General features: G+C 41.9%; 2 protein-coding genes across 6 annotated transcripts; one reads left to right on the top strand and one right to left on the bottom strand.

Moving 5' to 3' along the window:
- The first annotated feature begins 204 nt into the window (after window positions 1-204).
- On the top strand, window positions 205-17,830 carry sgce (sarcoglycan, epsilon). 5 transcript variants are annotated; one of them, XM_035428848.1, is made up of 13 exons: window positions 205-496; window positions 1,112-1,216; window positions 6,706-6,828; window positions 7,672-7,829; window positions 8,708-8,780; window positions 9,406-9,604; window positions 12,355-12,517; window positions 13,595-13,809; window positions 15,047-15,073; window positions 15,612-15,800; window positions 16,711-16,754; window positions 17,085-17,122; window positions 17,504-17,830. In XM_035428848.1, the coding sequence occupies exons 1-13, from the start codon at window positions 460-462 to the stop codon at window positions 17,552-17,554; spliced, it is 1,422 nt and encodes a 473-aa protein (XP_035284739.1). In that variant the 5' UTR covers window positions 205-459; the 3' UTR covers window positions 17,555-17,830. The 5 variants fall into 5 exon arrangements, with proteins under 5 accessions (XP_035284739.1, XP_035284742.1, XP_035284740.1 ...); XM_035428851.1 differs by lacking the exon at window positions 1,112-1,216; XM_035428849.1 differs by lacking the exon at window positions 15,047-15,073 and having other exon boundaries at window positions 206-496.
- A 3,319-nt stretch (window positions 17,831-21,149) lies between these two features.
- Window positions 21,150-40,751, bottom strand: casd1 (CAS1 domain containing 1). Its single transcript, XM_035430105.1, has 18 exons — window positions 40,399-40,751; window positions 37,592-37,688; window positions 35,071-35,191; window positions 34,864-34,908; window positions 34,132-34,194; window positions 33,865-33,909; window positions 33,663-33,786; window positions 31,203-31,417; window positions 29,091-29,513; window positions 28,732-28,821; window positions 27,588-27,707; window positions 26,462-26,618; window positions 25,799-25,878; window positions 25,323-25,424; window positions 25,078-25,218; window positions 24,581-24,658; window positions 24,266-24,358; window positions 21,150-23,799 (listed from the first exon to the last, which is right to left on the bottom strand). The coding sequence occupies exons 1-18, from the start codon at window positions 40,727-40,729 to the stop codon at window positions 23,536-23,538; spliced, it is 2,589 nt and encodes an 862-aa protein (XP_035285996.1). The 5' UTR covers window positions 40,730-40,751; the 3' UTR covers window positions 21,150-23,535.
- Window positions 40,752-51,923: the final 11,172 nt, after the last annotated feature.

A 51,923-nucleotide genomic window follows, 5' to 3' on the forward strand; every position in this document is an offset into this window, starting at 1 on the left:
TGTAGGTGGTATGTTAAACATTTTTTTCACTTATGACGCAAAACTGTTCGGACAAATGACAGATCTAAGACAAAAATAGCCTATATTTGACTAAATAGGAAAAGTCTTTGCAGTGTTTGTCTGTGTGGTCGAAGCATTCGGTTTAATTAATAGGTGGAACTAAATGATTTTAGATTACGAATTAAGCCGATATATAGGAGGTGTCCCATGTGCGCGCACCATGCACTGGACTAGACATCTTCAGTTCCCATAGCATGGCAATGATGGCATCTTATTTTCCAACATCTGTGCCAGATGTTCCAACCTACCAGAGCGCATTCAGCTCCCACAATGCGCTGGGAAAGAGGGTGGGAGGAATTTAACAAGGGGATGCATGAAGCTGTCAAACTGCAGTGATCGCCTGCGATTAATTAGATATTGCCTTAAATGTAAAAATTCACCTGATTACATAAATGCGCCATGGACTCTTTAGGCCTTCTTGTATGGCTTACGGCTGGTATGTATTGATTTCGAACGGAAATTCACACGATCTGTGATGTTTTGCTTCTATTAGCTGGCAGCTAGCTATTAAATGCTAGCTTTCAGCTCTCTAGGTTGGTCGCTGCCAGAACGCTCGTTATTACGAGACAGTAATGGTAGCTAGCTAAATCACATTGCAGAAAAAATACGCGTATCCCGTTAACGTGCACTGTTAAATGTACTCGTGAACATTTAGATTTATATTACGCCTCTATCGTTAGCTGTAGCTAGCTACAGCTCTTGGAATGTTTCTTTTAGCTAACGTTAGTCTCCTTGTAAGAAACATTTTGTCTCCTGTAATTAGCTACATTCTGGTAACGGTAATCACCGCGCCCTGATAACAGTCATTAGAATCACGGCCTACAGTTTTGATATTTTGGAGTAACATTTTATGACAGAAACAGTAAGATTAGTCAATGCTGCATGACAAAAGATGCTGATGTTTCTTAAAATGGAAGGTTCCTTTGCTGGTTATAGAGGCACAATTCAGTACCGGTGGTAATATTACGCTGGGAATAATAATGCAGATCACAGTGGTGGAATGCAGTAGCTAACACTTGAATAATTTTTTGTTTTCATGTTGAAACGAAAGCTTATTTACTGCGTTCTGGTGTTGCTAAACATGACGATATGTTTTGGAGAAGCCAAATCCAGCGTTATTTCGACCATAATCAGAGATCATCTGCTGTGAGTAATGGTGAGTGTTCACTGGTGGCCACCTAACCCGTCTTTAACAAAGTGAAGCCGCCAGTGCCCAGCTCCTTCTTGTATGTAACTCAAGCTGCAAGCAAAACGCACTGTCGCACCCAATTAATCCTTGTCCCTTGATTTACTGATTTGCTTCCAGAATAATGAAGCTACGTTTTGTGTTTTAGAACCAGGGAATTCAAGTTCTCTCTCTTTCTCTTTCTCTCTCTCACACACATAAGCGCGCACATACACACACGGGTAATTGCAACTCAGCTGGAATTGCAATGATATATAGCCTGTGTGGCCTGTGTGGTGTCCTGGTGTGTTTTAGGTGTGTTTGGCCTGAATTTATAAAACATACACAACTCTTCAAATGGCTGCCCTCAAAAGACATCTTTCTTAACAATATATATATATATATATATATATATATATATGTGTGTGTGTGTGTGTGTGTGTGTGTGTGTGTGTTTACTCTTCATATAGGACAGAGAGAGGTGTCCTGCATAATTTACTTTATACTATGTAATTTTGAAATGTGAAAAGTGATGCCTTAAAGTTCCACCCTTTAAGTTGTTTGTCCTTACCAGACACAGTTTCAAATATCATCAGATTTGATTTATGTAATTTAGCTTGATTGTTTTTCAGCAAAAAACACCATTGACTCATCAAGATATGACTCATTCATGGCATTTGAAGTGCAGATCAGACGTAGCTGACACGTAATTGAAAATGTCCTCTCTTTAATGCTGGTTATATAACCTATGTTAAACCAAGCAACACAATGTCGTGATCACTGATCCCAAAGACCTTAAGAAAGGCTAACATTTTACCTGCCATTCCATGCCATGGATGAGTTAAGAGTTTATCAGAGTTATTTACCGCAGTCTGGTGTGCTGTTGTAGATGGAGACCAGGAGGTGTTTCTTGAGCCACCTGGTCTGAGCTGCCTGTTGCCCTGCCATGGTCACTACTGCCTGTGCACTGACTGGAAAGTTCACTTCAAGGAGAGAGCATTTTTTAACAGTGAGGCCAAAGGCCACTGACTGCAATTCATGAGTGTTCTGTCGGAGAGCACACAAGCTGACTTAAACGGGCCTGCGGCCATTTGACGACTTCCTTTAAACAACAAGATTCATAGCGTTATCGTATTAGCAAAAATATCGTATTTGTAACCACAATCTGTAAATGAGTACAATACCTCCTATCCATTTGTACTGCTTGACTGCTGTTAGGTGCAGTAAACATGGCAGAGGAAGACATGTGACCAGTCTACTTGATTAGCCCCTTGTGGAGTTTAGCATTAACCTTTAATGGATAATATATTAAAAGTTTTTAATCACTTGGAGACATCTTTGTGTGCTGACAGCTAGGCACAAGCAGTTCTGAGAAGGTATTTTCCTGCTTAGCTATTGAACTGGTGTGTGATACCTCCCTTACATTACACAAGTTTCAGAAAACTAAAGTCACTCACTTTTGATCTAATGCCCTTAAAAATGATTCACATCCTTCATAAATATAAAAAAACAAATGTGTGTAATATGAGTAAAATAAACTAGGCTACATAACTAATGAGCTGTATTGTATGCTCATAAAATGTAAAATAATATTTGTTTATACTAATATCGTTATTCAAAGACGTTTTTTTTTCTTTCAAAAAGATATGTTGAGTATATTTATTCACACCCGTTTTCAGAACTTTCAGGATAACATCACTCAGCTGTCTTCAGTAGTGATTTATGATACTGGCAAATATATATAGGGAACCATTTCTGCATGCAGAATCTTTCTAGATCCGTCAGATCATTTAATCTGCACTTCTAGACTGCTGACTGCATTTCAAATAACAAATTCTCAAGTCTGGAGAGTGAGATGGCCATTGCAAAACAGTCATTTTGTGGTCAGTTAACCATTTCTTGTTTGATTTTCAGTTTTACTTTGGATCATTGTCTTGCTAAAAGATCTGTTTGAGCAGGGGGGTGCCAGATATTTGGCCAGAATGTCTTGTGCACTTGTCCCTGAGTTCACAATTCCATTGACCTTCATGAGAGCCACATGACTAGATGATACGATGCAACATGATATTATTAAAGGTCCACCACCCTGTTTCACTGTAGGTATGATGTTCTTTTCAACATAAGCATCCTTCTTCCAATGTCAAAACCACTGCAGGTGTGTGTTACCATAACAACGCCTGTTTCAGTAGAATTTTCAGTGCTGCACTTGGGAAGAAAGCAGCGTATGTCGAAAGGGATGTCTTACCTTTGGTGAAATATGGCGTTGGATTTTTTATGTTATCAGATTGTTACACATCTACTGGTCCTGGGGCTCTAGTATTGAACCCTGGCCAGAAATTGCGTTTTAGAGTTGGCTGAGTACAGACTGCACTACAGTCTTTCCCCAGTTTAAATTTTTAATGAAATACCGTGTGGTTTAATCAGTCTCTCCTGAAATGTGAATGCTACATCGCAGTCTAAGGTTATAGGGTACTTGTACCTTCTGCTTTGGAAATATTTGATGATATTTATTTTATGGTGTAGACATATGGGCTGCCTAATTGATAGGACTATTTCAGCTTGGGGAATATGCTGGACTAAATTTCAGCATGTACACAGCCCTCCAAGAAATGACTGGCACCACCTGCTCTGCTCTGCAGATACAGAAGGGCTCCTGATTGATGTACCCAGCCGAGGTGGTTTTTCCTGGGGCAGTGAAGCGCCCGTGGTGGAGGCATTCAAGCTCTCAGGGTTCCCTACCTCATTGCTCAAGATCAGCTCAAGATCAGTTCACAATCAGCTCAAGATCAGCTCTTGTGGTCTAGCTTACGGTGGAGTGCCTTCAGTCCTCCTCTGCCAGCAGCATCAGTAGCACAGATGTCCTGCGCGTTAGCTGCACACCTCAGTTTCATTATGTGAATGAGGGATGTGGCGGCTGGCTGCACTCATTTTAGAGGATGCACACAGCTGTGCGTGTACTTTCAAATTAGCCGAGGACGGAGGACTTTGCAGAGATGGGATAGGCCCACAGTTATGATTAGGTATTCCAAATGGGGCTAGAAAAAGGGTGGGGGTTAGTAAATTGTTTTTGAGATTTAAAAAAATGAGCTTAAGGATATGGCACATATTCATGTAGTAGTTCTAGTTCTATAGGAAACCCAGGCTATGCTTGGTTTTGATATGAGATTTTAATAGATCTTTTTCCCACTGAGAAGTAAACATTTCAGTATGTGTTGCACAATGATGTTTAGAAAACAAGTTTAGAAAACAATTTTTGTTGCCCTTTGCAGTAAGTGGTTAAATGGTTCCCAACTGTATTCGTCACTAAAGGGCGGGGTACTGTAGCCTAAACATCACTAGTTCCAGCCTGGACTGTTATTAGATGTCCCGCTATTATGTGAGATTTTTTTTCTCCACCCAGGAGTACGGTGGGTATATGTCAGTCAGGATTCCTTGTGTTGTAGCTGCATTAGCTCCACCCAATGATACATTAGATACTCATAGGCTACTTCTCAACAGTCCGTTCGACGCTAGCTCTCCTGTAATATAGCGTGGCCTGTAACTTGCCACTGGGTCCTAGGCTAGTGCATCAGAGAAGTGCACACGCACATAGCCGTGGCGCTTATTGTGTTTGTGTGGGTGGCGCTGTGGCATTTTAAGAAGCACAACTGCTGATTCTAAATTGGGTGAAGTGAATTGAGAACAAAGAAATCCTACACAGAGGTACCATTACCAAGCTCTGAGTATCATCAGATGTATCAGGTTTGCTACAGAAAGGAGTTATTGTTTGCATTTACAATGATTTCATAGTGCACCGTTCACAATGAATCAAACATCTGATAGACAAGGATAAAAGAGGACTTATTCAGCTTAGATAACTCTCGTGTGAAAATGTAATTTTGTCCTCACAAACAAGGCTTATAAACACAGTGTGCTTACGTCAGCGTGTTTAACGTTACCGGCAAGACTCCAGGCCAGAATGTGAAAAGCCGTTTAATGTAGCTTAAATTTACCTCTGTTTTGATCATAACCTAAGGACAAAATACGGTATTCCCCTGGTAACAAAGTCCAAAACTACATTTCCCATAGATGCGTGCCAGAAGATGCCTGTTCTTGGCCATTTTAAGTAAGCTTTGAGTGCAGGTCCCACGCTGTACAGTAGTCGTGCTCCCTGGATTAGCTGCAGCTCACTGATCCTAACCGAAATGATTTCATTAAAGAAGAGAACAGGCCCATCTGGCCCAGAACTCGGTCAGGAACTCAACCCTGCGTGCCTTTGAGCCTTCATTACGCTGTTTACAATCCCAGAGAGACCTACTCTTCAAATGAGTATTTGAAACTGCCTCTTTGTAGGAAGCATTGTGTGTGCCCTTGTTTTAATGCATCTGTGCACTAACCTCTCAGAAATGTTGAATGCTGTGCATTTGTGTGTATCCTTTGGTATTGCTTCTGATGTAACCTTAAGAAGGCAGTAACAAGTAACAGTTTGTGAAGCTTTGTAGGGCTCGGCTAAATGTGATGCATTTTGAAAAGGTCTCGAGGCATCAGCGCTGGAGCCGCGGCAATGGCTTATTACTCAGGCTTACATCAATTAAAATCTGAACGACTTGGGGAAACAGAAAACTTAATGGAGTCAAGTGAGTTTCAATTATGAGTTTCAGTTCTCTTTCAGAGAGACTAATGGCATGTAGCGGTCCTTGCCCTGTGTCATGTCATCCATCTAAGTGCTAGCGTTGACAATGGAAAGCTTTCCCGAATAAAGGTTCTGTAAGCGCAGTGCAAGCGGAGTAAAAACAGAGAGCGCAGTCATAATGGGGCTAGCACGTGAGCAGGGGAGGAACTTCAGCCTCTGGAATGCGGCCGCTGGGCCGGGGCTCCCAGTCCTGTGGCGTTTCGCGGCTGTCATCCGCTCAACGCGGAATGCCGCGTATTTCTGACATAATGACCCCTCTGTGAGCAAACCCACACACTGGGCTAAAGCAGATTTGTTGGTAAGACAATGTTTTTTTTTGTACGCTCCCATACATTGTGAAAATCAAGCACAGGGCTGCTGGGTGGCTCGTTCAGCTGAAGCACCACGCTGTGGTGCGAGGATGAGCTCCGCGGTCTCAGATCAAATCCGGACCGTGCCAGACGCACAAGATTGTGTCGCCCAGGGTATGGGAGGGTTCATTCGGGTAGGGGTTTACATTTCATCGCCTGTGGACTGCATGTTAAAGCCGCATATGAAAGGTCTTCCTCTGACTCCACTCTATGAGAGCTCAGCTGCAGACTGGCGATACCATGCGTTTCAGAGGAGAACCGCTCTGTGGTTGCAGACAGTTGGCTATTCCACATTGGGCTCCATATTGGGTACCAAATTAATAAAAAAAACAGAAAATAATCAAACACTAGGGGGCCCCAAAATCTGCTTTAAGCAACTGTGTGTACTGTATGCTCACAGTTAGGATGTGTTCACCAAGCAGGTTTTGATTCTCTCTCTGTTCGTTTCACTACCACAGTGGTCACTATCCTGTCCAGATCCCACGCGGACCGCAACGTCTACCCATCTGCGGGAGTACTTTTCGTCCACGTGCTTGAAAGGGAGTATTTCAAAGGAGAGTTTCCTCCCTACCCAAAGCCAGGTATGTGTTGTAAATCTAGATTCTTTCAAGGTGCTTTTACTATTTTTACTAAGCACTGTGGGGAACTCTTAAAGTGTAAAGTCAGCCTAATAATGGCCAGATTTACAGTCATTTGCCATGTGCCTCTGCACATAGTCCAAGTGAAGAAGACTCCAGGCTCAACTCAGCTCTATTCAGCTCAGCCATTTTGACAATCGGCAGTTTTAACGTGTGTGATCCCTGACAAACTCAGTATAAATTTTGCCAGCCAGCTCAGGTGAGATTTGTCCAGACCAACACTTACTGAAACAGAAGGTGTTGACCAGTGGCAAAGTTAAATGCACCTAGATTTGCTGAATCTCCAGTGTATAATTCAAGAATAATTGACTCTGCACAACTGCTCATTGACTTGAGATGAGTTGTGCCTTGTGGCAGTGTGAAGTTGTGGTTTGGGGCAGTAGACCATTGTCACCAGAAGATTGCAGGTTTAAATTCTGGGTTGTGACACTTGTGGTTACAAGGTGCCTAACTTAGATTACTCCAGTAAGCGTCTCTAGCTTTTTAAATTGCTAACTTTTAAAATGCAAGCTGTGTAATTCAGCCTGAATGAAGATGTCTGGTAAGCAAATAAATTGTGAGGTCAATGACAGTCCCCTGCACACAAGTTACAACTTGTATAAATCTCACTGTGTTGTCAGGTGGACATTTTACTGGGACGGGGAGATAATTCGCGAAATGATTCATGCTACCTGCTGTGAAATGCAGCGCTTGTAGAGGCTCGGGCAGTGACCTATTTTATGATTTAAAGATTAGATAAACAGAGCGCTCTGATATTTCTTCATGTCGCTGTAATGGCCAATGCAGGTGACGCCAGCAACGACCCCATCACGTTCAACACCAATTTGATGGGCTACCCGGACCGGCCTGGGTGGCTCCGCTACATCCAGAGAACTCCGCACAGCGACGGCGTGCTTTACGGGTCCCCGCCCTGGGAACACGTAGGCAGGCCGACGGTCGTCGAGGTAGGGGACAGAGCCCCCCTGACCCCACCCCAAACTGCGTTCGCATCGCAGCCATTAATTACGACAGGTCCCGAAAGACCTTCAAAGTGCTTTTGCTCAAGGCGCTTGCAGGAGTTCTATTTTCTGTTGGTTTATGCTTTTTACATAATTCATTATACTGGAGCTGTTTAGGTCCTGTGTACTGTGAAAATTCAGACTGAATTTAGTCACATTTTAGCACTGTTCACTGGTTAGAGTGCTCAGGTGGGATTTTTCTTCAGAAATGTCTGACGGTTAAACTGTGCTACAAGATTTTTAATGAGGCATTTGAAAAGCTTGAAAATTTCTTGTATCACTGATAGTTCTTTGTGCTTCAGCGATAAATAATTAGAAGTGAAAATGAGCTCATTCCTCCTTACAACCTTTTTGATCATAGTGCTTGTGTTTTATGATGTATAATTTCAGGTCTTTAAAAGCTTTGCCTGCTTCAGTAGATTTTCTAATTAATTTTTTTTTAATTAATCAAAAATATTTGAATTTTTGTAAAAGATTGTGTTTCTGTTTTTAAGTAGTTTTAAATTTGAAAGGAAATATCTGTCTTGGAATTTGGCACATTTGGAATTTGGAATGGTCGCACAGCCGTTGAGCATTAATGTTCCCCTGATGATGTAATCTGTGAGTTTTGGTAACACTAAACACCATAGATTCCTGTGCCTTGCTCTGTGTCCAGCTGTCTCTCGCTGCTGGTGCTCAGCTCACACGAGGGACATGCTAGACTTGCCCCAGTTTCTGATTCGCCCGCTCTCCGCTCAGTCCTATATGTTTGCGTCCGATACAGACAAGCCTCCCGTATAAGCTGTGCTGATCGGGGCTTAAACTTTCACCCTTGTGTGTTGCAGATTACCGCCTATAACAGACGTACGTTTGAAACGGCCAGGCACAACTTGATCATTAACATCATGTCTACTGAAGGTACGGTGCCAGGAAAGCCCGCTGTGAGAAAGCTTTAAAAAAACAACCTTCTGAATTCCTCATGCTGTGAGCTGCATGTTACTCACAGGAGCTTAGAAGTAACGAGCATGAACTGAATATAGAACAATTTGAAGTGTTTTGCTGCTTAATATTTGGCAGAAACATGATCAATTATTTTTTATGTTGCGTGATACAGGCTGAATTGCTTTTTTGCTAACCAGAATAAGACTGCTCTTCTGCCTGCATATAACGTGAAGCATAAAAAATAATTGAATGAAGGGTCAGTGCCTGGGTAGGTAACGTTAAAGAGAAAAGATCTAGCCCTATGACCCTCCCTCAATATCACACCTTGAATTTCTGAGCAATACCTGAATTGCTGGCTTGAGTAGCTGTTCAGTATGGGGGGGGGGGGGAATCTCTCCAAACTGCCAAAGCGTCCCCTGGTGTCACAGTGAGGTCACTTCTGATGTCGCACATCAGAACTAAGGCAGCTTTGGCAGTTGAGGAGCTTGGGTGCTGTCACTGATTCCAGATCAGTTTTAGGAAGTCTGTGCACGCTTCTAGCCGACGGCTAGGCATTCCCAGGGCTCGTCATTACAAACTCCCACCCCTCCCCCCGTTGCAGACTTCCCCTTGCAGTACCAGGCGGAGTTCTTCATTAAAAACATGAACGTGGAGGAGATGCTGGCCAGCGAGGTGTTGGGTGACTTCCTGGGCGCGGTGAAGAACGTGTGGCAGCCGGAGCGGCTCAACGCCATCAACATCACGTCGGCTCTGGACCGGGGTGGTCGCGTCCCCCTGCCAATCAATGACCTGAAAGAGGGGTGAGTGACACTGTGCTACCCTCAGACATGACGGCTGGTTAGTGAGACCCAAGGGCCCACTGGAGAATGGGTACTGTACTACTCAAATCAGAGCAGACCTGGTAGTCCAGCTCCCTGAGGCCATCAGCCATAGCTTATTATCGCTTAACCACTGTGATGTACATATATGGTATATCTCTGTCAGTTCAGGAGAAACAGACACAAGTAATACTCAGTAATACTTTCCGCTGCTTCTGTTACCACTCCACAGCCCACCCGTATAGCTCAAACACACATTGAATCAGAGGAGGACAGTTTGTTTATAGCTTGTGCGGGCAGACCCTGGGTGTCCGATTAGCCGGGGCGAGGGGGGTATGGGGGGGTCGCAGGTGTGTGAGACCCGGGCTTTCCGCCGACGGTAATCCCTCCTTCCCTCGGGGACGCCACAGCCAATTATGCGCCGCTGCGCTGCGGACTGTCAGCGGCGTTAGGCGCTGGCATGGTCCAGCGTGGAGCCCATTCACACGCTCGAACACACAGGGGCTGAACAGGGTCAGCCATCCACCTGCCCCACGGGGCACCAAATAATGTTTTTTTCCCCTATTTAATAGAGACAGATTACAGCAGAACACGGAGTGTGCAGTACTGCGCTTAAGACTAAGACTATAGACTAACTGCTCTGCTCTTGTGCCTGTGCAGCATTCTGCTGCTGTACTGTAGTGCACAGCTGCATTGCAGTAAGCCGAGACAGTACTAAAGTGAATTACCCCGGCATCTTCACTTCACCTAAACATGAACTCGGAGTGTTCCCAGACACTGCACATCAGCGTGCCCAGTGTGTAGCCTGGGATTAAACTGAAGGCAGTCTTAAGTGAAGCGTAAAGTCCGCGCCAGGCCGGCGGCCCCTGCAGAGCGGTTTAAACGAATGCCGCGTTCGGCCGGCCGGACCTCTCGTGCGTTTTATTTCCTCTCAGAACCAGCCCGACGCAACCTTGTAAAACGACGGCGTACGGCAGCGGCGAGCCAGGGAGAACGAGCGCTGTCATTGCGGGGACGTCCCATTGTGCGTTAAGTAAACACTTCATGAAATATTGACTCCCGTGGTTTTTTTTATCGCTGACAGGCGCGGCGCGACGCGAAGGCGGGTCTTTTCGGAGCGGCGTGCTCGTTCCCGCCCCAGTCGGCTGTCTCTGCCGCTGGTTCGTGCGGCTCGCTCGTTGGGCGGCCGGCCTCCCGCGGTCGTATTGTTTGCCCCCAGCTGTTGCAGAGTTTCCAAATCCCTCGCCATCACTGAGATAAGCAGCTTTAGGATGATTTTGCAGCCTGGCGTGACTTGGGCAGCCATAGGCCACTGAAATTGTGCAAGTGTGTCTAAAGTGTAGGGTTGGGCACAAATGTTCCTGCGGTGGTGTTTGTTTGGTTGCCAGATGTGTTTTTTTCCTTTCCTTTTTAACAAAAAATTTGGGATCTCCAATCCTAATTTGGACTGTCCAAGTTTTACAAACATGCTCAAATACGCCCCCTGCTGCCGGCTCGGGAGAGTGAAGACACCTTGGTGGTCTCCTAGGAAACGTGACATGCCAGCCGGCTGCTTCTTATCACACCGCACCACAAGCCGTGCATGTGCAGTGCAGGGGCGAAGGAGACCCAATCATACGTATGAGCAAAGAGCAAACCACTGGTGCCCGGCCAACAGAGGTCGCTCAAGCAATGAACACTGCTATCCCCGCTGCCTGAAGCCCTCCCATATCCTTTGGGCGACACAAAGCCAATTGTGCACCGCCCCTGCCAGGCAGCTGGCCACAGCCCAACCGCGGTGTTCAGTTATGCGCTGCAAGTAGCGCTTTTACCGAGTGAGCTACCCAGCAGCCCCTTTCGTCTTGCCCCTGCCCTGGACTAATGTAGCTGAATGCATGTACGTAGAAATATGTTTTCATTTGGTGGCTGGTCTTATCTAGAGCAACATTTATGGCCATCGTGGCACAATTGCACATTGTACAAGTGAAGGCATGGGCATAGATCACTTGTACTGTTGTACCCATCTTGGAAAAGTGTTGTATACCAGTCCCGATCTGGTGGAATAGTGCATACAAGCTGTCTATTGTGTTCTTCACAGCTTCCCTGACCCCAGCAGTAAGTTTGTAATATTGCAATAGAACAGAATGGCGTTCTCTCTCCTGGCATGAGTTCTCAGAACAGTGCAACGGGATAGAATGTTACTCGCTGTCCTTCAGGGCATTCAGAATAGTACAATAGAATTTTTAAAAATAGTCTGCAGCCTGCAGGGCATTTAGAATAGTGGAATAGAATAGACTTATATTCACTGTTCCTGCAGAGTGTTTTCAATGACGCAGCATGGAACTCGAACCTATGTTATATCATGAATATTGGTATGACCAGTGGGTTGCTTTCAGTCTGCTTCATGATGTGAATTGTATAACAGAATAAAGTGATATTCTCTCTCTGCAGGGTGTTTTAATAGAGGAATACAGTGATATTCTGTCTCTTCAGGGTGTTTTAATAGAGGAATAAAGTGATATTCTCTCTCTATAGGGTGTTTTAATAGAGGAATAAAGTGATATTTTCCTTCTGCAGGGTGTTTGGAATAGAGGAATAAAGTGATATTCTCTGTCTCTGCAGGGTGTTTTAATAGAGGAATAAAGTGATATTTTCCTTCTGCAGGGTGTTTGGAATAGAGGAATAAAGTGATATTCTCTGTCTCTGCAGGGTGTTTTAATAGAGGAATAAAGTGATATACTCTGTCTCTGCAGGGTGTATGTGATGGTGGGCGCAGATGTGCCTTTCTCCTCCTGCCTCCGGGAGGTGGAGTCGCCTCAAAATCAGCTGCGTTGCAGTCAGGAGATGGAGCCAGTCATCACCTGCGACAAGAAGTTCCGGGCACAGTTTCACATCGACTGGTGCAAGATCTCCCTGGTGAGGCTTTTCTCTGTGACTAAAATGCTTTTTCTTCAGAATTTCATACCTCAGGGTGTAGATACTCAGGGAGGGAGGGTATAGATACTCAGGGAGTGAGGGTGTAGATACTCAGGGAGGGAGGGTGTAGGTACTCAGGGAGTGAGGGTATAGATACTCAGGGAGTGAGGGCATAGATACTCAGGGAGGGAGGGTGTAGATACTCAGTGAGAGAGGGTGTAGATGCTCAGTGAGGGAGGGTGTAGGTACTCAATGAGGGGAGGGTGTAGATACTCAGGGAGAGAGGGTATAGATACTCAGGGAGGGAGGGTATAGATACTCAGGGAGGGAGGGTGTAGATACTCAGTGAGAGAGGGTGTAGATGCTGAGGGAGGGAACGTGTAGATGCTCTGAAAGAGAGAAGGTGTAGATACTCATGGAGGGAGGGTATAGATGCTCAGTGAGGGAGGGTGTAGATACTCAGTGAGAGAAGGTGTAGGTACTCAAGGAGGGAGGGTGTAGATACTCATGGATGGAGGGTGTAGATACTCAAGGAGGGAAGGTATAGATGCTCAGTGAGGGAGGGTGTAGATACTCAGTGAGAGAAGGTGTAGATACTCAAGGAGGGAGGGTGCAGATACTCATGTACAGAGGGTGTAGATACTCATGGACAGAGGGTGTAGATACTCATGGATGGAGGGTGTAGATATTCCGTTTGTGCACTAGTCTTGGATCAGTGGCCAACTTTCATTCAAAATGGCTGCTGAGGCCAGAATGAGGGGAGAGTAAACTGATTATGGAGTAGGGAAGGGAACGCATAAAAGCATTTAATTCACATTTAAATGGAAAAGTATCTGTGACAGTTTACACCGAAATGCAGTACAACGTTTCAAAAGATATACCTTCAGTATAATGTAATTATTCTTAAAATATGTTTTTTAACTCAGTAATATGTTTAACAGAATATTGTAAACGTCATCATTAAGGTCATTAAAAATAATATGTGCTGTAATAACAGGCTGTTACAGCAAATATGGATGCTGGTGGATATGAAGTGTGTGATGCACTAGCAGTGTGCCTCTCCCTCGCTGTGCTCAGGTGGACATAAAGCGAGTGGCCCCTGTGGTCCCAGAGAGGAGTCCAATGGGCCCGGGGGTGCTGCCGGACATTGGCGAGTACAACCCCCCCTCGGAGTCGCTGAAAAGTAGGGACTATTTTGCTGACTTCCTGATCACGCTGGCTGTGCCCTCCGCCGTAGCCCTGGTCCTTTTCATCATCCTTGGTTATTCCATGTGCTGTCGGCGTGAAGGGGTGTAAGTGTGCAGCTACCGTCCTAAAGGCTTCACAGAACACACGCATGCACTACACACACACACACACACACACACATGCACTACACACACACAAGCGCACTCACACATACGCATACTACTACACACGCGCACACACGCATGCACTACACACACACACACATACACATACTACTACACACACACACACATGCGTGCACTACACACACACACACCCACACACACAACTACACACACACAAGCACACTCACACATACGCATACTACTACTACACACACACGCATGCACTACACACACACACACATACACATACTACTACACACACACACACACACACACACATGCATGCACTACACACACACACACAACTACACACACACAAGCACACTTACACATACACATACTACTGCACACACACACAGACACGTGCACACACATGCGCACACACGCACACACTAAACACTCAAAAGTTGAAGCTGACAACACACGTGCACATGTACACGCAGATCCTGACTCACCACACGTGCTCTCACACACACACACATACACACACACACTCGCAGATATCACAATGGGATGTGAACTCACCCACAAATGAGCACGCACAATGCATTATAATACACAAACATCCCATCATTATGACCATACAGAGAAAACAAGCTTGGGCTGAATATGTCTGTGCAGAATGACCTTGATCAATTAACAGGATTACGAAGCGTGAGATTTACCAATGTATTATGAAGATAGGCATCTGGGAGTTTAAAACATTTGGGATTTGGAATCCCCAGTCCCCTTGCAGTTTTACACAAGTGGCCTCATAGTACAAACTGCTGAATAAGTCTAGCCTTTAGCTTGGATGAAAGTAGAAAAATAACTTTCAAAAAAGAAAAAGAAAGAAAAGCAGCGTCTCATCACCACACATTTTTGTTCTGTTTTCCATCCTTTCACACATGAATTCGTTTCGCGCAAGATTTTTATTTCTAATTTTCTCAGCTTCTCCAATGTTCCAGTCACCGTCACCATCTTCATCACCATGGTCACCGTCATCATGGTCTTCCTCGTTTGTGAGCGGTTGTTGGCCCCTCCTCCGTCTGACCGACTGAGACTGGGAAAAGGCCCTATGTCCTGTCAGCCCCGCCCCCCATCGACCATCAGCCTGACATGCTCTCCATTAGCTTGTGTGTGGTTGTCTTAACTATTAATATTAGTATTTAATTCATTAATTTTGTTTTGTTTCTAGGGAAAAAAGAAACATGCAAACACCAGAGTAAGTGTCTTCTTTCCTGTGCCCTTTTTTGTTTTTGGTTTATTGGTTTGTTTTTTTTATTTTTCCTTTCGATAGGTTAACTTTCTCTCCCAGTTTATCCTTTTGTTTTTCATTTTGCTTTTCCCTGTTTTAAGTCTCCGATTCTCCCTCATGGTGTCATCTCTCCATACGTCCGGGCCATACATCCACTCATTTCTGTTGTTTTCCACTCCATTGTGTGAGAGGCTGCTCAGAATAGGGAGTTGAAAGGTAGCCCAGTGTCTGTGCGTCGAGAGTAGCCAGCGAGGGCAAAACCGGGCCAGGTGCGTTAGCCGCGAAGGAGAGAGGGGACGGGTCTGGACACCAGAGTGGACCAGGTCGTTGTTGGTCTTATATAAAGGAGAGGGAAAAAAAGAAAAGAAAAACAAGCTCTTTAGTGTGTTCATCTGTTTGGTAAAAGGCTGGAACTGTGTAAACAAAAAAAAGGAATTAGTAAACAGAAGAGAAGTTTTTGAGAGGGCGCTCAGAATTGGGTTGGTGTGGTCTTCTCTTCCTCCAGCATCCAGCTCGTCCACCACAGTTCCATTCAGAAGTCCACCAAGGAGCTCAGGAGCATGTCCAAGAACCGGGAGATCTCCTGGCCCCTGTCCACGCTGCCCGTCTTCCACCCCGTGAGCGGGGAGGTGGTGCCCCCCATTCACCCGGACAGCTACGAGACCACCAGCATGCCCCTGATGCAGACGCAAACGTGAGTCGTGCCATCCCGTGGTGGTCGGAGCGCTGAGTCGCATGCCATCCCCCACCCCCCCGACCTCATTCCCAATCTGCCTCTCCGCCTGTCCGTCTGATCATCCCCCAGTTACACTGGATAAAATAAACCAATGAAAGAACCTTTTCCCCATCCACCTCCAGCTTATGTGTAATGTGTGCTGAAAGTTCTGGGGTGGCAGTGTAGTATAATGGGTAAGGAGCTGGTCATGTAACCTGAAGCTCACAGGTTCGTCGCAGCTAGGACACTACCTTGAGCAAGGTACTTAACCTGCAGTGCTTCAGTGTTTTTCCAGCTCTATAAATGGATGCAGTGTAAATGCTAAATCGCTCTGGATAAGAGTGTCTGCTAAATACCTTTAATGTAATGTGATGTAATGTTCTGGCTCAAAATGGCTGCCGTGCTTCATCTAGGAGGGTGCTACACATTGGTGGGTACCCCGTTCACCATTTTCATTGTAAAGCGTTTTTGAAAGGGATGACAGGTGTGAAGTAAATGTTCATCATTTCACAGTGCTGTCTGGTTGCGTATTGTGATGTGCCTGGAAAAGCTCACATGCAAAACACTCCAGTTCCGGAAAATGAAAGTTCTGTGTGCGGAAGGCAAATTTGGAGTTCACGCCCCATTTTATGTTCTGGTGACCAAAAACTGTCTGTAGCAGAATGGTGACCGGGGGTAACTATGAAAAAAGGGGAAACTTTCAGAGTAGGGAAAGAGGTGTAACTAAAAATGGAAACATTCTGAAAATCGGGAGATGTGTGAATGAAAATGTAGGGTTTTTTTCCTGGAAACTCTCAGGACTTGTCTCCCTTATGGTGTCAGGGAATTTTGAATGACTTGGCAGTCCTCTCTTGAAAAATAAGATGCAATACTGAATTTTTTTCCACAGAAATTTGCAAAACCAGATGCAGATTCCACAGCAGCAGCCTCCTGGTCAGTACAATCATTTATTTCACACATATTTTGAAATATTTTAACACAAAGAAATTTTCTCACTTAAGACGAAATGCCATTGATGTCACAGATTGTCCTGAACCTCACATATTTTCTGCAGCCTATAACACCAATGAGTGTATGTTTAGCTTTGTGATTTATTTGCATTACACATACTGAAACTCACCCTCATATTCTGGTCAGGTTCAATGGTCTTCCTGAAGTAAGGCGCCCCCTAGTGTATGTGTCCATGAACTGAAATATATTCAGTCAGTCCCTGTGAGCATTTCCTAACTCACCACCTTGTTCATTTGTTTACTGCTAACAAAGGAGATAATTATTGTATGTCAACATTTCGAAGGCTGGAGGCAAGTATAACATGCTTTTTACAATCCATGTTTGTCAGCTGTTCATTCCACTCTGGTTGACATTGGGCAACTGAAACTGAATTTTGTAGTAAATATTTTATGCGTATTTGTGATTATCATGATTGATAATTTCGTTCAATAGCCCATGTAAGACATCCACTCATCAAAATTTATGAAATAAAATGGAAAAGTTTCTCTACCTCAAATGTCTTACTAAATAAAAAAGGTGCATTTGGAATTTAATATATGTACTGAACATATACCTCCTATAAGTGTTTTACCTCCCGTTTTTCCAGCGCAACACTATGAAAATTCCACAGTTGGAACTGTTCATGCCACATGTCAGCTGTGTGTCCGTTTCTCCTCTTCTGTCCATTTTAGGTAAATGGTATTCCTGAAGAGCGGAAGGTGGCTGAAGCACTGGATTTGTAATGTAAAACCACACAGTTTAACCTTTTTGTATAAACGTTGTGTCTGTGCGAAGGTGCATGCTTCGACAGTAAATGCATAAAATGCTGTAATGTCCTTGTGCAGCTTGCCTATGGTGCTGCATTGCTGTGGAAATGCGGAGAGATCCATCAACACTACAGTTTGCATCAACAAAGTATTGACACATGGACTGATATTTTTAATATTTTGTGTAAAACATAAACCATATTTGTTAACGGAATACGATGTGGATGAATAAAATTGCTGTTTATTATTAAATGTCTTGGACAGTGCATTTCCTTGAACTTCTAACACTTTGACCTTGCAAATCTCAACTAAATAAACAATATTTTTACTACTGGGCTGCATTTTCACAAACCTATTGTGCTGCTTCTGTCCTTAGAACAGCCATCTTGGTAGTCAGTCTCTCATGTAGAAACACATTTGGTAACTGTCACCTAAGTTCATTGATTGTTATTTCATATCACCTAAATGTCCATTGTCCAGAGATTCTGTTTTGCCTAACCATAAACTATCAGTGGATCTGTGAATACAAGGTTATTTTTGTCAAAGGGAAGTACACTTCCTTTACCCATTTATTTACATAGTGGTTTCAGCTATTTCAGCCACACCCATTGCTAACGGGTGCATAAAATCAAGCATACAGTTATGTAATCTCCATTGACAAACTTTGGCAGTAGGATGGGCCGTACTGAAGAGCTCAGTGACTTTCAACGTGGCACTGTCGTAGGATGCCACGTCTCACATCAGTCTGTTAAATCTCTGCCTTGCTAGAGCTGCCCCCTGTAAATGCTGTCATTGTGAAGTGGAAATGCATTGGAGCAACAACAGCTCAGCCGCAAAGTGGTAGGCCACACAAGTTCACAGAATGGGAAGTGTGTATTGCGTAAAATACGTTGAATCATATAGCGTGTAAACATCATTTCCTCAGTTGCAACACTCACTACAGTTTTGGTGGAGGAGGAATAATGGCCTGGGGCAGTTTTTCATGGTTTGGGTAAGGCCCCTTAGTCCCAGTCAAGGGAAATCTTAATGTTACAGCATACAATGACATTCTAGAGAACTGTGCACTTCCAACTTTGAGGCAACAGTTTTGGGGAGGCTCTTTTCTGTTTCAGCATGACAATGCTCCTGCACAAAGCAAGGTCCATAAAGAAATGGTTTGCGGAATTTGGTGGGGAAGAAACAGACTGGCCTGCACAGAGCCCTGACCTCAACCCCATCAAACACCTTTGGGATGAATTGGAATGCCGACTGTGAGCCAGGTCTTACGCCCAACATCAGTGCCCAACCTCACTAATGCTCTTGTTGCTGTGTGGAAGCAAATCCCCACAGCCATGATCCAAGATCTACTAGAAACCCTTCTCAGAAGATTGAAGGTTGTTACAGCAGCAGAGGGGGGTCCAACTCCATATTAATGACCATGGCTTTGGAATGAGATGATCAACAAGTACATATGCACGAGTGTGATGTTCAGGTGTCCATATACTTTTGGAAATGTAGTTCTAGTTCATGGCCACCATTTACTCCCATGAATATGAAAGCACTTCCTCACAGCCATAATAGTTAATTATACCAGTAGGCATGGCTGAGGTAGATCTTCATTGCTTTGCTTTAGATATGATGTGGAGTTTGGGTCCCATTTCATGAAGAAAGCAGCCCTAGGCGCAATGGCATTTGGCACATGTCATGTACATAGAGGTCTAAGTGGTGGGTGGGCTCAGGCTTTTTGAGTGACTGAAGAAAGGAGCGTACAGCTGTGGTGTCTTGAGGGAAGTTCTTTACAGTGTATGTGGAGATCATTTCAATACAAAACAATGCCTTCATACTATTATGTGAAAGCATCCTATTGGGGTGTCTCCAACCCTCCACCCTATAACAGGCTTCGCACCTCCCTTATATAAAGACTACCTCTAGCTGGAGACCGTGATATAACTGATATAGTTAGAAAGAAGAAATAAATAATGAAATTCACACATAATGAAGACGTCTATTTGCTTGCTGCAGTAAAGGGTTTGGCTAGCTTCCATACTTTGATTTCCCTAACAGGATCTTCATCAGTATAAATATACATCCTCTGACCACAAAGGAAACAAATACAGGAACAAATACAGCATCATGACAAAGTATTTAACCCCTTCCTGATTTTCTCTATTTCCATTATTGCTTATTTGTCACACTGAATGGTTTCAGATCTTTAGACAAAATATATTAGACAAAGGGAACCTGAGTAAACACAAAACACGTTTCATTTCTTTAATGAAAAATGTTTTCAAACACCCATTTCACTAATGTGAAAAAGTAATTGCGCCCTTAAACTTAATAACTGCTTGCACTTCTAGCAGCAATAACTGCAACCAAATACTTCCTACAGTTTGATATCAGTATTTCACATCGATGTGGAGGAACTTTGGCTGACTCTTTTTTGCAGAACCACTTCAATTCTGAAAATTGGGTTTTTTTTAGGTAGGTTTTTCAGCATGAACTGCTAGTTTCAGTTCCTGCAACAGCCTATTTGTCAGGACTTTGACTAGGCCACTCCAAAATTTTATTTCTTTCCAGCCATTCAGATGTGGACTTTTTTTTGTGATATGGATCATTGTCTTGCTGCATCACCCAATTATTCATCAGCTTCAGCCCAGGAACAGATGACCGGATATTTCTACTCAAGAATTTTCTTGTACAGAGAATTCATGGTTCCTTCAATAATGGCAAGTCGCCCAAGTCCCAAGGCAGCAAAGCATCCCCACACCATCACACTGCTATGTTTGACTGTGGGTATATTCTTACTGTGAAATGCTGTATTTGCTTTATGCCACACATAATGGGACTTGTGTGTGGCCAGTACCTTACTGTGGAGTCATACGCACTGACCTTAGCTGAGGCTAGAGAGGCCAGCAGGTCTTTGGATGTTCTTCTGATATCATCTGTGACTTCCTGGATGAGTTGTTGCAGCACCCTTGGAGAAATTTTGGCAGATCGTCCATTCCTGGGAAGACTCACCACTGTTTCAAGTGTTCTCCATTCGGAGATTATGGCTCTCTCACTGTAGCTCGATTAAGTCCTTAGAATGGCTTTGTAACCCTTTCCAGACTGATATACGTATTTCAACAACTTCTTTTCTTGAATCCTCTGCAATTTCCTTTGATTGTGGCATAGTGTGCGTGTAGAAACTTTGTGGTGGCTACTTCATTGATGGTTATGTTCCATATGAGTGAGGTTCAGAATCAACAGGGCTGGCTGTAATCAAGCCTGGCTGTGTTCAATTAGCCGAATCTCATTATTAATTTAATTTGGTGAATTGGCTGATTGATTAACGGGGCAATTACTTTTTCACATTGGTGATATGGGTGTTTAATAACTTTTTTCATTAAATAAATGAAATAATAATCTACAAAATGTGTTTTGTGTTTACTCAGTTTCCCTTTGCCTAATTTAAAATAAATTTTGCCTAAAGATCTGAAACCATTCAGTGTGCAGTGCAACAAAAATGCAATAATAGAGGAAATCAGGAAGGGGGCAAATACTTTTTCACGGCACTGTAATTGTAGAAAGCAAAACAAAGGAACCACCAAAAGACGTATTTTAAGGACTTTATCCTTAACAATGTTGTGTACAACCAAATAAAGCCATTTATAAATAAAACTGGTAAGATTTTCACATTTGTAAGACGCCACAAAAGAATTTACATTAAACAGTTCTACCAATGACTCTGGGAACAGAGAGAGAGAGTTATAAACATTTAGCTGTAGTTTCTTTAAATAATATATGACCAAAACCAACCAAATATACAAAAACAATGCATTACCCCTTTGGTCTCAAAATAAGGTAATGTGAATGTCTACAATATAAATCAATATAGGTAAACATATATTTCACATATAAATAAATGTCGGTTCAGCTTTAACAATACATTACAGTCAGTACTGTAAGAAGCTTAAAATAATATCCAGGCCCAACTATAAATCAACCATACCACCTAAAATAATATGTCCATTAAAACTTTTGCAGTGCTCAATTAAAAGACAGGCACGTCTTAAGTCTATCTACCCGATTCAAAATGTATATTCAAAGTCACGTTTTCATAGAGATTCCAGTATTCTAGAGAGTACCGTAACACAAACCACTAAAATGCGCTTACTTCACCTGCGGAACTGGTTACACGAGAGGTGGCTCAGTTGTATTTGGAGCTTTGGCCCGGATTCCAATTACAACCCATGACTTGGCTTTACCCTCACCTAAAAATGTGAACTACTTACTCATTTTGCAACATTCACAATGTTTTATCCATCAGAAATCATTAATCTGTTTGCAGACCGCTTTGTGAGAAGCTGGAATCGGACTGCTCGACCTTGCTTGTGCGGTTCAGAGAACATCTACGAATGTGCATGGATTCCAAAAGCAGCCATGATCCAGTCAGGCAATAAGGCAGAAGGCTGGAGCAGTACAGGGCACTGTAAAAACAGGCCAGACCCCAGCATTCTGGCAAAGTCCAGGATCTGAGCCTTGAACATAAATGTAACTACATACTTAAATTACATTTACTTATACAGGATTTGTTTCTGAAGTGATGCTTACTGAAATTTAAACTTCATGTGTGATTTAAGTAATGGACCTACGCAAGTAAAACTGGAGGTATCAGCTGTTCAGTAGTCATGAAAGGCAAATTTTTTCACCTTTCATGGGGGGGGGGCATTATAATTATCATTTAGGGTTAAGGACAATGGTCATATAGTTGAGGCCCAGGTCAAACTCAATCTGGGTCATTGTATTATTATTTTTTTGTACCGTAAAGGTAGCCAAAGCTACTGCCCGCAACCGCCACATTTCAATGGCACCTCAATAATTCGAAATAGTCACAGAAAAATAAAACTCGTATGCAGTGTTCATTTCTCGTATTTACAAAATCTTTTCAGAATATTGCATTAATATGTCATTTAAAAGTGAGACATTTTTTTTCACACTTTTGTAATAAATGGACATGCCTGAAATAAATAAATGTCAAATTTCAATTTAAACATGGCAGTAGAACTCACTCCCACTCTTGCCCACTGACTTCAGGAACAGCTTGTAACAGCAAAAGGTATTTGGAAAGGTTAGGCATTCGATTGCGGCATAAGGACAAGCAGCCTTCAGAACGGTATGGGTATCGCACTGCCTACACTGCAAGGAGAGTCTTCAGAGATATCATCTTAGTGCTCAAATGCCCACCAGTGGTCGTTTCCCCCCTTCAGATGGACCTTATAACATCAACATACAAATCAGTGGCCGATTCATTTCGAATTCCTTAAAAGTGCATGTCGCGCATGGTCCGACAAGATCGTCTAGGCGAATCAACAAAGTTAGAAATTTCAACGTGGTTCTTCATCCTGAACAGCAGCGTGGGCCATATGCAAATGACTAAAACGAAAACGGAACGATAACAAACCCTGTAAAAAATAGAACTAATTTACACAGTTACATACTGTACATCCAACGAGTACTTCAGAGCTTGGCGACTGCGCCTCGCTCCAGGACACTACCACTGTAAGAATTTGCCACACGGACGGAGGTATCAATGCCCTTCATACGAAAGTCCTGCTGAGCGAGAGCTTTCACAGCTTTTGACAGCTGAAGACACCTCAAGAAGAGAGGTGTGAATACACGGTCGGGACCGCTATGCCCCCGCCTTTCTTCGCTCACTCGCTCAGATGTGTGAAAGACGCAGTCTTAGACAATGGCCCTTGGAGTTCAGTTTCCTCAAGGCTAAAGTTCAAATCCGTGTACTGTACAGCTTACTGTAAACAAAGCTAAGAGTCGAGATTCAGGTCTGAACACGTTTTCTTCTTCAGTACGGTGCTTCCCCTCAGAGCAGAGGTACCGTGGCGGAGTCTTCCGTCCGTGTCCGTCGAGAGTTCGGGATGCGGGGTGCGTCCCCAGCCCGGCCCGGCCCTCCTCCGGGGGGGGTTTGGGTCGCGAGACCCTCAGCGCCGGCCCTTCTCCAGCGTGGACAGCAGGAGGACGACGACGAGGAAGCCGGCCACGCCCAGCAGCCTCCGCAGAAGAGCGCCGATCTCTTTGGGGATGACCACCTGGGCCAGCTCGTTGGTGATCTGGGAGATCTCGTGCGCCACGCACACGAAGATGAAGGTGCTGATGATGATGTTGAGCATGGGGTTGCCGGGGACCAGCACCAGGATGCCCTTGGTGTCCGCCGCCAGCCAGATGTGGTACTGGCAGATGAACAGCTGGAAGAGACCAGAGAGGACGCCGTTCTCAAAATCATTCCGCTCAGAAGTCCCAATCATTCCATAGGGTTACACCACTAAACCCCACAATGTGTGTTGCTGTTAATGTTTTGTTTCTAGTTTCAGCAGTACTGCTCCATCCAGTCAGGGCACATTATTATTTTACTTTACTAGCAATTATCCAGCCCCCCCCAGTTCCACCCAGTTTTGGAATCTCTAACTGTTGTGACACAAGCCTGCGTGCAAAGCACTGCAGCACCTCATCGGCCAACGCCACAGCAAATCATGCGCCACCCAGCTACAGCCAGTAAATTTTAGTTATTGTGCCTTTGCAGGAGACAGTGTAATTTCTTGCTTCTAAGAACAAACTTTGTACTCAATGTGAGCGGTGCTAAAAGAAGAAAGGCATGTGAAGGTTCCAGTTTTCTGAAATAGGTGTGGACTTCACACAGCCCGAGGGTCTCACCTCTAATGAGATCTTGCCAAACCACGCGAAGAAGGAACTATACAAAGAGCGGGCGTAACCAGGAATATTCCTGATCAGAATAAAAGCCAAAATCTGCAACAATAAAAAATAAATAATTAAATAAAAAAACACAGAGTTAAAATATGGAGGCGGGGTCAAATAAAACGGCTTAGGTAGACTAGAACAAATAACGGGTAATAAAAATAAAAACTGCCATAGCACATTTGCAACCAGCTGTAAATCATTACTCTGGTACTTTGTTTTAAAGGAGCGTTTAGCATGCGGAATGAGAGTGAGCAGCGAGCGCGCACACACCTGCACCACTGAGATGTACGGGTGCAGCTCGTTGCACTCGGTCTTGTTTCTGCAGCTGCTGGCCCATATGGAGTACGTCTGTCACGGGGGAGGAAAGGCGTTATTTGCCGAAGGAGAGAATGACACGGCCTGTGTGCAGGTGTATGGAGACGCCGGCTGTAACGCTAAACTAGTCGGTAATAAACGCTCCCGTCTCCCTCCGCCTACACAGATGACTTACCACGTACAAAACACTGCTGCACTCACAGTAAGCCTGCTCTACATGCTAATACTCTGTGTCCAAGTATGTACTTTACATATACACACACGCACGCACAGGCGGGCACACACACTCTCACACTCACACACACACTCACACACTCACATACTCACACTTCTCACACACTCAGACTCATACACTTACACAGTCACACAGAGGACACTGCAGCTGCTCTAGGTGGTAACTTCCCTGAGCTTTGTAGGCAGTAACCTCTCTGGGCACTGGGGAATTGCCTTACCAGGAAGGAAACCACAGACACAAAGAGCAAGCAGTTGGATATCCTGGTGGAGAACAGCGGTTCCCCTTTGCCCTCCGAGAGAACCTGGAACTTCTGCAGCACCAAGTAGGCGAAGGCGAAGAGCATCCCGTGTATGACCACCTGAAACCACACACACACACACACACGGGCGCCCTTAGGTGAGCGGAAGGGGGTGTCTTTGCCGAAAACGAGAAAGCTCCAGTTTTTACGAAACAGAAACTTACGAATCGATCGAGCTTCCACCGAAACCACCATTCGTGAATGCTGCCCTGCAGTTCAAAGAGCGTCGATATTGGCCAGACAGAGAAAACACTGTCAAAAATTCCCTGGAACAGAGACAAAATATTAAAGAGATAATAAAATCAATAGCTACCAGCGTACTGGAAACAAACCAACGGTGTGCATCATAAACTGTGTGAAATAGTCACGCTGCTTCTCCCTTCTGCGAGGTACTGAACCAAAACCACAGTTACATTTTTAGAAACACAAACTTGTGTCCCTCTTAGCTGATTTTTAAATGTTAATGTGTACAGATTGTACTGAGCTGAACATGAATTGGGTTGTGTGTGTATGTACGTATGGCCTAGTTTTACAGCCTTTTCATATTGTTTGCCATTTTAAATTGCGACAGCGTGAGCAAACACTAAGATAAGTTTCAGGCAATTGCTATAGCAGAAAATGTTCTTAATGTCAAACTCACCTGTGAATACGCAAAGACACATATGACAGCTAGCAAACTGAGCAGCTTTAACAGGACTGCCAGATGCCAGAACCCGCTGCCTGCGAACACAAAGCAAACACTGCCTTTCAGTCGAAGTGACGTGGAAAACACCAACTCACAGGCTTGGGAGGGGTGAGCCAAGCCTCATTACAGGGCCTTTATAACAATCAAGAATAGGAGAGTCCAATTGTATCTGAAAAGGGCCAGTGTGGGTGTAGGTCTTTCTTCTAGCCCAGCACTAGGACACCTGACTCAACTGATTAACTAATCGTGGTCATCGATCACGACCTTTGTAAGTAGAATAAGACGTCATAGTGCTGGGCTAAACCTGCACCTGCACCTGCCCCCGCACCCACACCGGCCTTTTTTCGGGTAAGATTGGGCTCCCCTGGTCAATAGCACGCGGTGCAAGTTCCTCTCAAAAGCAGATGTATCAAATGAGGTATTTTTTTCTCTTTTCTGCTTGGAATGCAGGGTGGATCGCAGCTGTAGGCGCTTAAAAGGGATGAGCCGCGGCGTCTCGTGTTTCAACCACAGAGGGCGTTTTCACATCAGAAAAACAGTCAAAATGGAAACAGAGCCAAAATGAGGCTGCACTACGCTGGAGCACAGCTGGAGTACAGGCAGCAGGGGGAGCATTACCATTGGCTGTCTTCTGCAGTATCTGCGGCCACATCGCCAATGTTCCGTATATGACGGCGAACCAAAATGTCACCAAGGGAACAAAATAGTAGAACTGGTAGGGCCTGTCCATGACCAGGCAGAGCACGATGACCAGGAAGTTCAAGCGGAACAGGACCTGAAGCAAAAACAAATGGGAGGAATTCTTCAGAGGGTGTTCCAGCAGCTGTCCAGCCTGCGCTACTAGAAAAGAGTAAACACACCCACGCTGCTCAAGCCCAGTAAAGGCAATGTCGTCTCAGAACGCCATTACCTACAACTCCTACCTTTCCTGTGTCAAACTCGGTTAATGCCAAATGCGTATTTAGCATTTTAAATGACTATACCTGCAGGCAAATTTGGAGAATACTGAATAATATGATATTTGTGATGAGACAACCAAGGCAAATAAAATCACAATTGTGCCCTTAATTAGCCCTTTGACTTATTCAAATCATGGAATGTAAATGGGTCTTGTGCTTAGCGAGGTCTATAAATAGCCATTGGAATTCCTATCTACGTGTGACTGACGCAAAGCGAGTGTCAATCACACTGTGAGAATTCTGGAACTTTCACAAGACTGAGGGTTACTGCAATTTTATCTATTACAGCACTAAATGTACAATATCAATTTAGGAAACATATTTCGTTATATTACGGATATTATGGACCAGCATTTTAAAGTGACTGTAAAGACTGTAAACTGGCTTCAGACTACATTGTATGGGGTACTATGTGTATTAAGCATCAGGGACAGTATAAGAAATCAATCGCATTGCAATATCAATCTAAATATTTCCGCTGGATTGGACAGGCAAAGTTCAATTTATTATCAGGCTCTGAGCTATTGGGTCCAGGTCCTTCATGACATCATGACAGACCTGATTTATTGGCCAATAAATGTTTTAGTCTCATTGTATATTTTCTCCCATAATTTGAGGCAAATGAAAGTATTCTATCCAGCTAAAACAGCCCTGTATTAAAACAAAAAAAACATTTTTGTATTAGTTGCTAACTGATTGACTGACACACAATACCATTGGAAAATGTCCTGACGAATACTGACTACAGGCAAATGGAACAACAGCCATTAATTCCCAATCATTACCTGGCAAACTCTGTAAAGTCCAAAGTCTCCTTTTAACCAGAAGAATGAAAAATGGCCATATCCCGTTTGGAAGAGATAGGCTGCAACCAGGACTCGAACATGCATGTAGACAGGAATGAACTGAAAAAGAGTCAACATTTACCATACATCCACACTCATGCATAAATATCTCAGGTAACCAATTTATAATGCAATCTTATATATTCTTCTTTTTTTTTATTTTTTTTTTTTACATTGCCCATCTATATACATAGGCCTACCCATTACTGCAACTAAAATGACTCCTATTCACAGACTCTCAGAGGGCTAGCTCTTAGGACGGGCGTACATTATACAAGCTGCGGGCTCCTGATTCTTTTTTACCAGACCGAGACCAAATCGTAAGAAAAATGTTAGGTCTTAACATCGCAACTCGCAAGGTATGACATACCGCTCCAAACCGACCCGACTGGTTTAGAGGCTCTTGGTCGTTTTTCGACATGTCAAAAACAATTTGTCAGCTTGAATTCGTCGGGTCTGGACGGAGTGTGGCACAGTGGGTAAGGAACTGCGCTTGTAACCGAAAGGTCGCAGGTTCGATTCCCGGGTAAGGACACTGCCGTTGTACCCTTGAGCAAGGTACTTAACCTGCATTGCTTCAGTATATATATCCAGCTGTATAAATGGATACAATGTAAAGTGCTATGTAAAAAAAAGTTGTGTAAGTCGCTCTGGATAAGAGCGTCTGCTAAATGCCTGTAATGTAATGTAATGTAATGTAATGAGAGGTCACGCAAGAGGATCGACCAATCAGGAGGTGTCTCCGTGTATAATGCTTTGCCCGCTGTGCTTTGCCGAGTGTAACGTTATTCGATCTGGTCGGGAGCTAGCTTAGCCTATGCTATCATCCGATCGGCTGTCACATCCTGAACCACGTAAAAAGTGCGAGAGGGCATCCAGACTCCCGACATCAAAACCAATGAGGAAATCATATAATGTACGCTCGCCCTTACACAGTAAGATGGTCAGTAACAAACTGCCCGGTGGGCCTGCTGGCCAGTCAGGATGTGAGACCACACTACAGGATGTGTCACCACAGTAAACCCAGGTTTCAGCAGGAATAAACAGGAGTACAGTGCAAACAGTCTAGGAAAACATGACTTACAGCGCTGGCACCAGAAATGTGGTATATCAGGATTACCAGCTGCATCCAGCCCTTCCACTCATCCGTTTGCTCTCTGTTGAGCAACTTTGCCTGGACAAAGAGAAAAAAAAAACATTAACTACATGGACATTTTGTACATACAAGGGCAATACCATATTATTGGTTCTTTACAGTGAGTGATGTAATGATCTCCAGCCCACATTCATACATAGGGCTGAATGCGTGTTGTACGCCCGCAGTGGGGATTGGAAAACTACTTTTGACTGCACTGCACTGGAGTCAATATTGTATCGTACTCTACCTCAATATTTGCATTTGCCATTACAGTACAGAAGGAGCAATGGAGAGGACTTGGTCACCTCTTTGCTGTTTTCACTGTAGAAGATCCCCAGGACAAACATGTATATGAGGGGGATGAAGAAGGTGGAGTGCGTGTAGAACTTGTGCTCCTTCATGAAGACGTCGGCCCGGTCGCACAGGTAGAAGTAGGCCATGATGAGGCCCATCTTGCAGACGGCCAGCAGCGGGCTGGCCAGGCTGGCCGCCACGCCGCCCGCCGCAGGCTTCTTCTCCTCCCCGCTCTCCACGTCCGACGGCGGCTTGCTCTTGCGCCGCTTGTCGTAGCCCAGCGCGTGGAGCGCGGCGAAGCCGACGGCCGAGGCCAGGAAGGCCAGCGCCGACAGCTTCTGCAGGAGGCTCAGGGGAGGGAGGGGGCTGCAGCACGACCCGTCCATCGGCTTCAGGGCTTTGTTGCACACGGAGTTCATTAAGACCATGGCTCCCTGCGCAAATAAACCTTCATTAGCCACTGTCTGAATATAAAATCAGCCTTTCAGAGTAAGAATGTATTTAACACATGAAGCACATTTTCATCATAGCTCCTATTTTTTGGCTGGACCGCAACAGCGGGGCCAGCCCTACAAATGCGAATGTCTGTGACTGAGTGACTGAGTGAATGAGTGAATGATGAAGTTACACCATTGGTCGGCCGGATCACGTGTGTTAGGTCCAGCCATATACTAGGTTTTGACCTGGTCTTGTTTCCTATTTTAGACTATGGAGACACACTATATATGCATGCTTCCTCTTCAACTTTACTTGCATTGGACACAGTTTACCATAGTGCTTTGCGCTTCATTCCAGATGCTAAATCTTAAGGGTCTCTTATATGAATGGTCTGGGCGGCAGTGCAGTATAATGGGTAAGGAGTTGGTCTTGTAGCCTAAAGGTTCCAGGTTCGATTCCCCAGTAGGACACTGCTGTTGTACCCTTGAGCAAGGTACTTAACCAGCTTTGCTTCAGTATATATCCAGCAGTATAAATGGATGCAAATTAACTATGTAAAAATTTGTGTCAGTAACACTGTATAAGTGTCTGCTAAATGCCGGTAATGTAGTCTGGTTTGACTTCCCTACACCTGCGCAGATTGATCCACCGGTATATATTCATCTATAAAACAATAATTGGTCTATTTCCTTCCTACCTCAGTTGTCTGCTAATTAAAAAATTCACACAATTATCACCTCCGCTCTAGGGATGTGATACTTTTTGAAAGTCCCTCGAGGCCTCCAATGAAATTGGAAAGCTGGGCTTCAGATACATTGCACCTTACAGTTGGAACAATCCACAAAATCTTATACATGCAAGTCATGACTCAGTTACTGAAGTACACTCCTGCTTTTAACCTCTGCTCACCTCTACGCTGCTATTTAATTACTGTTATACAACAGTCTCATTCCCCATTTTTTGTTTGTAACTTGAATGTCAACTGTCTTGTTGGGTAACTTTTTGAGTTTTATGACAGGTCGCCCTTTCCATCTCAGTGTGGTATTCCAGGTTACATAAAGGTGAGATAAATAAAAGGTTCCATTTTCGAAAAACGATGACTTGAATTTATTGTGAAAGACTACTGTAATGTACCAATTTTCCTGGATCTATATACCATTATAGCCATATTAGCTGAATGACGCAGATATACCATTATAGCCGTATTAGCTGAATGGCGCAGATATACCGTTATAGCCGCATTAGCTGAATGGCGCAGATATACCGTTACAGCCGTATTAGCTGAATGGCGCAGATATACCGCTACAGCCGTATTAGCTGAATGGCGCAGATATACCGTTACAGCCGTATTAGCTGAATGGCGCAGATATACCGTTATAGCCGCATTAGCTGAATGGCACAGATATACCATTATAGCTGTATTAGCTGAATGGCGCAGATATACCGTTATAGCCGTATTAGCTGAATGGCGCAGATATACCGTTACAGCCGTATTAGCTGAATGGCGCAGATATACCGTTATAGCCGTATTAGCTGAATGGCGCAGATATACCATTATAGCTGTATTAGCTAAATGGCGCAGATATACCGTTATAGCCGTATTCACTGAATGGCGCAGATATAACGTTATAGCTGTATTAGCTGAATGGCGCAGATGACATGGGCTTGGCAGGGATGGTGCTCACCACGTTCCTGGTGCTCTCGGGCAGGTGGAGGCCGTCCACAGACTCGGTGATGGTCTCCATGGCGGCCTCCCGCGAGGCGCTCAGGATCTTCACCCTGGCCTTGCCGTTCCGCTTGCTGCTGTTGAGCGCGCCGAGAGCCGCGTCGTTGTACAGGTCTATCTGCTGGTTGGTGATCATCTTCCTGTTGTCGCTCAGCATCTCCTCATACACAGGATCTGTGGAAGGGAAGAACGACATTCGTAACGATGTCTTTCCTAGATCCACCGATGATGAGGGTCATCCATGGGTCCTCCATGCTGACAATTTACAAGTATGACTAGCATGCTAGCATGCTTTTGAGTGTTCGCACGTTTGGATGCGGCAAAATGAATATGGGCGATTCCTAATTTTACGCAACTGAACTGTGCATGGATGATTTGTGAAGGAATGATTTCTCTGTGACCTCTGCATTAATGAATTAATCAGCATTAATGAATAAAATTAAAGAGAAAATGACCTCAACTCAGGAATGTTTCCATAAAATAATTTCAAAATAATAACAGGACATAAAGAAAATTACTTTTCATGTTTAATTACACACAGCGCGCACACACACACACAGGGAGTAGGAAAAAAAAAAAAAAGATTGTAATCGCTAAATCATAGGATGGACGCTCCCATAACTGGCTTCCAGAAGCATTCTGAAATGAATATCAATTTTAAACTGCTTGGCTTGGCTACATTCCCAAACGTGTAGCACTCAAGGAAGAAACTCAACTTAATGTTCCATCTGCAAGGTAGTCAATGCACAAACTCTCACAATTTTTTCCTTATCACTGTTTTAAACTTACTTTTAATAATATTTTCAATTTATATTTTACTTTATCTTATTTGTATTTTATGTTGGCTTAGCATTATATATTTGGCCTTTCTGTTAAGCATACCTTTATATCATGTCTTTATTTGTACATACCAATACATTTCAATTGTGACTGCTGCTCAGTATTTATTTAGAAAGCGCTCTGAGCACACTGTGTGAAAACCTTAGTAAATATAGGTTTTAAAAATATACAGAATATACTTTAGTTCAGTCAAAACAAGAAGTGGTCCATGCAGAATAAAGAGAAGGGCTAACTGCTATCTTTATCGTGCTGTGTCTCTGTCCTTGATGGAATACACATCCCACTGTTCCACTGATTCACAAAAGCACCTCTCCCCCTTACAGGCAGCTCCCCCACTTTCAAATGAGGTTCCTTTGGTTTTAGAGGAGTACATACCGGTATATTACCGTAAACACTGTGCGCCATTTTGAACAAAGCGCATATATTGTAATCAGCAAGCTTTCCCTTTACAGCATAACGTGAGTAGTCACAACTCTTTATTTTCCTTTTCTGGACATCTGAGAATATAACTCTTTCCATTTTAAGGAATTTCAATTCTTATTTCATTGTTATTGCCATGGACACATAATTATACGTTTAAAATAAGCAGGGATACAGCTACGCCTAACCATGCTATGAAAATGGCCGCGAGAACTGTCAGCCATTGTTTGTTATTGCCACTGTCTAATGTAAGGGAAGGTAACCCTGGTCCTGGAGTGCCAGTGGTGCTTCTGGTTTTCATTCCATCCAGTCACAAGAGAAGAGATTGATCACAAGAGATTGTTCAATTATTTAGAGCCTGAATGGTGAAACAACTGAATACCTCCAGCACATGGTTAATTAAGCCTATTAATTCATCCAATTATGCGAAGCAAAAAACAGGCACATCTCTGCCTACCCCTGGTCTAATGTATAAACAGTGTGTGGCAGCTACAGTACAAGTTCCAGTGAAGTCAGCCATTTCTACTGCCACTATGCTGAATGTGATCCAATTTGCTCCAGGACAAGTACTCTAGTCAGTCAATGCACAAGACTTTAAAAAAAAAAAAAAACAAGCTTGTCCTCTTTGTCTTGTGAGGCAAAACACTTCAATATACCGTGAAACTGCATTTTTGTCATTTGGAGACATAGCCACTCAAGTGACTGCTTAAAGACACAGTGCAATCACATTTTAAAAAATAGTCAAAGTGCTCGCTAAGCCATAAGAAAAGATGTACGTTTACCTTTATATTTACCTCATTATTTAGTCACGAGTTCCATTTCTGAAATTAGCTAGCCTTCATGCAGAATTTTATTCAATTCGCTCTTCATTGCCATTTTAAACTTAACACTATTTTCTGTTTTTCATGTAACAATAACTGAAACACCGGACAGCTCCCTCTGAAGATTTGGAAACTGAACCAAGGAAGTTTAATGAGATTTTTAAAATACACTTTGTTATCAAGACTGATGACAACATTTCATTATCTACGTGTGTATGTTAGTGGCCGAGCCAATGATAACATTGTTACTGTTTATTAAACAGTCTGACTACAGGCCTCACTCTCATTTGAACAGTCACCATACTCGAAGGCCCGGTGCCATGACATCACCGTCTCACCTTGCAGGACCCAGTAGATCTCGCTGTCTTCGGCCAGCTCCTCCAGGACATGTGTGATGGCGGACAAGTTGCTTCTGTACTGTTGCAGTGATTCCGAGCTGCCACTGTGCAACTTTATTGACCACTGTAAAACAACAGCACAGTGAGATTAGTTTATTGCCTAAAGCGCCAGGGGAGAGTTATGAAATCAACATCTACTCACAGTGGCAGCTCCCATGATGATTACATCTGGCTTCGTTTTGGCATCCTGGAACCAAAGAATGAATCATTAACAATTCCTCCTCAAAAAGAAGCAAACTTGAACATACAGTAAGCAGGAGGAAGGCAAAAAAGCTGTGGTTTCCTGCCAATTTTTGTACTTACGTTGATGATAACTCTCATCAGAGCATTTGGTTGGGATATACATCTACTGTGTATAGAACTAACAAAATGATAAAGGTCATGGTGACTGCTTGTTCTTTGCACTTACCTCTCTCCATGCGATCAAACGCTCCTTCAAAGAGTTATTAACTTCAGCACACCAAAGAAAATCCTAAAAATAAAAAGACAAAAAAAATTTTTTAATAAATGTTTTCTTTGTTTACACATAAACAAATTTAATTTTTCTCCTAAATAACAATCTGTAAACATAGAAGTAACCTATATATTTGGATAGGAACAATTCTGTCCTACTTTTTGAAATACTTCATGTTATTCCTATAGGCAATATGCTTAAATGTGGGTTGCAATGTATTTTAAAAATACAGCCAAAAAAAAAAAAAAAAAAAACTTCAAAAAATATAAAAATACCACAAAGAATAAAAAGCCCAAATTTCAGGAGCAAGCTTTCTGCTTTCATGTGTATTTTGTCCAGTCTTACATCTGTCTGTAGGGTGATGAAATCTGCAGGCACATTTATTTTAACCTTTTTTATATATTTAAGAGGTTTTACAAAAATCCTTTGCAGGTTTCATACCCAACATGTTGGCATTGTATTTTTGCTATTATGTATAAATTAATGTGTTATGTGTAAATGTGTTGTCTAAACTGTGTTCTTGGCTAGAAATAGCTGTACAAAATAAGTATTGTATCTTATTGAACCTGTGTTTTGTAGTTGTCCATGACCATGAAATGCACTTTTTGCACGTCGCTTTGGATAAAAGCGTCAGCCAAATATAATGTAAATGGAATTAGACATGCACAGAAACTTCATTTTTCTCACCACATTGATTGAAGAGCTTCGATCTTCAAATGGAATGTTCTCATGCTGGAAAAGGCATTGCAAATTTAGAAGCATTTTTTTAAAAGAATTTGCTTAAGCAACTATTAGACCGATTTAAAGAAGAGACCTACAGGCAACTTTGTTTAACAACACAAAAACCATCACTGAAATATTAACTAAACAGGAAGGCTGTAAGGTGTACAGTACCTTGTTCCCATCTTCTCTCACATCTGAGTTGATTATCCTGACGTATGAAAAGAAAAGTTGTCGGATTCTGGAATCGCCAATAAACGCCACTCTTTTCTGACGAAGGCAGCTCTTTGCTTCCCTGAAAAGACATGACATACACCATATCCAAAAAATGTTCTTTGCAAAGGCAGCAGTCTGTTTCCCACTCGGGCATGGTGTGTAATGCCATTTGACCCTATAAGGTGAGCATATAAACCACGCATATACAATGGGGACCAAATGTCTGAGGACACTAGCAAGTCCTGGTTTTTATCATTATTTATCAAGGGAAAGTGCAATTACAACAATCCAGTTACACTTCTTATTCAACATTACTGACAACAAGAGGAGCTTAGCAGGATGGCATTCCCACCACAGTCAACGGACCGCAGGTTTTTCCTGCATAGAGAATTATGAGGCGGCCGCCTCGATCAAATTTTGTGCCGCCTCCACAAAATTCTGACCGGTGTCAGCATGAAAAAAATTATATCATAAAAATTACATTATTATTGAAATTATAAATACAGCTGTTGTACATGGTAGATTTCTATGATTCGTAAGTGTAATGGCAGCAATACTCCAACATGGCACTGTATCGTAATCAGCACAGTGCACCAGGAAAAACGCAACCGAAGAACACACAACTACGGCAGCTGTCTATGTACGGGGTGCTTGATCAGACATCACTGAGTATCCTGCATTTGGACAGGTAAATCTTGTTTACTTTAGCACCAAAGCACATCCAAAATTTTGAAAAAAAGTTTCCTAAATTACACCCTATCAGTTTAATGTTTTCAACCAGTGGTCGGTCCAGCCCACGGATTGCTGCGTCTTCGAATCGCAGGGCATTTGAAAATTTGAGTTTTACACTAATGCACTTGCGTTCTGCTAAAAATAACTATTTTTAACATAATATTCAACTACTCAACAATAATTACACAATAAATGCATGTCGATCATAATTTTATTTTATTATGACACTTAACCTAAGAGGTGTGAAACAGAGTGATTAACGAGAATAAATAAGATTTTTTAAATGTTTTGGCATTTTGATCAAAACAAATTTTTGGCACACAGGATAATAATATTTAGAAAACCCTAGGAAAGATTTCTGCTTTAATTTACTCATGGTGACCAAGGTAGCTAGAGCGTGACATCACGTTTTGACTTTTAATTGAAATTAAGCCCTCTTTGAATCCCACAATGCTAGTATTGGCTGTGTAAATATTAGGCTACGATCAATAAACAACACAAATGTCAGACTCCGAATGTCGAATGGCTCAAAGAGACAGGAGTAATTATTTTGTTCTGGTTCAAATCTGGGTCGTCGGCCATTATAATCTTTAAAAAAAGAACCTTGGAATATCTGTGATTATATAGATTGCAGTGTATTTTGGCTCTTTTTTTCTGCATAAAAAACACTGAATCTTGCATTGAAGCGACCACTGTCCATTTTGGTGATATGGCATGTAGAATATGCGATTTTTTGAGTTAGTTCATGAGGAGGAGAATGAAGAGGGAAGGTGAATAGACAGTAATGCCATCCTCTGATCATTACTGGCTGTTAAAAAGTATAATTCACATTATTGATTAGATATGGTAAATTTAATCACATGATCATGATTAAAGTACCACCTCTGCCTCCTTTTAATTCAGGAAAAACCCTGGACCCGAACCCAATCGAACATCTGTAGAAGATGTTTAAGAGGGAAAAGGCCAAACATCAAGTAACATCAACAGATCATCTATGGGAAGTGTTGAGGAAATGCTGGGATGAAATGGAAGATGAGGTGTTGCAGAAGCTGTTGGAATCAATGCCAATCAGAGCGCATACAGTGATGAAGTTCAAAAGTGGACACACCAAGTACTAACAATCTTTGATCTTCAATAAATACTTAGCTCATGCAAATGTCCACACAACCACACACACCCACCCACAAACACACCCTCTAGGGTGTGAAGCTTAGGGAAGTAATCCCCAAACAAAGACTGCAAAAATGAGCAAGCAACCGCTGTGATCAAACTGGTATGACTGTTCCTGCTGCTTTTGCGGAGTAAGTAGGCCTATATATAAGTTGTACCTTGATGCAAATGTCATTTGTTCATTCCAAAACTGAATATAGGAACAACTTTTGCTTGAATTAGCCGACAATGCCCCAGGAAGTCTTGTATTTCACTACAAAACTTATGAAGACAACTGTGATGGTCATGAATATTATAAATTAAGGGTGGCCAACCCAGGTCCCGGAAAGCTGCAGGGTCTGCTGGTTTTTATTTTTACTTGGCACTTAATTGATCAATTAAAGCAGTCAATTAAGAAGTGAACTCACATAAACTGGTTTCTTAGGTCTAAGTTTTGCATTTAAGGTGAAAAAACCCAGCAGACCCGGCGGCTCCCCAGGACCAGTGTTGGCCTGTTATAGATGCTGATTCTGCTTGAAGAATTAAATGTTCCAGTGCTAACCATGCACAGGCACCATCTCATCGGCCGGATACTTACACGCTCCTGTACTTGTGCATCATACAGCCATACGGCTGCCAGACACTCTCGCCCAAGAATCGACCACTGGAGAGAAGCCACTCACAGGTGTCCCCACCTGTGTAACATAAAGGCTGGTTAAGCGTAGCAGGGCACTCAAGGCAACGGAGAAGAAAACCACAACCAAATCAATGGAGAGTTCGAATATTGTTCTGCACTCCAAACTCACAGATGGTTCTGTATGTGTATTGTAGAACATACAATAACTATTTCTCCTTTGCACCTAACAAGCACAGAAACAAAGTGGATGAATGAGTCAATATTTCTAATCCCAAAATTAACAATGGGGTGGAGTGGGCTAAGCATCTAAAATGTCCTATGTCAAAAGGAGCCAGCAGCTGCTGCTTCCATAAACACTGAACTACTGTGGTCAAATAGTCAGAAGACTGGAGGCCTACCAAACATAAATAATAATTGTAAACCTGGAATGTGGCCAATTTGTACATTCTACAATAGACAAGTGTCCTGTGTACAAACAATGTAGAGTGCCCGCGCAACCTTGGGGCAGCAAGACTCTAAACGTGGCAAACTCAGGCATTTAAGCCTGTACCTCTTCTGTGTTAAAAGTCAGGGTTATGTTTTATCGAAGGGAGAGTAAATCCAAGGAATGACACAAATTACAATCAAGACTATGAATGCAGCAATTTAGCAGTTTTTAAAGATTAAATATCTGTTTCTAATCTAAATAAAGGGATAATTCCAGGATGTAGTCTAGTCTCAGACAAAGCACTGACTTCGGATATTGTCGCTTAAATTGCATAGCTAGATAAGATTTTGCACAATATTTTGCCCAGTCTGTGCGCGCATATTCAGTGCAACATCGCACGAAAACCATACTGTAGAAGAAAACTACACTATATGAATTAATCATAGAATTAATGTTATAGCTGGCTAGCCGAATTATATGGAGCCTCTAAACTAAAGGGACATCAGTTCGACAAAAAGAAGAAAATATATGAACTCCCACGCAAAACTATTGCGTACCCTCGCAAAACTATTGTGAGATATCGCAAACAAATATATATATACTACTGGGTCATTGTCACTGTGTGATAATTTTCTGGGAAACTGTAAACATAGAGGAGCAGTTTCCTAGAACGCATTTACAATAGTTTATTTCCTAGACTACTGCAAATACGTAAAGCCTACACTCAGCGATTCCTGTCACACACAGTATAAATTAAAGCTGTGTAAGTATTAGCTAGCTGACGCCATGTCTTGCTTGCTAGCAAGATATCCTAGATTGTACCTATCTATCTATGCATATTCATACATATTATCTAAGTATGTATTATATGTGTGGCCGAGGAATGATGGAGTGTGGGCTATTATGTTCACAATAGTCGAATAGCCAATATCTTCATATGTAAAGCCAAGGGAACCCAACAGTTTTGCGAATGCAAACGTAATTTTCACCCATATTCCCTTTAGGGGCTCCGTTGAGTTAATCATAGTATAGCTGATATATAGAACAGCTCGATCTTCTTAAAATAAAAAAAATATATATATAAAATTCAAGCCCAGTTTGGCTAGTTATCATTGTTCGATGGCAACCCATCCTCCCTTCTCACTCAGAACATTTCAATTAGTTTCAAATTTGTCCGGTTACCCAAGCACGTTTTTCTTAAGAAAACCCCTAAAAAACGAACTCAGCAAAGCTGGTTTGGTGACATTAACTGGCCAGAAATAGCAAGATGTATGATATATGACTAGGGGAAAACAACCTTTCACGGGCTAACTCGCCAATTGAGAACTGCAGTAACACTACTCAACTGATACAAGTTCGCCAGCTAACCAAGCTAGCTAACTTGGTTGAAGTTCATAAAACGTCATCAGTTTGTTCTGATAACGTACCTTGCCAGGATTACTTTAGCTCGCCAGCGTTAATAATGGTCTACAGTTAACACCAAAGTGCAGTTCGAGAGCGCTAATTAACAAGGATACGAACATAAAATATGGACACATTACTATATCCTGATTTTTCTCCCCCAAGTAGTCTAACGACGTTAAGCAACTGTTAAGCTGGTTAGATAGCCAGCCAGGTATGTTGTTAGTTTCACACACTATTTTGGTCGTACTAATGTATTAAAATCAGGTTTAGATAGCTAGCGTGTGAGAAGGACGATCAAGACAGTTACCGTCAGCAACAGTGTAAGCTAAATACAAGTCTGCAATCTGCATGGATCGTCTAGTCTGCGAGCAAATGACTTTACTAACTCATCGTATCTGAGGTTATACAATAACCATACATAAACCAAATCAGTGATGTAGTTATTATAGCAGGGTAAAAAAATATTACAGAATGTATGCATGAAATCTACGAAATATGACAACCAGTAACGTTAGAACCACCCACACAATAGATAGCTTGACAGCATGCAAACAGAAGGGTGTTCATATTAGCCAGCTAGACTAGAGATCTTTCCACCTGCCAATGCTAGCTAGCTAGCAAAGCAACGAAATGTGACGGAAACACTGCTGAAACGAGCTAGCTAGCTGATCTCCAGTTATCTCACGTCTTCCTAATATTCTAACAACAAAAGACACACTAGCTAGTTTGCCGGCAAAGTTGCTATTATAACCAAATATGCTCCCTCTGTAACATTAGCTGCACGACCCTGAAGAGACAGTGCTGGATGCATCACTGGATACTAACATAGCTAGCCACTATCGCTAACATTGTGTAGCTTGCGAGTTAGCTATCAATGATGATCACACAGCACGTAGCCACAGCAGGTACCTGCTGCACTTATTGCCTTATGACTTACCTCCATAATATCGAGAGACGGAATGGAACACGGTGAGCAGAATAACTGCAACAAGAGACAGTAACTTCGCATTTTTTATACTGAAATACTGATTTATTTCTCGTTTGCCTAGGCTATAGGCCAGGACCGCCATCTTGGCTCCTCCATGACAACAAGCAGACAGACGAGCCGCAGCCGAGGAGTACAGCGGAGAAAACAGTGGCGCGTTGACGCTTCTCTCAGCCTCTGTTGGGTGCATTGACGGCTCATTGCCTTCAGATGCTGCTCCTAGTGCAGGGGCTGCCTCAACCTCAATGCGATTACTTGCAGTGTCTATACTTCCTTTCTCCATAGTTAAAGAACTAACGACGCTCTTTAAATCTCTGGGTATTTAAATGTGAAACTATTCTACAACCCTGTTTTATCACTGAAGGTCAGAAGGCGTTTGTGTCCCTGCTTCCGCCCTCAGTGCAAAGTTTCTTTTAAAATGTGGACAAGCAGGTTTGTTTACTTTGTATCTAAATTCCTTTGTTTGGCAACTGGCAATTACAAAATGACTTACTAATCCAAACTAAATGAAGACAGTCCAAACTAATTTTACAATGCAGGCTCTTTTGTAGATACTGACATTAACTTTTTAACTTATTTTTAAATATTTAAAATGAGAATTATGAAATAAATACCATACGTGTGAATCATTAAATAAATGGACCTAGGCTACATAAGCATACTTGGATAGCATCCTCCCTGGTTTGTTAAACTTGATTTTCATTGTCATTTTGATATGAAGTGAATCAACAATCAGTTTGCATTTTATAATTTCGCTAGATAGCATGTCAGCTACAATTTTATTGAGTCCACAATAAACAAAACCAAGAATCTGGAGCTTGCCAAACCTCATTGGAATTATGACGGGAAGAGAGTGCTATTGTCAGATGAGACCAAAATTGAACGTTTTGGCCATACACACCATTGACATGATTGGCGGCAAAACAGGAATTCATACAGGAGAACCACCTCATACCTGCAGTCAAATGTGGAGGTGGGTCATTGATATTTTGGAGATGTTTTGCTGGCAGTGGTCCTGGGACACTATTTTAGATCAATGGCACAATTGATTCAACAAAGTACCAGGAAATTCTGGCAGAATATTTGGTTGTCTCTGCTAAGAAGCTAGGACTTGGTCATAGGTAGATTGTCCAGCAGGACAATGACTCCAAGCATACATCAAAATCTAAACAGAAATGCTTAACCCTCCTGTTATGTTGCGGGTCAAATCGACCCTTTTTAAAGTTTGAAAATCTAGGAAAAATACTTAAAATTATTTTTTCAGTATGAAACTTCTTCTACTGGCCTTAATTAGTGTAATCAACATTCTAAATGAAAATGGTTCATTTCATGTATTTGCAAACCCCCCCTGTATGTTTATATTACTGGGAACATTTTTGCTGTACCTAAAAAATGAACAGAACAGGAGGGTTAAGTGAAATCAACATCCATGTTTTCCAATGGCCATCTCAGTCTCCAGACTTAAATTCCATCAAAAACCTGTGGTCTGAACTGAAGAGGGGGGTCCATAAGTGCAAACCCAAAGACATCAATGATTCTGAAAAGTTCTACATGGAGCAATGGTCAAAAATCCCTCCAAATGTGTTCTCTAACCTTATCACAAATTATAGGAAAAGACTCATTTGCTCTATGACTCTAAGACTCTATTGCTGCATTTAGTTATTTCTGTAGCTGTGGTGCTATTTTACAATGGTTTTATTTGCTAGACACCACACGATATTTGCCTACTGCCTCTTGATCTTCCTGGTCTTGTCCTGTTATCATTACTGCCCATCAGCTGGACCCTTCTGAGTGTGTACTGAACACTGCACCTGAAAATTTTAAACTTCTTTGCAATTTCTCACAGGGAATACAATTTCCACATTTTTTTTACTTGGCACTGCACATCTAAGCCTAATGCCTTTTTTCCGTATTTCTTTCAGCTGCAGTGCCTGTTTTACTTACACTACAAGCCAATGGTATTAGGATACCCGTGGTTAAAAAAAAAAAAAAAAAGGTAGATAAGATTTCAGTCAATTTAAATTCCCCTCCCTCCCACCCCTCAGAAAACTGTAACCTGGCCATCCTGTTTTTGTGGTCGTGGCATCTTACAGTGTAGTTACATCTTATGTGGCATCTGTAGTTCTGTTTGTGAAGTAGTCCCTGACACATCCACACATGCGTCCAGTATTTCTGGAGATCAGATCAGTATTTCTACTATGTCGGACAGCTGTTTCTGGGCTTTCCTTCATTGTGGTGAGAATTCTTCAGGCATCAACTGTAGAAGTCTTCCTTTGCCTTCCGGTCCCTTTGTGATTACTGAGCTTAGCAGTGCTGTATTTTTAATGATGTTCTAAATGGTTGATTTTGGTAAGGTTTGGCCTAACTGACAGGTTTGTTTTCTCCCATATTTCTCTGACTCATAATGGCTTCCTTCACATTCATGGGTACAGCTGTGGTACACCTGTAAGTTTTTTAAAATTACAAATCTAAAATTGTGGACTACAGAGCCAAATTAAGTATTGATTTAATCTGATTTTTCAGCCTTATGATGACCTGCTTAACTGGCATTGCCACGTATTGATCCTCACATTGAGAGCCAACAGCAACAGACTCCAAATGCAAATTTCACTCCTACAGTCAACTCCAGGCCATTTGTTTGCTTTTTGTGCATGAAATAATGATGCAAAGACACAGCCAGCCAAGAAACAGCTGATCAGCCAGTTGTCCCATTACTTTTGCTCCCCTGAAATGGCAGTTCTATGTATTAAAAAGGCAGTATTTCTTACACAGATCACCTAATATGGATGTAAATACCTCCAGATTAAAGCTGACAGCCGGCCCTTTAACCTCATATTAATAGTATGACTAAAGCAAAGAGTAAAGCATTCAATGTCCCAATCACTAATAATGTTTAGTTTGCTTTGGACAGAGGTCAGCAGAGTACATATTGAGCAAAAAATAAGATGGTTTTATTTGCTATCAGAGAGATGCCAGCAAGTCTGCCTGTAAGAACAACATTGAATTAATGAACTCAAAACATCCATGTTATCCTGGCACTAAGTAACAGTACCAATCAAGTGGACCTTGGGATAGCTCATGAGCTTTCTCAGAAACAACGCAAGACCTTGGGTAAATTTCCAGGTGGAGTTGAAAGCTGAAATTGTACCCAGTAGTATTTTCAGACGCTGAAATAAAATTGAAAACATACACTAATTGAGTAAAAGTATCTGGACGCCCCTTGGTCTGGGGCTGTTTTCCATGGTATGGGCCTTAAGTCCCTGAGGTCCCTTGATTGCATGACATAACCAAGTGGACCAAGGTTGGAGGCTGAGAGCTGAAATACTCAATTCTCCAAACAGGCCTCAAAACTGCATTCCAAAGGGGAAGTATTACCCACTACATTCAGCCCATCGAACAATTGAAGCAGTGAAGCAAGCCAACAAGGCTGCCACACCCGTAAGAAATATGACATACTGAAAGCAGGTCAAGAGAGACAGCTCAGCCATACGTCAGCTGGACAAATGCTACAGTCCAGTGGCCTGCTTTTTTTGAAGCCTGCACATAGGGTCAAGCAATGACCTGTTGGTGGCAATTAATGACTCACGAGTGCAGCATCAACTTGCATCATGCATCTGCACTCATTGTTGTGGAAAATTCAACCTAAAAGAATGACAAACTTTCAACCAAAGAGCTGGCAACCAATGTTCAAAGAATCTGTTCCGTCAGGCCCTATTTATATAGCTGAAAATGCCTGTGGGCGTCTTTGTGGTTTGCTATGCTAGACTTGTAACACAATCCAAGACTGTGTTCTTGGTTATCATATCTCCCACTGGTGAAACAGAGTTGTTTATTAACTGGCGAAAGCATGACCCTTGTGGAGCAAGATTACAACCTCTCCTGGGGCACACAGCTCCTATGACACATAGATACTATCAGCTGACCAAGGCGCTACATATAGTGCTTTGCAAATTTTTTTTGCATTGCATTGCCTCAGAGCTTGACATCAGAGAGATATATTTCATTTATTTGATAAATATAAATAATATATATTTCATTTAAGTCTTGTGAAACATTATTGCTTGCAGAGGATATTTATCTAATTGTGTGACTGATAGTATTTTGTACTTGGAGATTTCCAAAAGCAAAGCAATTAAATCAGAATTAAATGATATACTACAAATTACAGATCAGCCACAACATTAAAACCACCTGCCTAATATTGCCACCAAAACAGCTCTGACCCGTTGAGGCATGGACTCCACCTCTGAAGGTGTCTTCTGGTATACTTGGATTTCTGTATATATTTGTATCTACTGTATATTTGTATCTGATATTTTGTATCTACTGTAAATTTGTATCTGATTGTGTTACTTTGTTGTCTTTGATGCTGCAACAGTGCAAATTCCCCCCGGGGATCAATGAAGTACATACTACTTATTACATTATTGGTGTTTATTACAAATTTCAAATGGATTACATTATTGGGAGTTATTACACTATTGGTAATTTATTACATTATTAGTTGATACAGGGCTATAAAAAGCTAAGATATTGTTAGAGGGTGAATTATTTCCACATGATTTAAAAAACTCTCGACGGGTCAACGCTGTTTTGGCGGCACAAGGTGGACCTACTAACACAATATTAGGCAGGTGGTTTTAATGTTGTGGCTGATCGGTATATATATATATATATATATATATATATACGTACACACAGTAATGGCCAAAAGTATTAGGCTCCCTGTAGTCTTTTAAAAAATTAGGTAAAGAAGAATTCAGTTAATATATTCCCATTTACTGTATAACAAACCAAAGTACAAACATTTTTTCCAATTTCTACGTGTCATAACTCAAAAAGATGACTTTTACTTAAAAAATAATGTTAGACATGGCATTCCTCAATATAGCCTCCTTTAGCTGTAATTACAAGTAATTTAATTACTGGAAGTCTGACCAATCATTTAGTAAAATGGGGTGGGAGGGAAGTGAAGGGATAGTTATTGAGTGAGGTAGAGAAAACCTCAGGTAACTCATTAAGAACACTGGGATGGCAGGTATGCCATCCCGCCAAGTTACGCCATGGCGGGGGCATGCCCCATACCTATACAGCACCGAGAGTTTGGCACTTTTCAGGGTTCCCCACAGAAATAACCACAACAGCCACAGACACTCAGCCCTTAAAAACATTAAATTCTGTACATTCTGACCCCTTTTCAACACCGAGAGTTTGGCACTTTTCAGGGTTCCCCACAGAAATAACCACAACAGCCACAGACACTCAGCCCTTAAAAACATTAAATTCTGTACATTCTGACCCCTTTTCAACAGACAGATTTCATAAACAACTTCACATGTCCACACAATAAAGCCCCAAACTAAGGGGATTTTGCGTTTTCTCCTTCTTCTTCTTCTTCTCATTCTTATTTTTCCTGCTGCCTATCCCACTAATAACATGTCTCCCCATCGACACCCGCCAAATCTTCACCTACACGACCCAATGAAAAACTTGCATACACACGCAAAATACCCGTACCTTTTTACTCTGAAACATTCTCAGTACGAACAGCTAGTCCACCTGTGGCTTAGTGGGTAACGTTACAGTCTTGGGATCACAGGGTACTAGGTTCAAGCCCAGCTAAGAACGCGTTTCTTTAACCTGCTCTTACCCTCTCTAATAATTGTCTACTACTTCTCAATTATTGCTTCTGCACCATAGCTACCCGCCGTTCACCGAACGTATACACTGAATTATGACGTACCGTCTGTACGTTCAGTTATTAACCGGCTACAATATTGCAAAGCCATATGGATTCAACGGGAGCTCTTCTGTGCTTACTGGCCTGTGTTCTTTAAAACCACGGACAGGTTTGCTAATGATATTTCACCCATTGCATAGCTATGTCATGGTGCTGCACTAACAAAGTCACAGACTGGTAAACCTCCGGTTGAAGGATCGAATCCCGTCTCGCCCTCAGGCAGATAATTTCCTCTTTTACACTAATGTTTTCTTACGCTTTTATATTTTCTTTACCAAAACTCACTCACGGCCACCCATATGCATTTCATGATGGCAAATGTATTCCTTTTATTAAAAAGTTACACCAGTTCACCGCTGTGCCATTTCTACTAACTATATTTCTTCAGTTGGCTACCGTACAAAACCTTATCAGCAAAGGCCACGTTTCTACATTCATGTTACCTAGCCCTGTTCTCTATCTAGCCACATACAAACAATTACTACGTATGTACGTTCTGCAACTCCCCATTAAAACATTACATTTAAAATCATGATAAGTATAAGTATAACTACTAGTAATAAGTATAACTACAATAAGTATAACTACCAGTACTGAACATGAGAAAAGCACAACAGTGCAATTCATTTCACTTGTTATTTAACCCTCCACTTGAACAATGAATGCTGTACACCGACTATTATATATAGCGTTCCATAAGGAAACTAAGCTCGCTCATGGTCACTTTATTTACTCCGCACTATATTCTGTGATCATGTCAACCTTCACCTACATGCCCATTCTGCTAAAAACATATTGTTTCAACTATGCAATTTCATCATTTCGTCCTAATTTCTCTCACACTGTTGTTATTTTCTCATATGCAAAGCCTGCTGGGACATATGCGTCTGCTCCTATTCTCCACTATCAACTTTCCCGGTTCTAGCTTAGCAAAACAGCGAAGAGGATTCCTACCTGCTGATAAGCCGATCAAAATGCCTTATAAACCAGAAGGGTATACAAGTTGCGACCTAGGGAGCTCTAATTCTACGCGCGTGCTCATTCTTTTATCAATCAAGGCTCGTTGGATGGCCCTCAGATCCGTGAGTACATACACTAGCTATTTTTCAACTGTGCTTCTGTTGTGTTTACGCTTACGCCACCGCACGCTTTGTCACAGCCACTGTTTTACATATATAGCAAACCGACACTGCTAAACCGTATACGCTCATCAGACTGTACAAATTCACACAAGGATAGCCATAATCCACAACCGTTTCTTACAGGGTCACTTCGCATTTCTCACTCTCATAATAAAACGCTTTGCAAAAAGAAATGATATCTCATAAAAAACACGTTTTCAATGTATAAAAATGCCAAGTTACTCAAAAGTACTGATGTCAAAATGACCCCAAGTTACGGTACTACAAATATAGGCTATCTTGCCTCACCGAAATGACATAAGATGTATTTCAAAGCAGTGCTACCCAATATTTCCTCAATTCTTTCAAGTCACTTGGCCCTGTGTTTTGTAATCTTACCATTTCACAATGTCATGCAAACTTTGTGTCAGATCAAAGAGTCAAATATTTCGAATTGCCTCATGGAACACATAGAAATTAATGTAGAAAACTGCTGCTGAGTAACTGCAGGAAGCATATTTCTCCAGAAAACATGTTTATACTTGCTTCTGAACTGAATTTGAGTACATGTACAAGTTATTGTATATTTGCTACGTACAATAAATACTGCATGTAAAATACATATTGTACATACATACATAGAGAACTTCTTTATCCGCATGGGGACATTTCCCTGGCAGCATCTTACATTCACATTCACGAACACACACTTACTATCACTTACAAGAAACATACTATCATTCACGCAACAGAAAGCCTGGGCAGCGAAATACATACATACCAATACAAATTGGACATAAACACCCCTATTCAATCAATCTTGACTGTGAGAGAGCCATCCACACATATGTTTGGCCTGTCCATGTAATGCATGCTTATACACACAGGGCCAAGTGACTTGAAAGAATTGAGGAAATATTGGGTAGCACTGCTTTGAAATACATCTTATGTAATTTCGGTGAGGCAAGATAGCCTATATTGTTTGTAGTACCGTAACTTGGGGTCATTTTGACATCAGTACTTTTGAGTAACTTGGCATTTTTATATATTGAAAACGTGTTTTTTATGAGATACATATATACTGTTCCCTATGCTGTGCTCTATTTGTCACCACCATCTTGAATGGGCTATTTTGGAATTGTATTACTCATTTCATTATTTTCCCTGTATTGGCCTAGCTGCATTGGTGATTCTTTTGAAACTTGCGACTTTGACAGACCGTTGTCCCAAATGGCCATTGACCGATATTTGGAGATACTGTTACTTGGATATTTGGGCCAATTGGCCACTTGGTGGCACTATAGCTATCATTTAAGTTTCCAATATTCACATAATCATAACTTTAACCTAAAAACTGGAAATCATCCTGTATCCACAATTATCATGTCATCATGTTCTCAAATATTCCATTGACACAAAAAGCACACCAAATTACTTTTAATTAAATTTATTAAAATGAATTAAAATTGAATTTTTTGAAAAACATGTCAAATGCATCTCCTAAACAGTTTGGCATATCAATATGGAACCTATAAAATTTTTTCATTGGCTGGTGTTCTAAAAAGTTATTATGAAGACAGTTGCTCTCAAAAACAAGGTTGCAGTCAATCTACAAACATTGCTGTGGGCATGGTTTATCATCAAAATGCTAAATCATCAATGGTTTAATGAAAAGTGATGAAATATAATACATAAATACAGTAAATCGCAACTCAAGACCTATATTGGCCCAGCCCATTGGCCATCAATATGAAAAAAGATATTTTAACAACTCACTAAAACGCACGGCTTTTGTGCAGAATTTGGATCCATTCTACAGTGAACAATAATCTAATTTGTAATATATACACTCACCAGACTCTTCATTAAGTACACCTGTTCAACTGCAAACTGCACCCGTTAATGCAAATATTTAATCAGCCAATCACGTGGCAGCAACTCAATGCATTTAGGCATGTAGACATGGTCAAGACGATCTGCTGAAGTTCAAACCAAGCATCAGAATGGGGAAGAAAGGTTATTTAAGAGACTTTGAACGCGGCATGGTTGTTGGTGCCAGGCGGGCTGGTTTGAGTATTTCAGAAACTGCTGAGCTACTGGAATTTTCACGCACAACCATCTCTAGGGTTTACAGAGAATTGTCCGAAAAAGAGAAAATATCCAGTGAGCAGCAGTTCTCTGGGCGAAAATGTCTTGTTGATGGCAGAGGTCAGAGGGAAATGGCCAGACTGGTTCGAAAGAAAGGCAACAGTAACTCAAATAACCACTCGTTACAACCGAGGTATGCAGAAGAGCATCTCTGAAAGCACAACACATCGAACCTTGAAGCAGATGGGCTACAGCAGCAGAAGGCCACACCGGGTGCCACTCATGTCACCTAATGAAGTGGCCGGTGAGTGTATATGCCATCATTGCCATCTTGAATGAAGTCATTTTGAATTAAAAAAAAAATCATCTGCCACTTTTCTCACTTCTCACTAAATGGTCAATTCTTATTAAACTTGGCACATTGTAAGGAGATTAGGCCAAAACGCCACTGCCTGAATTTGGCACCTACTGATCATCTAATAACCATCATTTAAATTTCCGATATTTTAACAATATATTCTGTTTGATCCAGGGATCCAATGATTCCCAATCTATGGGCCAGTAAAAATACTTCAGTTGAACCAGCAAATAAATCACAAAAAGGTTGATATTAATGAATAAAAATATTATTTCAAAAAAAATATTTCAAATGAAATGGACACCAAACACAATCTAATTGTGCCCACAATATGTTAAAAATATTTTTACGTGGAACACTTTGTTAAAAATGCAGAAAAATTCTACATGGATCATATTGCTTGTGAATGAAATTGCATAGGTACAGCACTGTGAATATACTGGTAGGCCCACTGCAGTACAATAACATTGCAATACCATGCGTAAGAGGCTAAATCTATGTACCAAGGTCATTCCACGCCAAATCAACCAGGCTTGACACCACCAGTTGCAGATCATAGAGCCACTGTACCAGATGGCAGATGCTGATGTTAAAGATGGTATTTTGCTTAGTTTTTTGGGAAAATGTTTGCTTGCAAAGGCAAGATCAATCAATTTGAGCAATCTGTCATCCTTCAGCAAGTCTGGCATCTTGTTTTCAGATTTTTTACGTATAAATCTCAATATTTTTAAAACTACAACTCAGATTTCGATTATCAGTCTCTTCATATTATTTTAGGATCAGATTAATCCAACACAACAACCAGAAGCCACAAATCAAGTCTCTAAACATCATAATTCTATCATGTATCATTTAGCAGCATGTAATGTCTTTCCCTCTTTCTGAAATGTTTGATTTTAATAATGAAATGGAAACAGAAATAGCCTTTGTTCCTTTTATTGTCCAGTTTTAAGATATATGGATATGTATGAGTTGGATTTTGGGAGGTTTGATGTAATGTTAATGTTAATGTTTTGTTAGGTAAATGTGTTAAATGGCCAAATTACAAGTCAACAAACATGTCCTTGTGTGTGGCTTTTACGAATATATCTTTAATTGCTTTGGCGTGTGACATAATGTCAGCAGCATCTTGACAACTATCCAGCCCTAAAGAAGTAGCCCTGTCAAATCAAACGGTAGCACTAGATAGTTCTAAAATTTCAAAACAAATCAAAATTCTTAAAATTAAAGTCTTATAGAAATAAAATGACCAGCCTTTCAATTTGAAAATAAATACTTAAATCTGATGCATTCCATCACGTGCTTCTTAATTGTTCCTCGTAGTGCTTGGATCCCGGTAAATGCTGCTTGTAGCCATGTTTCAGTTTGCTTGCCTCTTTTCTTTGTTTTCTTTTTTCAGGGCAAACTAAAGAAGTAATAAAATAAGGAAATGGCCCACCACCTTACTACAATGCCAGTAGTGGTTCACTGTGGAATCCTGTTCTTAATTGACCAATGATATAACCTTGCGTCGAACCAACAGTTTCCAGGCTGCACAGCAGCCTGCCTTGGTGGCGTCTTCACCAACATTTTTGCTAACTAAGCCCATGGGAAGTCCTTTCTTTGTCACATTTCATGATTACACATAAAATTGCACTGTTCTGTGATGTAATGTAGCCACTGAGGGATGACCTATCACAATCCTCTAGACTGACATAAATGGGCAATGTTAAATTAATCAATCAGACTGGGAGTTAAAGCCATCCTTCCATTTGGCCCGCTATAGGAAATTTCTTTGTGGAAATCTCAACAATTCAACAGGTTGAAACACTGTAAATGAATACACAGCCCGATGTATGTACATGCACGACTTCCCTGTTGTTTGCTGAGGCTGTTGTGGTATTCCAAATATGTCCACAAGATGGCAGCACATTTCCTTCAGGAAAACAGCAGTTCGAGTATCTGATTGACTGAGTAAAACCCCATAATAGTAAGTGCAAGTCTCAGTGATAATACTGGAGGGATCAGACACTCCAGGGCAGCTCCATTCCAGCAATGATCGTATGATCATGTTCTTCAGTAAATTTCTTTAAAATTATATGACTTTATCACCCACTGCTCCATTTAATAAATGTGTATGCAATAAATTTAATAAAATTAATTAATGGATCTCTTTTGTAAGCAATTCCTT

This window comes from Anguilla anguilla, chromosome 8 (assembly GCF_013347855.1).
Source record: "Anguilla anguilla isolate fAngAng1 chromosome 8, fAngAng1.pri, whole genome shotgun sequence".
Lineage (NCBI taxonomy): Eukaryota > Metazoa > Chordata > Actinopteri > Anguilliformes > Anguillidae > Anguilla > Anguilla anguilla.

Bases quoted from the DNA above. Each gene is read 5' to 3' on its own strand.
- sgce (XM_035428848.1), top strand. From the start codon at position 460: ATGGACTCTTTAGGCCTTCTTGTATGGCTTACGGCTG. The intron at 9,605-12,354 runs GTGAGTGACACT...CTGTCTCTGCAG, and splicing joins ATCAATGACCTGAAAGAGGG to GGTGTATGTGATGGTGGGCG. The intron at 15,074-15,611 runs GTAAGTGTCTTC...CTCTTCCTCCAG, and splicing joins AGAAACATGCAAACACCAGA to CATCCAGCTCGTCCACCACA.
- casd1 (XM_035430105.1), bottom strand. From the start codon at position 40,729: ATGGAGAAAGGAAGTATAGACACTGCAAGTAATCGCATTGAGGTTGAG. The intron at 29,514-31,202 runs GTGAGCACCATC...TTATTTGCGCAG, and splicing joins CCGAGAGCACCAGGAACGTG to GGAGCCATGGTCTTAATGAA. The intron at 28,822-29,090 runs GTGACCAAGTCC...CTCTTTGTCCAG, and splicing joins ACAGTGAAAACAGCAAAGAG to GCAAAGTTGCTCAACAGAGA.